Source organism: Labrus bergylta, chromosome 10, assembly GCF_963930695.1.
Source record: "Labrus bergylta chromosome 10, fLabBer1.1, whole genome shotgun sequence".
Classification (NCBI taxonomy): Eukaryota; Metazoa; Chordata; class Actinopteri; order Labriformes; family Labridae; genus Labrus; species Labrus bergylta.
This window is the reverse complement of record NC_089204.1, coordinates 1,519,364-1,581,745: the sequence shown is the minus strand read 5'-3', so window position 1 is coordinate 1,581,745 and position 62,382 is coordinate 1,519,364. Positions and strand designations below refer to the sequence as shown.

The 62,382-nt window shown below is 40.2% G+C and overlaps 5 protein-coding genes across 8 annotated transcripts; 3 read left to right on the top strand and 2 right to left on the bottom strand.

Moving 5' to 3' along the window:
* Positions 1-1,714: 1,714 nt before the first annotated feature.
* dnph1 (2'-deoxynucleoside 5'-phosphate N-hydrolase 1) lies at positions 1,715-3,646 on the bottom strand. Its single transcript, XM_020646158.3, has 4 exons — positions 3,403-3,646; positions 2,531-2,602; positions 2,339-2,449; positions 1,715-1,976 (listed from the first exon to the last, which is right to left on the bottom strand). The coding sequence occupies exons 1-4, from the start codon at positions 3,536-3,538 to the stop codon at positions 1,864-1,866; spliced, it is 432 nt and encodes a 143-aa protein (XP_020501814.1). The 5' UTR covers positions 3,539-3,646; the 3' UTR covers positions 1,715-1,863.
* Positions 3,647-4,150: 504 nt separating this feature from the next.
* yipf3 (Yip1 domain family, member 3) lies at positions 4,151-9,774 on the bottom strand. Its single transcript, XM_020646093.3, has 9 exons — positions 9,529-9,774; positions 8,069-8,278; positions 7,886-7,992; positions 7,761-7,806; positions 7,043-7,135; positions 6,836-6,967; positions 6,185-6,298; positions 5,978-6,101; positions 4,151-4,613 (listed from the first exon to the last, which is right to left on the bottom strand). The coding sequence occupies exons 1-9, from the start codon at positions 9,598-9,600 to the stop codon at positions 4,492-4,494; spliced, it is 1,020 nt and encodes a 339-aa protein (XP_020501749.1). The 5' UTR covers positions 9,601-9,774; the 3' UTR covers positions 4,151-4,491.
* A 1,610-nt stretch (positions 9,775-11,384) lies between these two features.
* ncoa4 (nuclear receptor coactivator 4) lies at positions 11,385-23,429 on the top strand. 3 transcript variants are annotated; one of them, XM_020646135.3, is made up of 11 exons: positions 11,385-11,555; positions 15,958-16,081; positions 18,303-18,443; positions 18,680-18,771; positions 19,528-19,636; positions 19,737-19,817; positions 19,892-20,029; positions 20,364-21,116; positions 21,267-21,563; positions 21,714-21,806; positions 22,116-23,429. In XM_020646135.3, exons 1-11 carry the CDS (start codon positions 11,518-11,520, stop codon positions 22,119-22,121), a joined length of 1,872 nt encoding a protein of 623 aa, XP_020501791.1. In that variant the 5' UTR covers positions 11,385-11,517; the 3' UTR covers positions 22,122-23,429. The 3 variants fall into 3 exon arrangements, with proteins under 3 accessions (XP_020501791.1, XP_020501792.1, XP_020501793.1); XM_020646136.3 differs by having other exon boundaries at positions 11,386-11,555; positions 19,907-20,029; XM_020646137.3 differs by lacking the exon at positions 11,385-11,555 and adding an exon at positions 12,979-13,247.
* A 7,651-nt stretch (positions 23,430-31,080) lies between these two features.
* On the top strand, positions 31,081-42,429 carry LOC109993239 (zinc finger protein 135). Of its 2 annotated transcripts, none has more exons than XM_020646132.3 (3): positions 31,081-31,260; positions 36,883-37,513; positions 38,702-42,429. In XM_020646132.3, the coding sequence occupies exons 2-3, from the start codon at positions 36,936-36,938 to the stop codon at positions 39,582-39,584; spliced, it is 1,461 nt and encodes a 486-aa protein (XP_020501788.2). In that variant the 5' UTR covers positions 31,081-31,260; positions 36,883-36,935; the 3' UTR covers positions 39,585-42,429. The 2 variants fall into 2 exon arrangements, with proteins under 2 accessions (XP_020501788.2, XP_020501789.2); XM_020646133.3 differs by lacking the exon at positions 31,081-31,260 and adding an exon at positions 34,454-34,579.
* A 3,225-nt stretch (positions 42,430-45,654) lies between these two features.
* On the top strand, positions 45,655-58,940 carry LOC109993256 (protein NLRC3). The gene is made up of 13 exons (XM_020646159.3): positions 45,655-45,710; positions 46,758-46,840; positions 49,185-49,277; positions 49,382-49,486; positions 51,528-51,620; positions 51,725-51,829; positions 53,192-53,270; positions 53,409-53,619; positions 53,753-55,550; positions 55,637-55,810; positions 56,315-56,488; positions 56,920-56,966; positions 57,117-58,940. The coding sequence occupies exons 2-13, from the start codon at positions 46,791-46,793 to the stop codon at positions 57,674-57,676; spliced, it is 3,489 nt and encodes a 1,162-aa protein (XP_020501815.1). The 5' UTR covers positions 45,655-45,710; positions 46,758-46,790; the 3' UTR covers positions 57,677-58,940.
* The last annotated feature ends 3,442 nt before the right edge of the window (positions 58,941-62,382 follow it).

Below are 62,382 nucleotides of genomic sequence, written 5' to 3'. Positions count from 1 at the left end.
GCGTGCTAGAAGTTAACGGGCTTGCCACAACGAGCCAATGGGCTTAGATCAGTGATCTCACACTGACAATGACGCCGGACTGACAACATTTTTTCGAGGGGAGCTAGAACCGAGCGTTACATGCGGCTAATGCTACAGCTAACAGGAGGACGTAGGACAAGCCACGTTTACGAGGACTTTACATTTTTGCACATAGATGTGCCTAAACATGCACAGGACACATGGAAAACACACTAAAGAGCATATAAAACCAGAAAAAGCATAATATGGGACCTTTAAAGTTCTGTGACCCATCACAATCACACCTTGTCCTCGCTCCTCCTGAAGGCTTGCAGTTTCCTTTTGTATTCTGCTCTGGCATCCTTAGTGCGCTGACCCTTCTGTGCTCCGCTCGTTTGCCAAGTCAGTCTCTTTATCTTCTCGAACCACGTCTCCGCGGGTTTCAAGGCCGTCACATGAAAGCCTCTCTCCGCCATATCCTTAGTCGCCTCCTCTGCCATATTGTAGGTGCACGTCCCGCCATCATAAAACATCCGCAGCTTTGCCGGGAACGGACATTACTCTCCTTCAGGACCTTTTTTGCCTCTGTATATTCCCTCCGTTTTCTTATGACGTCTGGTGCATAGTCATGATCCAGAAACACTCTCCTCCCCTCGTACACGAATCCTCTTTTCTGCCATGCTATCTTAATAAGTTCTTCTTTTTGAAACTTTGCAGCTTTACCACGATCGATCTCGGCGGAGCTTCTCTCGGTGGCACTGACACCGTAGCCCGGTGGGCTCGGTCAATATTGAGTTCAAATGTCGTGGGAAGTTCCAGTTTCTCCCTAAGGAGAGCCTCAACAAAGCTTATCATTGACTGTTTTTCCTCCGCTCCTTCTTTGACTCCATGAATCCTGAGATTTTCCCTTCTCATCCGTTTTTCTTGGTCGGTCAATTTAGTGTCAAACTGCTTCTGTACTTTCAATCGCTGCAGTGTGGCTTCCTCTATGTTCTGAATCCGCTCCTCCGACTCCATGATCCGCGTTTCAGCTTCATCTATTCTGTTGTTTGCTAATTTGATATCCTCTTTAATTTCTTTAAGGCTTTCTGAATTTTCGCGGTGAAAGTCCCTTAACTCTTTCAAAATCACCTCCAAAATGGCCATGCTCCGGACAGTCTGTTGAACCTCTTCCTCACTTTGTCTGTTCGGGCCGGTCTCTCCCGCTAGCTCAAACGGCTCTGACTCAGCTGGCTCCACTGGTTTAGCTAGCTCTGGCGTTAGCTTAGCTCGTGCAGTATCTTCTAAAATGTTAAACTTCACGTTTCTAGCCAGACTTCTTTGTCTTCCCCTAGGCATGCTCATCACCCCTTTCTTGGACTAATAACACATACTGAACTTTGAAACTATGATTTATACAGGGCTTTTATATCACATTGTCGGGGAGCTCCCCCTCTATGCTGCCACCATGTTGACGGTGCACCGGAAGCCCCTTTTTGTTGAACTTTTGAAAGTAAGTTTTTGTTGCCTTTGGCCTTTTTGTTTAATTAAATATTTTTGGTTAATCTGCACTTGGGTCCACCTCCCTTGTTTTCCAACTGTTCGTGACACCCTAACCCATTACATTTTAAACTATTTTAAATGGTTTAAGGTATCATATGCTTAAAAAATGTTCAACATCTCTGAATTATTTTATTTTTGTAAACTTTTGGAATGAAACAAGTTTTGAACAAAGTTTAATTGAACAGTATTTCTTTAATTTACGTCAGATTAAAAACAGGTGCACTGCACTTGAAAGACAGTTTAGCATCTGAACCTTATTCAGTCAGTCTAAAATAAAACATTGAACACATATATAGTATGAACTCTGATTGTTCTTCATGATCACTTCAGATTGTTAAAGAACTCTTCCAAAATGTTCTCCAGCTCATCCTCGCTGTAATCTCTGACCACGAAAAGGTTGCCGTCATCAGCTCCTCGAATCATGGCCGAGAGACCTGTACAGAGAGCGAGAGGGAAACAGAGAGGAATTAAATGAGGTCATGAAGAAACTTGTTTTTGATTGGAAGATTCTGATGAGACACAACAGCAGAGGTGAGAAGCTTCTGAGTACTTCAGTACTTCAGAATAAATTCAAGGTACTAATTTAGTTATAATACTTGTTTAAGCATTATAATTAAATACTTGAATTCGCAGAATCTCAGAGACAAGGACAAGTATGGAGTGAAGGAGAGATGAGAGGTTGGAAGGGGAAAGAGGAAGAGGAAGAAGGGAGGAAGGAAAGAGATGAGGGGGTAAGGGTGAGGAAAGGAGAACGCAGAGTTAGGAAAAAAGGGTGTAAAACAGGAAGTGTCCTTACTGCGTCCTGACGACGGTCTGAACAGACAGAAGATTTTCTTTTTCATGTCGACAGCTCGGCCGAGCTCATAGCCGACTCCCAGAGACGGCTGCGTCACCTCGGCAACAACCACTGAGCACACAAAGGTCAGGTGTCACACACACTATAGCAAACACTGCTCAGGTTAATGACACATAATCAACAAACTCTCACCGTCACACTGTCGGAGCCAGTCTACATCACGGTCATGGATGGCTTTCTCTCCTGCTACTGTGGCGTCCTCTCCTGTCCAATCACAGCACAGCAGCTAAGTTACATGGCATGCACGCACACACAAACTTCCACTTAGGCTCCATTCACACTGCAAGTCTTAATGCTCAATTCAGATTTTTTGCTGAGATCCATCTTTTGTTTGGCTATTCACATGACTTTTTAATGTGGCCTGTGTCAGACCTGTGGGAATCCACATATGAAAATGTCATGTGATTTGTGCTGTTCACACTGTCATAAAAAACAAACAAATCTGAGTCACATAGGAGCAAAAAAATCAGATTCAGGTTACTTTTGGCTGCAGTATGAACACAGCCTTTGACATATCTGACTTTTGATTAATGTGTGCAGCCCGGTATTATCTGTGATGTTCATCTCGATGTAATACCATTATACATACATGTGAAGGATCACTCTTTTGTTACCTTTCACAGCTTCCCTTCCTCACCAACTCACTTCAATGACTTATTTCCTGAGCACTGGTTGGTCACAGTTTCACCTCTTTGATTGAATTCACCTGATCCCTCCTTATTTAAAGACTGCTCTCCCCTGTACTCACTCTTTTGACCTCCACATGGGGATGGCATTTCAACTTTGGTGTTTTCGCCTAAATTAAGTTCTTCTTAGTCCATATTAATTAATCATAGGCTTTTAATCATCCACATTTTCCTAATTGAAAAGTAAATATGTTTTATTCTAATCCTGTTTTCCTTATCAATCAGAAATTTTAAACATCCTTTGAATTATATCAAGATATAAATATATATATATATATATATATATATATATATATATATATATTCATGCAGTCTGACCTCTGTTGGAGAGCTCGCTGCTGCTCACGTGCTCGGTCAACACGGTTCCGTAGCTCTGCAGCTTGTCGACGATCTTCCGATACAAGTGAACGTCATCTCTGCCGCCGCGGATACTACCGCAGAAGTACACCTTCATCCTCAGTTAAGTATTGTCACTCTTTATTCTTCCTGTTTCTACTGCCCGTGTTCTCCCGCGCTGGATGAAAAATAGGCTCTGCGCGGTGACGTTTCGCCGGATGTAAGGTGTCGCTATATTATAATCCCTGAGCGAGGGCTTGCAGGCACGGATGTATTAACATAAAAAAGCAGGCTCTTCTTCCTCCCTTTTAAATTGGGTGAGCTCATCTGTCTAGACCCCTAGGCTCGTTTTAGTGCACACTAGCAGTAGGTTGAAATGGCTTCACCTGCAGTCACTTTACACGAAGTACAAATAACACTACTGACTATTTTCTAACGTGTATGTTTCAGTTCTTCGTATGCTTGATATAAACTTCCTTACAAAATACAGGTTTCTATGGTCTGTGCCAATTTATTGCTTAACATAGCGGTACTTCTGAAGTAAAAAACAAAACAAAAGGCTTTAGTATTAATTGTTGTACCTTTTATACAAATCTGGCTTACTGATGTACAATTTCAGCAGAAAGAAATCTGATATAGTATTGTGAAAAGTAATACCACAGTAAAATAATACAGTATGATGAACTGCTCTTCAGAACTTTACCTTCAATAATTCAGACATTATCTTCAATATATTTACATATGATTTAATTTATGACCATTCAAAGATACATTTCAAAACGAGCCGAGTGTCAAATATCAACATGTAGAGAAGGATTCTGTTAAGTAACTTCGTTTCTGTCACTGTAACGTGCTGGATTTTAAATAACCATCTTGATTCTTCTTTGTTACAGCTCATGAACTCAAACCCATAATGTTTGTGTCTCAGTTTAGAAACTATAAATACATCCGAACATAGTAAACAATGATACCCCTAAACCAAATATCAAATAGAATAAAAAAGGGCAAACAAACAACAATGGAAACGAACATGAAATATCTGACAGGAAAAGTTGGTTGTGTTGAAGGTGCTCAGTGGGCCCTCATCAAGGTTCCCAGGGTCCTCATTGTGACGTTAAGTGTCAGTTCAGGCACATCTCGAGCGACTCGCTGCATAGGAGCCAAATTGGGGCCTTCCAGGGAGTCCAGTAGCCCTGTAATCAAAGACGAGGGAGTCACTTTCACAGAAATGCAGACAAGAGGTAACTGGCTTATACTAGACTGTCCCCACTCAGTCAAGCACTGAACTATGTTCGTTACACACAGTCAAGCGTGGAAGCTGTTAGGATGCACTGATTCATATGTTCAACATGTGTATCAGCACATGTGCAAATAATGTGACATGAACCAGTGTCAGTAGCCGATGTTTCTTTGTTGTGCCAAATCAATTTAATGCTGACATCTAGTACACCTAACTAATGAGTCAGAGATGAGTTTTTTTTATTGAGCAGAAGAAGTCACCTGTTGAACAAACTGACTTATTTTCACTGTCAAACATGAGAGGAAATGTTGGAGTCTTACACAGAAATAAATCATTAAGCAAATATCAGAATCAGCAATCAACCAAATTGTTATTTCAAACCATTGGTATCTGCATTAGCTCTGATTTTCCCAATCAGTGAATCTCTAGAGCTGTTGTAGCTTTTCATATCTAAAGTTTTGTATCTGCACCGTATTAATAAGCTATATGTATAACATTGTGGAGAGAGGTGGCAGACATCATTAACTGCTGTTTTATGAAAAGATCTCTTTAAATTAACATTTCTAGACTGTTTGGTTGTTTTTGATCCAAACTACAAGGTAACATTTAAAGCGCATGTGATGTGTTTATCTTGTTATAAAACTGACTGAAATGAATACTGATGCCTCTAAATAATCTACTGAAGCAAACTAAATCATCAGCAACAAAATTGTCTTTCTATATTATTTTTAACGTTAGTAATCAATGCCAACAGCTTTACAGACAAGGATATAACAGCTAGCTGCTGATCAGCCTTTTGTTTACACGTTCCAGTGTTATGATTCACAGTGAGTGATACTATGGAGTTAATAACATAAAGTAGGATGAGTTTTTTTTTTTTTTTTTTTTTTTTAACCTATACATGCACAGGACAAGATCAGCAAAGAGATAAAACATGCTACTTGGTCACCAGGGATGGCCAAGATTGAAGCAAACCAAAGTTCCCCACGGTAGCTTTACATCAACTATTCATCTTAGTTTGGGCACTATGGTGGGCCATGAGGCTCACAGAACTTGTATGTAAATGATGTTTATCATCCATCACAACATAGCATTGAGGCAAACTGCTGGTGGGTTTTATAACACAATTTGACTCCCTGTTTGTGTTTTGGAAGGCACTTAATGTGAGGGACTAATGACATGAGGTGTCACTGACACATCTAGAGGTCTCAATGTGAGACAAATGATTCAATGAAACATTGCCTCCTGCTAGCAGCAAGTTTTAAAATTCATATGACCACAATGAATAAAGTTTTATGATGAGATGTGCTTCATTACCTTCTACAATCTTGTGGTAGGCGAAGTGAAGATATAGCAGGAAGAGCATGTGTAGGACTGACAGAGTCCCACAGAGGAGGAGACGAGGAGTCTGACCAACTGTACGTGACAGCAGAGCAGCAACCTGATGGCAACAAGACACAAAAAAACCAGGTGAGCTCACAGCTGGAGGATTACAGACGGGCGTATAGGAGACGTAGCTCTTACCATGCGCAGAGTGGAAAGTCCTCCAAACAGCAACCAGAGGATGTAGAACAGGAAGTGAAAGTGAATGTTGTAGGTGACCAGCAGGACGACGCAGTGACCAAACAGACCGTAACCCTGGTGACAGGAGAAGGGAAGTGATCTCTCAAAAGTTGTCACACAATCACACCTGAAAATTCAGGTCAGCCTAACTCGAAAATCTCCCGTGACATAGTAACGTCATAGTCTCAACCAATTAGTGAAAAAGAATAAAAAACTGTTTCATTACACACAAATTATGATAGAAAACTTCATTTCCCCTGACCGCTTGCCTGCGGTGTATTTTCCTGAATATTTCCTACTGTGTTCGCCCCAACATTACAAGGAAGTTTTATTAAGGGAGAGGCAGGAAGAAGTCCTGATAACGTTGGGTAAAAATGTGGCTACTTGTGTTCACACATGCAGCTCACCCTGAATATTTCTGGAAATTTTAAGTATTTTTTGTCAATGTGTGAAAACACCAAACCTTTCACTTATCACTTCATAGAAAAGACACAGAAAATCCCAAACACAACTTTGGAACCACTTGTATTAACGCATGCAGTTTGAACTACTGTGTGTGTGCGTGCGTGCGTGTGTGCGCGCACGCACTGTGGTTGCTATTCTGCCACTGACCAGTAGGGAGAGCATCTGCAGCATGGTGATTTGAGCATTGACCAGGTATGCAAGGAAGTAGATGAAGGAGGAAACACCGAGCCAGTAACCAAAACATGTTCCTATAGCAGTTCCCATCAGGGTCCCCTCCCGCTGTAACGGACACAAACATGTCATTAATGACATCATAGTAATACAGGGCAGATGTTAAAGTGTGTGTGTTCTTACAATAACAGTTCCCGATGTCTTCATGCCATGCAGCAAGATAGCCACCAGTGTGAAGACCAGCATCAGAGGACCGTACAGCTCACCTGCGATCTTCTAAACACAGGAAGTTCAAATTGTCAGAGGATTGAGCCTGAGCCTCAACTCAGACTTGAAACAGAAATTTAGCCTGAACTATAATCTCACTATCAACCATAAACTGTACTAGTGCTGCACGGTTAGGTGATATTATGCGATTTCAGTTATAGTAGACAATATTGTGATAGCATTATGAGCTGGTAGATACCCTGATTGTAACATTTACATACACAAACGCACACGTTTATTTACACCGCAAATTGCAGACTATTGTGCAGTTATGTGATTGCACACATTGTGATTACGATTAGGTTAATCATGCAGCACTAGAATGTATAGAACATGGACTTGGTCTCAAAGGCTTCATTCTCAATATGGGTGGTTGCTTTGGACTTAAACCAGAAGCTGGACATTAAAACTAAACCTCAAGCAGACGTGTTTCACGATGATGTCTCAGAGGAAAAGTCTGAGTTAATGTTGAGACCTGTTCCTTTCAGGAGTCATTCTGAACTTCTGAAGAGAGACTGATGTGGACCGTACCATTTAGAATACGGTCTAGACCTGCTCTTTTTGTAAAGTGTCTTTTGATAATATTTGTTATGAATTGGTGCTATATAAATGAAGATAAATTGAGTGTGTGTACCTGGGGAAAGTTGATCATGCGGACTGGTATCATGGACTCCATCAGCCTGAGAGGAGACAGTAAGCAGTTAAAAGTAAGGAAACGGGTAACTGCTGAAAAGAAACAGGAAGTGGAGAGGGCCCTACCTGCTGCGGACCTGCGCTGGCTCTACATCAAAGTACGGCCTGAGGATGTCTATGTTGGCATACAGGTTGAATGCTTTGGAGGCCTGTCGCTTCCCTGCCTGCCACACCTGAACATTTCACATGGATTAAAACTGACTTCATTGTGACAGGAACAAAAACCTCTGAAATCGAACCTTTACTCACCTCATCAGCCACTTGTCTGCCCAGCTGCCCCTTTATCCCCTTCATACCCAGAAACTCTCCATCTTCCACAGTGTCGTCCTCAGTGGCAGCTGCCTCGGCTGACACCTCCTCCTCCTCCTTCATCCTCTGGTGCATCTCCCCCATATCCTCAAAGCTGGAGCCTGATGTGTCGTCCATGTTCTCCATGTCGACAACAGCCGAGCTACTTCCCTGAGCACACAGCAGAAGGCATAAGAAGGGTTAACTACCACATGTTCACAACATAGTTAAAATAATGTATGTTTTAAGAATCAACACAAGCATAGGGGGACAACTGAATTAATCACCAAGGGGAACTTTAAGTTAAATGGTAAATGGACTTGAGCTTATATAGTGCTTTTCTAGTCTTCCGCCAACTCAAAGCTCTTTCACACTGCAGGTCACTCAGTGAGACAACTGAGATCACTATGTAGTATCCTCCATCAGAAGTAACTAATCTCATTCATACACCACCACTGAAGCAGAGGGAGCAATTCGGGGGTGTCTTGCCCAAGGACACATCAGACATGTTGCCCAGCTGGGGATCGAACCCTCGACCTTCCAGTTGAGAGGCAACGACTGTACCAACTGAGCCACAGCCACCCCTACTTAAACTTAAGATGATACTAAGTACTTTTACTACTTTTTTGGGTGGCAGTAGCTCAGTCTGTAGGGACTTGGGCTGGGAACCGGAGGGTCACTGGTTCAAGTCCTGGTGCGGACCAATTATGGAAGTTGGTCTGGTAACTGGAGAGGTACTGCCAAGGTACCCTTGAGCAAGGCACCAAACCCCCTCCCCACCACCAGCTCAGGAGTGCCCACCGTGGGCCGCTCCGTCACTCTGGCTTCTCTCCATTAGTGCATGTCCACAGGATCCTGTTTGTGCATGTGTGTGTTCATGACTTACAGAGTGTAAAAACTGAATTTCCCCTTGCGGGGATCAATAAAAAAAGTAAATCTTAAATCTTTTACTGTGATACTTTCACAGCATGAAGCTTAGGACACTGGTGTACTTGTGCTGTGTTACTTTAACTCAATGAAAATGTAAGTACTGCAATACTTTTAATATAGTAAAACCACAGCATGTTACTGAGTATATTTCCACCTCAGATTTAAAATGAAACAGAGCACTTCGTGTCGTCCCCTCAGCTGCAGTGTTTATCAGCTGCAGTGTTTATCAGCTGTCTAATTCAGCAGTCTGGAGACTCTTGAACTCAGAGTGTGTTTTTATCGGGTTTGCATGTGCTTGTTTAACTAGCTGAAAATGGCCAATTTTGGTAGGTTAACTTGGCTATGTTGCTCAGCACGTCTAACAGGCTAAACCGGACTTAGTTCCAGTGTAAGCATGTAACCTGTTATGGGCAGTTTTTGGTGTTAGGGTGTAAGTTATAAAGCTGGTGGTTGGTTATTTGTTCACTTTTGTTGTTAGCATGTTAGCTCACCTGGATGAGGTTGTCATCGAAGCTTCCCCACGGTTCCGTGTTCGTGTTTCTGTTTCCGGATCCCGAAGACATTTCCACGATGTGGCAGCTCTCCCGCAACTTAACCGTGGAAGTATTTATGTTCTCTCGGAACACTAACGTAGATTGCTCTACACAGATCTTCGAAATGTATGTTTTGGTCCCTAAAATCTACATCACACATCTGACTACCTGGCCACTCTGACTCCGCCTCTACTATTTCTTCTTCTGTGATGTTTAAATGGCACCTGGCATCCAAGTAGTTGTAATACTGCCATCTATCGGCGTCTGTAAGCTCCTACCTAGCTCACAAAGACCAGTTGGATGCTTCCCTTTCATATGTAATGAGCTGCTTAGGCTGCTGTGTTTTATTCATCCTCATTCTTGATAAATAAATAAATAAATAAAAAAGGCTTCTTCTCTCCTGTTTCCACCCATTTCCCTATACTGCCTATTTCATTTGAATTGTACTGTATATGTCTACCCCTATTCTCCTGGTTTCAATGCCGTTGCCATATTTTATTTTTAATTCCCTTACTCCACGATTTTGATAGTATGATACTGACATCCATATTTCCTGTCCTGTATGCTTTTCTTTTTTGGCCTGTTTGTCCTCTTTTCATTTCCTCTAATATCTCTACTGTATGTACCTGAACCTATTTGAATATGACCTCTGTGTCCTGTTCTTTGTTCTTGTGTGACTTGAAATTATTTTACACTACAAATCCGGACGTGTAAAGGACATAAACTGGATCCAAGGCTACAGAGAACCACATAATCACTGTAGGTAAGAACTTTGTTTGGCTTGTATTCAATCCATTCTAGGGTTGTGAAAACTCCTGTACTGTCTGTGACTGGGTCTTTTAAACAATCAGTTAAAACGTGGAAAGAATCTGAATAATTGTTTTCTGTATCGCTGCAGATGGTCGTGCTAGCTGTTCTGATTATGGATTGACTCCATAGCTAAAAGATATGTCAATTTTATTTCCACTGTATGTAAATCAAAGAGAAGCAGGAAAAAAAACCATATATATCAAAAAGGGAAATCCTGGTAATTATAAGGTAATGACATAGCCTAGCTCAACTGTGACAACAAAGGCTTTAGGAATATAAAGGCAATCAGAATTATTTTATCAATACTGTTCTCGTTATTTAGACATGTTTTTTAGTGTGTTTAAAAAATATATTTTCAAAAATATAAATAATAAAATATATTATAAGACATGATTTCGGAAAGCCTGACTATTTATAAACATGTCTTTGGATTTTGTTATTGTTGGACAACTTCAATTGTACGGATTGTGCAATTGTGCATTGCATTAACGAAAGAGCATTTTTTTTAACCCCTTATCTTGTAATTTTGGGCTCAGGATCTCGTAATTATGAGATCTTTTCCCTTAAGCTATGATCTCCGTAGGCTACTCCTCATTGCCTTATTATGAGCTTTTTCTTGTAATTACGATATCCTGATCTCATAAGTTTGAGATGAAGGGTCAAATATTTATTTTATTTGGTGAATGCAATGTGCCTTAGTTGGTGGTTCAGTGTTTGATGCAAATGGCTAGTCTGTCTGAATTGTAGGGCCTATATCTTTCATTCAATGCTCAGAACTCATTACTTGAGTAAAGGTTGCCTAGTAACTTCACATTCTGTCACCATTCAGTATTAAAAATGTAAAAAAAAAATCAGTTTCACCTGCAGGGAGCAGTGTCACTCTCGTTTTCTGATTCCGACCCCGACTTTCCAGAAATACTTCCGATTCTCGCGGGACTTTCCAACGAGAAATACTTCCGATTCTCGCGGGACTTTCCAACGAGAAATACTTCCGATTCTCGCGGGACTTTCCATCTCCCGCATGTATTTTTTCTTCTTTTACGTTACGTTATTGTGACATTGAATGCCAGCTGATGGAAACACCTGCTTAGCGAAACTTTTCAGTTAAGCGTGTCAGCAAAACAACTTAGATCATTTATGACATCGAAGTCGAGAGTCTACAGCAAAAGCTCACGGTGAGTTAAATCTTCTAACTCTAGCCGACACCCGGTGTACGTGTCAAATAAGTAAGCTAGCTAACGCAGCTCGCTGAACTGACCTGTTAGCCACGCAGGCTAGCTGCTAACTCGGCTTGAAAACAGGCATATGTTCAGCAGCTTGAAGAAAATCTGTTTTTGTATTAGTCTTATACATTTAGTGTCTTCAGTATTGAATTAAGTCTATACCAGTAGACGATATAAAAAATGTAATAGACCGAGCAAACTGTTAGCTACCTTAGCTAAAAAATACAACATGACCTCCATTTGTTAACTTAAGATATAAATATAATACATATCTCTTTATAAATATAATATATATATATATATATCTTTATAGATATAAAGACCTTTACGTTTTGTCAGGGCTTTTGGATCCGTGGAAAAGATCTTGATTATTTAATCCCAGTAGTTTTATATTTAGTATCTCACATAACTCAAATTCCTGTGTTTTGAAACCAAACTCACCTCTAATTGGTTTTATTTCACTTTCCTTCTCTTACTTATCAGGGACAAAAAATGACTAAAGTATAAATAAATAAATTAATCATTAGTAATAATGACCTGGACACAGAAATAAATAGATGTATAAATGTAAAAATACGGAAATAAATTAATAACTCAATTAATGTGGAAATGTATGCATTGATACATATATAACTGTAGAAATACGCTAATAAATGAATAAATACATGTGAAAATATATAAATAGCCCTTTTCATTAACAAAGTGTATTTATTATTTATTCATTGATGTATTGTTTTCAGCATTTATATATTTATTGATGCATTTATTTAATTATGTATTTATTTATACATTATTGTATGCTTTTCTCCCAACATTTATTTATCTATTAATTTATTTATACTTCAGTAATTTTTCGTCCCTCATATACTTATACATTACATGATTTCATATATATTTTGGTTATTAACCAAAGCACTTGTGTAATTCTGCATACTGAAACATCACCGCTCAGTGTGTGATGTTTCAGAATGACAGTAATAAGATGTTATAGTGTTATTCTCAGAGGTTGTCTTCTGCCTTCATATAAATAGCAGCACGGAGAAGTGAGAGTGAGCGCTGCACTCCTAGTTATAAAAACGTACACATTTAAGAAGTTCAGTGCACTGATGGGTGCTTTTTTTAACGAGGTGATCTTTGAAATTCAAAGAAAGTGTTGCGTTGTTCTGGTTACTGTGCACCTGACTATGAAAAACCCTGACAAAAACAAACATTCAATGTTTTGTATGGAGTTCGACACTGACTCTGGGTTAATATTAAACCGAGTTATCAGCGGTATTTACTGACGTCTGTCATTTTCGAGGTTTTATCTCATAGATAAAACAAAAATGATCTATTATACAACGTATATATAGATATACTATAGCAGCACAGCTACAGCAGCAGATGACGGTTTTTCGTGGCCCCCTCCGCAGCACTCCTCTCCCCAGCCTTTGTGTGTACGTGCGGACCCAAAGGCAGTGATGGCGGATAGTCAGAGAGCAGCTTCCTCATTCCTCTGAGCTCCGAGGCGACAGAAAGAAACGCAAACGAAAGAAAAACATTTTTTTTGCGGTTTCTTCTATATCTTCACTATCAACGTGCAGAACTAGAAGTCGAGGAGCAGCCGGCTTGTTGATATTTTCTGTCTGCTCGTTGAATCATGAGGTACGAGAAAGGAGAAATGACTATAACAATGTGTAGTTACACTTCACAATGTAATGTCGCTTTTGATTGTTTTAGATACATATATACACTCGCACTTGTCAAATTTAAGGTCTGAAGTTCTTACATTTAAAGCGAGAACTAAATGGTATTCACTGGGCACTGGTGAGATAAGGTAGCCTACTCAAAGGTAAAAACACTATTTACATACTGCACAAATAATCCTTTGAAAGTTAAAATGATGCATTTAAATCAATTTAAAGTATAGATGAATGAAATGGCCTGTTATAACCAAAAGTGTTATCTCTTGTATATTATTACGGATTAATTATTGTTTACTTAGTATCTAATGTGTTAACAAAGTAAGGAAATTAAACATGAAGGTCTTATGAAGATAAAATAACATGAAGATTATCTCAATTTGAAGAAACTGGTAGATTAATATAGCAGTAATTCAAAGTAAAATTAAATAATCTAGGCTATTTTTCAGTAATGTTTACATTAAAGTGAAAGTGACTGCTGGTGAGCAGGAGAGCAGTTTTTCAATCATTTATTTTGATTCAGGATAATCATTGACTTTTTTCCATGCTAGATATCTCACATATCCATTATCACCAAGTCAAGTGGATGAAGTTAATAAGGAGGCATTAACACAAAAGTGACTTAAGTTTGTTTATTTTTGTTTTAAGTAACAAAACTTAATTTATAAGTAGCGCATGGAGAGAGAAGCTTAGAGCTCAATATGCTTATTTGGAACTTTCAAAAACACATCTAATTCGTATTGTTACATTATTACAGACATTATATGACAGTATAATATTTATTACACAAAGGCCTTTCAGGGATTAAGTCCAAACTCTCTTGACGTTTGGAATGTTGTGTGGTTTGATTTCTGACTTCTTCCTGCTCAATTTGTGCGTAGAAACAGTTTCTCCAGAATATTGATTTTTTCTAAAGTGGAGCTGAAAAATCCTCTGCTTAGTCGGTTCAAAGAAGACAAACATGAATCCTCAGGATGCTGTCAAACTTTGACCCCTCTGGCACTCTGAAGTGAGCTTTGACACTGGTGGGTTAAAGAGTGTCAGCAGTAAAACCATGTTGAAATTTTCCCTTGTTCTGCTTGAGCTGTAAACCTTCAAGTCACATGGTCCAATGTCAGCTGTTATTTAAGAGAGCAGAGTTTGGATGTGTACAACTGATACTACAGGACACCCCACCCTTATTCACCACTAGCAAAACAAGTTCATTGGGTACGTCTTATCTGGTGCCATTTCCTTGACAGCAGAAAGATGTTACAGTGACATTTACTTAATCTTGTGATAGGCTAGAATACATTTCAAAATACAAGATCACCTTCACAATGAAGTCCTGCAATCAGTCTTTAAAGTACCATGCTGATTTTTTAAGTACCTCAAGTAGGTCTGTAGGCCGCCATGTCTTCAAGTACAACCCTTCCCAACTCCAACCTTCCCTGACCCCCTACTCCAGTGTCCTGAAATACTCGCACACTGAGTGTATTTTTAGATTTTTTGAGGACTGTGTCTGTCTGACACTAGATTAATGGTCAGACTTGTTTCATCCCAGTGGATCCTGTTGAGCCAGCAGCCTGCTGACCGACCTCAGAGCACAATACAGCTGTTCATAAACACCATAGATCTCAGCTGAGGCTTTCACCACAACACGACAGCCCGAATAAACTGCTGATCTACCCTCAGCTGAGTCAAACACAGAACACAACCTGCAGTAAAAAGCTCACCTGTTTTAAAGAGTGACTCACCTGTGGCCTCAGTCTCCCTTATTTAGTTCTTAACCTGACCAGCCTATGAACAGAAACGGTTCATGTTGTAAATATAGATTATAAAGACTCTTTGTGTTTTTAGGTAGTATACTATACCAACAGGTTATACTCTACATTTTACAAACTTAAAACGATATGTAAAAAATTTAATATTTCCAGAGTAAAATATCTGTCTGAACTTTTTATTATCTCTGTTACATACCTACAAAAATAGCCCGTTGTTTCTGAATACGATAATAGAAAATAGGGCTTGGAGTCTTTGGGTGTCACACAATTAGATTTTGATTTTGATTCTGATTCTTGGGGTCACGATTCTTTTCTGAATCTATTTTCGATTCAAAACGATTCTGGATCCATGGATTCAAAGTCCTTTTTTTTTTTAAAGTAAATACTTCAGGATCTACTCCAGTCATCATTATCAGGGAGTGACTGATAAGCCAAAGAAATAAAATTGTTTTTTGGAAGTTATGAATCTATTTAAAATCTCAGAACATAAGATTCTCGACTTTTACATGAATCGATTTTTTTCCTCCAACTGTAATAGAAAGTCCCTGTTGGGTTTGAAAATAAGATGTATGGAAACCTGGCTGTAGAAAATGATGATGAAAAGCAGAAGTGGAGGATGACGAACATGTTCAGTGTTGGTCCAGAAAACTGAAGTGAGAGTTTGTTGAGAAATCATAACTAGTAGAGAAGTCAGGGTGAGGGGAAAGTTTTATTTATTAGTATTTTGTTTTAAGCTGCAAGGTGAAGATTAGATAAATTCTCAATTCCCAGAATTATTGTTAAATTTATAAATAAGGTTCTATGAAATACAGCACCTTCTGATAACTGTTCAGTGATGTCTTATGCGAAGCTGACACATTTTATCTAAACTTTATCTTGTCACTTTGTCGTTCCTGTTTTTCTATCCAGGATGCCGGCGGCCGAGGCAGCAGTGAGCGGGTTGAAGCAGTGCCGGCAGGCCCAAGATCAGCTGGAGGATGCCATCAAGGGGGTGATGAAGGCCGAGCAGCAGCTGAGGGAGAACACCAGAGAGGTCAGGACCTTCTTCTTCCTCCTACTTAAACATCCTCTATCTGTATTTAGGTCTCTTTTCAAAGAAGAGAACAACACTTACCTGTTAGATTATCGATCATCTGTCCCTCGTGGTACAGTAAGACTTTTTGCTTTGGTTGGTAACTCGTACTTTGCTTCAGCACGTGGCTGCTGGTACACCAGAAACCAACCGCTAACATTCAGAGCTATCTTCATAACAAAAGCCCATTTTCCATCACAAGTCTGAAACAACCCGTAATGAAGCTCCACTGCCACTTCGTCTTTGAGCTTTTATTTGCAGTGGCATTATATTGGTGTCCCAGTGTACAATTTCACATTGTGTTAGGGCGTGAAAGGCACGACCTGTGAACACTCAGAGGTTGCTACACTCTCACACATGTAGCAGAGTTCTGTTCTTCCCTCTCTGCCATCTTTAACAAGCATTACAAAGGGGCTAAACACTCAGTATGTTGATATCCACTGAATGATAAAGTATGATGAATATTATTTCAGTTGTGTACTTGTCAGTGGTTTATTGAGGAGCTCACTGAGTCAGAAAGTGGTTACTGACCCACACAGCACAAATGGCTGGTAGTCATTTTCTTCTCCTTTACAGCTCTGGTGTTGAAGAGGAAAATAAAAGTTAAAGTATAAAAAAAGCTGCGGTAAAGTCAGTCATTAACTCGAGACAACGTGCAGCAGAAACACGTTAGCTGTAGCGGTCGGAGGCCAGGATCGTCAGGCCACTCTGAAGGGGCCATCAATTAACTGTCAGGCGACACTTATAATTTATCAGCATAGCACTTTGTATTTTGGACAGCAGTTCTAAAGAGTTTTGTTAATATCTTCTGATATTTAAAGGAGGGAAACGGTTTGTTTGTATAACTTTTATTTGTTCAGGGACAAGATTAATGTGAACTACAACTCCACATCTCCGCAATCTCCAAAGCCTTAATTTGGTTAGCCTGTCACAACAAAAGCCCAAGAGACGGTACAGAACAAAGAAACTCAGCAAATTCAAAGACAGAAGAATTTCAAACTAAAAGACCATAGAACACCCCCCACCCTTTCAAAACAAAACAAGAGATACTAGCTCATACGTGACTAAACCTGTTTAAAATGGTGGAAAATGTATAGGCATCCCTGTGAGTAATCAGTTCAGGGTTTTACATGTAAGGTATTTAACATATTGATCCCCAGCGTTGAAAAGGTTGTTTGTCCATGTGAGGATTTAAAAATAAAATTACTGTTGCTGAGTCCATTACCCGAAGTGGAACCACAACGTCTCAGAGCAGCAAGAAGCCTGATTATGTTGGCATTTATGATTCAGTTAAAGATGAGCAGATTCAATGATGTAAACATGAAAACAGTGTTCGTACTTGTAGTGGGTGTGTGTCTGTGGGTGTGTGACCATTAACATCTAAAAACTTATTGTTGACCTGCGGTCACCCTGTAAGCTCGGCTTGCTCAACTACCCACAGATGTTAGGTCTGTGTGCGTGTGCGCGTGCCTGGTCATGTCAGTATAATACAGGGTGTTCAGAGAAAAGTGGGTGTGGTAAAGCGAGTATAAGAATGAGTGAATAAGTGTGAGAGATCATATCATTGATGGACTGAGAGCAGATTCAACAGCTGTGATCTACTGCACACTTCTCCTCCTCTGTAAAGCAGGTAAAGCCGTGTGTGTGCGTGTAGTAGGGATGCCGTGATTATAGATTTGGGCAATAAACCGTAAAATAAAATGTATTTAAAATATGACAAAGCATTGTAAAAAAGTGATAACAGCGACGACCTTGATCTCCAGCTAGTTTAAAATAACAACAGTGACAAGTAAACTCTGTTGTAAAGTAAAACTTGTGTTCAAACTAGGCTATGGTTGAACTTGCACATAGCTGGTGCAACCCGGTGCTGGTGTTTACTTCACACAGAGAAAGAAACGTTTAATGGTCACTGGCTGTAGTGTCCCTCTCTATAGTAAAGCTATGATAAGCATGGCAGGAAGCTGGTGTACGGAAAACGGAAAACACCCGGAGCGGAGCCTTTACAATGAACTAATTGTGACGCTTTAAGCCAAGTATGTAGCAGGTCACAGTTTTCAGGCCACATTGTTTCTGATGTCATAGTTCCAAGTTTCCAAAATCAGCAGCCATTGCCAGACCACCACAGATTTGTTCCTCTCCAGGGTCTCTTACTGGCCCCTCTCCCTTCCTGTCTTCCTCTCAGGTTCGTGCCGAGCTGCAGAGCTGTGTGAGCCGCCAGCAGGAGGCACTACGCAGCAGGGAGGTGTGGCTTCTTGGGCAGATTGAGCTGCTCGAACAACTCAAGACTGAAACTCTGCAGCAGCAGCTGTACCAGCTGCACTGGGTAAGTGCTTGCACCTACTTGTTGTACTGGTCTTAGCTGTAACTCATTGAAACATCAAACTGTTTCCTCAATAAAAGAGGATAACTGTCTGATCCATAACACAGACTGTAATTAACATCAGGAAATCAAACAATGAGTTAATGAGAGGAAGAGTGTGACCAGTCGGTGACTTCACACTGTGATGCTACACAAACAGAAACACACCAACATATTAAACTCAGTTTACTGTGTTCCAGCTCCGGGGTCAGTTTGATGTTATTGTCCATCAGCTGCAGAACTCCAACAGCAGCAACGACCTGAGCAACCAGCTGACCAGCTGCATGGAGAGGTAATACACACACACACACACACACACACACACACACACACACACACAAATGCATACACACACAGACACACGACAGATTTGGTAAATGACTGTTTTTGGTTTGTTCTTGATGACTGTTTCCCAGTCTGGTGTTTATATGTCTGAAGACAAAGGCTGCAGTCTGCAGAGACTCTGTTCTAACACGTTCACCACCTTAACTTAAAGCAGCAGCAGGAGGAAGCTCAGGGTTTGATACAAGCCTCTGAGAAGAAAGACATAGCAGCCATGTCATTTTATCTTCACTCTTAGTTTTTTAGTACAACTTCTAGGCTCTCGTGATGGATCAGCTGATATTTATTTTTGACCATATTTACTTTCCAGACTCTTTGAATTCACTCACAGCACTATCTGCAGTTGTTTTATTTGCATAGCAGGGCCAGGTGCTTTGGGGAATAGGGTTGAAGAAAACTCTAGTGTATTTTATCTTAAACCATGTGAAGGCTATCAAGAAGATCTGTTTTGTTTTATCAAACTAATAATGGAGATGATACACTGAAACGCAACCCAACACATAACCGACAATAGGGCTGGATACTAATAAAAGTGAAAATAATGATAGAGTTTGTAATTTAGTTGAGGAAGGTGGTAAGGATGATGACGAGTATGAGAGTGATAGTGAGGCTTCTGATGATGAAAATAATTGTGAATTATTATCCAAGTGATGAAACTGTTGCTGTAACTGCTTTGTGTGCTTATTTTCTCCCCCTGTGTTTGTAGGTTGTCTGCTCTCAGTCTGACACCTGAGGAAACGCCTGAGCTGAGTTTCCAAGCCGACACTCGCTCTCTGAGACAGGCCATCACCTCATTTGGGAGTATCACAGCTCAGGTAAAACACAGTCACACTCACTCATACAAACGCAAACACACAGGCACACACTCAGTTAGTGGATGCTAATCGGTTGTTTACTGTCCATCCTGTTCTGAAGCCTGTGGAAGGTGCATCTTCTCAAAGCTCTTCCCACAACAGACCTGAGGTGCAGAGTTGTCCAGTCGCTGCAAAGAAACAGGTAAGCCACCTACTACATATGGACAGTTAGAAGAAAACACAGATATAAATGTATTGATTATTGTGATGGAGCAGACTGTATCTCTGCAGAAGATGGATGTCACAGCTCTGGGTGAATGGCTGCTGGGAACTCAACCAGCTAGCAAGTCTCCAATTGGTTACCAGTCAAGCAAGAACCCTGAGGATTGGCTTGTGGCACATAGAGAGAGCAAGGTGAGAGAGACAACCAACCAAATCTCTTTTATTACGAGAATTTGCAAATCACTCTGTAGTGTATCATGGATTCAGACTTATTCTGTCAGCTTGTGGTGCCAAATAGAAACGTTAGAAATCAATATAAAACATAAAGCAAAGCCGCAAATACTCTTACTCCTTTGTCAAAGTACAACTAGTACAAGGCTTTAGTGCTTCAGTTCATCTCTGTTATTGGAAAGTAAAAAAGCATTGTCCAGAAGTGGCCTTAGAAATTGCAAACTTCTACAAATGACGTCTTTAACAGCTCTCAGTTATTTCATTTGGGTTTTTTGTGTTGTTTTTTTTTCTCCAGACTTCATGTTCTGTCCTGGCTTCGATTGATTTCCTGCAGGCCTGGGGTCAGCTTAGAGACCTGGAAGCATGGCTTCTCCAGGACCAGCAGACCCCCATCAGCAGGGAGAGGACAATCAGCAGCTGCAGCTCGTCCTTCTCCATTGAGAAGATTGATGAATCAGAATTCAACACCTCTCCTGAAGAGGAGGAGGAGGAGGAGGAGGAGGAGGAGGAGGAGGAGGATGAGATAAGCGACTGGCTCATCACACCCTCTCCTGTTGCCATGGATACAATGTCAGATGCAGAGCGGTGGCAGAGAGTGTTGAAGCCGTTTGAGGACAAGTGGTCCTCCAGTGAGTGGCTGGTGGAGCCAAGCCCCCCCAATGCAGACTGCTCCTCCTGTTGCCAGACCAGCAAAGCCGTGGAGATCGAGAACCTGGGCCTGCTCAAGTGCCTGAAGACCCCACCCACCTCCAGCCCTGCCTCCCCGACCACTACAGCACCATCAGCAACCGTGGATGCATGGCTGCAGCAGGTGGTGCCATTGCAGCAGACCTGCAAGGCTAACGAGGTTTGTTCAACCTACTCTGCCTGTGTCTGTGATGAGAACTGTGCGAAAGAACCTCTGAGCCTTTGGCTGCTGAGACAGGATGGACGGGACAAGAATGGAGTCCCTGTAACCAAGAATGCCTCGCTCACCACCAAGAATGCCCCACCTACCACAGCCAAGAACATCCAATCTAACCATAACCTGATGGAGAAGGAACAAAAGGTAACAATTCCATAATGTTAGATGTTGGTTTTTTAAATTATGTTTAGTCTGAAACTCTAGAAAGAGAGTCCATTAACATTAAACCACCAGTGGGACGGTCAGTCCATTAAGTGTCTGATAATTCAATTATTTTTCTCTATTTCTCCTTAGGTCCAAGCCATCCTGAAGGCTTGGCTCCACCCCACCAACACTTCGTCCACCTGCAAGATTCCTCTGAAAACTTTAACAACCTCCCTCTCAGGTTGGGTGGTTCCTGAGGAGGAGAAGGCCAGCAGGGAGGAGCACAGCTCCCAGTTTAAGCCCGCCTCCTCTTCCTCTCTGTTCCAGCAGCCTCTGGATCCAGGTCTCTGGGTTCTTCCAGGACAATCTGCTAAGGGGTCAGAAGGTCAGCCCTACCCTACAGAAGAGGAAGACAAATGGCTTCTGAAGAAGAGGAGTCAGGCTCAGGTAACAGCACCACTGAGACCAGTTCAGATCAGCAGAAACCATCATAGATCAGAGTTGAGATAAGAAAATCAGTCATGCAGAAACACTCAACGTGTTTCTTCTTGTTGGTTATTAGTGCTGTCATGTTGACTAGGTGTTTCTGGTTTACAGGAGCGCCTGGCACTTCCCACAGTCTGTGACCTGTTCTCGTGTATGAAAGTGGGTGGAGACAAAGAAAAGTGGCTGCACAAAGCTGCTGAACAGGTGAGCCTGGGGGCAGATTCAGAGCAGAACCTGAGTGAACATCACACAGCAACAACCGTCTGTGTTCATGTTTACGTCGGGGTGAAGTGTCTTGTTTAAAGTCACTGTTGAATGTCAGCTAAGCAGCAACTCATCCCCTTTGTGTGTACTATAACAGAGGTCTGTGTTGTGTTCAATGTCCTCTCTGAAACAAGGAAGGCTGTAACAAAAATGTGTCTTTTACTTAAAGTTTTAGAAACCAATTCCCCTGTGCATGAACGAAAGACAGGCGCTCATCAGCTGATCACTTTATTTTCTTTCCCCCTCCAGATGTGATGATGGCAACGATGATCATAGATGTTTCTTCTCTTCTCCTCTGGGAGAATCTATCGCTGATCTGCGCACACGATTGCAAACAATCTAACCAACGCCGCCACTTTCTTCCTGTGACATCACCACACTGAGCCTCTACCCGCCATTCTCTTCCAGTCAGGAACAAGAACCCATCCAACAGTTCACTACCTGGACTTTCATTCTTTGGGTTGAAATCAAGAATTTCAACCCAAAGCTTGAGCCTTTCAGCCGTGCTTCTCAGTCTTCACAAGAGGAATGAGCTGACTCAGCTGTTACTATGACAACAGAGATGTAGTAGGTTACAGCTCTAAGGGAGAGCTCCAAATTGTTCATCAAACAGAATTCATTTGATCCTTTTTTATTCACAATATGTTAGTTGATGAGATGATGGACCATCTGCTCATCTTTGTTTTTCATTTCTATCTGATTGACACAAATGGCTGCTGATCTGCTTTAAAGGAGGAACTTCTCCTGGAACTAATTTCATCAGCTGATCCTCACAAGGAAGAGGAGGCCGAGTCCTAGGCGGCAGGGTAAAGTGGATGCATGGGACTAAACATTATGGAGGGTGGAGGTAAATGTAGATCTAAAGTAGTTTATTTGAATGCAGTATATTTTATCACACATTTGACTTATTTACTTTTTAACAGAATCTCCACCTTTTATGGTGGAATGCTCATTTTCTTCTTCTATGAAGCTGTTCATCTACACGGATCTATTTCCTGTCCAGACTGCAGGCTGTTACCTGAGTCTGGTGATTTTTTTTTTTAACTGCAAAGGTCTAGTCTGTCAGGTCATCTAACCACTCGTGTTAGGGTTTCCACATGCTCAGTAGTGTTTATTCACTTTTATTTTGTAAAGTCACACGCTTTGAAATCTGTTTTAATCTACATGTGAGTTTTACGCTATATATGTTTAATTATTTCAGATCAAAATGCTTATTTGTTCCCTGGGTGTAGCTTTGCAGGCATTCTTTAATGCAATTCTTTTGATTGGTGAAGCTAGCTACATGTTACTAACCACCTGGGAGACTGAGATAAGGGCAGATAAAAACAAAATGCTTAAATCTCCAGAAACACAAAAGGGCAGGGTGTTTCCCAGAATGCCTCGGACAGACGCAACCTGCAGTCTGTCTGAAGGTCACATGATTCTGCAGTGATTGGTGCATTATTTTAAGCTCTGGTTTAATGTCGGTGTGTATGAGTTTGTTCGCTCATTAAGAGCTATGATGTCTTCAGTCTTCTCTTCCTGCTGTGTTTCTCTGCTGAATAAAACCTAATGACATCATCACTGTTGTTCCTTACGTGAATACTTGAGCTTTTCTCAGTTCTCTGAATGAGCTGATTTGGATTGAATATCTATGCTAGGGCTGGGAAATATATTGAGTTTTTAAGATATATGGATATATTTTCAAACAAGATATAGGGTAAAACAATATCGTTAATATGGATATAGTTCATGTTGCATTAAAATAATGTTATGGAGGTGCCAGTTCACCTATTTCTCATCTCACTGATGATGACTGACTGTCTGTCCCTCTTAACCCTGCTCCTCCTCCTCTCTCTCTCTCTCTTTTATTGTATTTAAGGAACATTTTTATTTCATAATATTACTTTTTAAATTCACAAACAGGTAGTTTATTTTTCCATGTGTTTTCACTGTTAATAAAATACATATCGATATATATTGAGTATCGCCATTCAGCTAAACAATATCAAGATATGAGTTTTGGTCCATATTGCCCAGCCCTAATCTGTGCCTGAACTGGATTTAGATTTAGGTTACAATCTTGTGTTTCAGTGAACTCTTCACCAGAATTACTTAAAACCTTAAATTCCCCAAAAAATAACTTTTGAATACAGAGGTTCCTGAGAAAGAGCCAATAGACCTCCAAAATGTGGACCAGTATGATCAGCAACATGACCGGTAAAAGAAAAGGCACTCTAAATACGGCCCTTTAATGTTTTAATCAAAGAATGATTTATTTAAACTGGTTATCTGGATGAACGTCCCCACTGGTTGGCCTCAATAACGTCTCCTGGGTTAACTGCTGCTTGTGATCTGTAGTCTAGTTTGGCAATGAGGTACACATAAGGTTTGTTTTATTTTGGGAAGCTGAAACACTCGGCTCCTCTTTTGACTGAGTTGATAAAGCCTTCAAAAGCAGCAGGTGGCATGTGCTGTCATTCTACTTATTAACTACACATTACTGGTTCAGTGTCCCACTGCAGGAGGTGAAGTAGAAACTGGATCATGGATGTTAAAATCATCTACTTTGCAATGTTTATGGAGAAACCAGAGAAATTAAAATGAAGCTGTATTGGATTCATAATAACAATTATAAACCTAAGTATTATTGGGTCTAAGGCTAAAAGGTGATTCATGAAAAAAAAAGTAATGGCAATCTCAAGTTCAGTATTTCCCTCACATAACCGTGTTATCTGTTCAATTAAAATGTGTTTCAACAATGATTGATCGAAGAGGAAGATGCCATCAAGTATACCTGTTTATTTACAAAAAGGGGGTTAATGAGCTCAACCATTTTTACTAGAGCTGTCAAATAATGAAAATGTTTCATCCTGATTAATCGCAAAATTTCAATAGTTAATTGTGATTAATCACATTCTTAATCACATGCTTAAAACTCCATAAATCCACAAAAATTAAAAGTAAGAATAATGAATTAAAACATTCAAAGGTGCTGTTTTCCATCACTGTGACTCCAGGGACACGGTGCGCCTTATCGGGATGAAATAACATGCTCAGCCGCTGTGTTTCCATGTACAAAGACTATGTAGAATTTTCATGCAAACACAAATTAACGTTCATTAGGTCCATTTCTTCTACTACTGCATAGACTGAGCCATGTGTCTGTGCTGATAAACTTCATGTGTACTTCAGCTGAAGAGTTCACACCCTCCATAAGGAGCATGCTGATACAGAGCTTTGACATCACTGAAGATGTTACTGCCTCCGCTTGTCAACCTGCAGAGGAAACTACTGAAGTTCTGTGTTCGTTTAAATTTATACAGACCTTTTATTTTGAACAAGGAAACAGTTACAGTAAGTCTGAGGGTCAAAGATCTTTAACTCAGACGGATGCTCCACATGTGTGGTAATGAGATCCAGAAATTGACAAGAAGAGTGTAAAGATGTCACTGTTCACAGGTTTTACGTAAGTCCAGTCCAGAATCGTGTCCTACCCCGGTCTCACATCCAATAGAAGTCCTGAGAAAGAGGAGACCAACCCAAGTCACTTCCCTAGTCTGAAAGTCAAGAGCAAGGCGAGGGTCAATTAGATCAAATCCTCAATCCTCAAGACTGACAAAAGGGTGAAATTGTAAAAAACAAAAAATTAATGGATCATCTCACAGTGAATATTAGGAGAACAGGTTGGAAAAATGATTGATGAAAAGAATTGAGTTAAGAGAATCTGAAGAACTCTCTTTCTGCAGGGGACCAAGTCCAACAACTTAATTGGATGGCTGTAACTTTGTAACATCTTCAAAAACCATTGGCTGTGAACATAATCCATTGTGCATCCACAAATTCGATGGAAACTCTTCCATCTAAAGAGGCAACCGTATATAAACCAAGCCCAGAAGTGCGTCCAGCTTCTCTGGGTCTGGGCTCATTTCAAATGGACTGAGTCGAGGTGGAAAACTGCCCTGAGGTCTGACAAGAGTCAACATTTGAATTTCTGTTAGGAAATAATGCCTGTTGGAAATAAGATCTGGCTTGTCATCAGCACACAGTTAAAAAGTCAGCATCCATGATATTATGGTGTACCCCCATATGTGTGGGCGGCTGTGGCTCAGAGTCAGTCGTCTCAACCAGAAGGTTTGATCTCCAGCTCCTGCAGCCACATGTCCTTGGGCCCAGCCTACATGTGTCCTTGGGCAAGACACTTAACCTAAAGTTGCTCCCACTGCTTCACCAGCGGTGTGTGAATGTGTGTGAATGGGATTAGTTACCTCTGATGGTCACTTTAATGAACAACCTCTGCCATCAGTGTGTGAATGTGTGACCTGTGGTCTAAAAGCCCTTTGAGTAGTCAAAAGACTAGAAAAGAAATATACAAGCTCAAGACCATCAACCTACACTCATGTGAAGGCATTATTGATGATGAACCATTGAAGGGTCATATGGTGACAAATCATCAATTTCCCTTTAGGGAGCCTTAATTATTCCAGAAAGACAATGATAAACCACATTCTACATTCTTGTCCCAACCGTTTGGAAACAGGGTATATTGATAACTGTTTTGAAATGACTGAAGATCAATAATGTTTTAGATTTTTCAATCACATGTCAACATGTACTCACCTCTTCTGCTAAGCTCTGTGCCCTTTGACCCTAACCTGGTACACAGTAAGTGAACATAGCTGTGTTTGTGTACTTCTGATTTATCTCTTACAACACAAGGCTATAGGGATCAGGGGACTCAGCTGTGTTATGATGACATCTTATACACACACACACACACCTCTTTTTTTAAAGGTTTATATGGATTCAGTTCTGTCAGATGTCTAAAGATTGAAACTACATAATGGGGGGGGGGGCTTGTGATGATAACACATTCATTGATAATATACAGCTGAAAATGATAAAGAAGGATGTGGATAGTTCCCGTACATTAAGAGGACATCATTTTTTGTTTTAATACTTTCATGTGATAGTTTTGAAAAATAAAAAACATACATTTTCATATGGTTAGTATAGAAGATGCACTTCAATATTTAGTCGTTTTTTCTACACAGATGTATATTTCTGGTAGCTCATCCTACGACAGAAAAGAATTAGAAAAATGGAAAAAATAAATAAAATAACAACAATAAAATGAAAGGTGATGAAAAGCAACCGAGCAGACTGACTTAACAAACAAAAAACAATAATAGTAGAGATAGGAATAAAAAAAGAGAAATAAATAGTGGGCCTTGGTTTGTTCTACTCTAAAAGTGTTTATTTATTGTTGTCTTTGTATTCTTCACCTTCTGCTTATGGCTTGATTTCAATGCTCAAGTACATCTTTGTTGATCTACGTTAACCTTAGAGGACAACATAATATCACCTCTAGAAAACAAGCAGGACAAATATGCACTTTCATAGCTCACTATCATAAACTAAGATATGTATTAGTGTGGTGGCGCCCTCTGGTGGAAATACACAGAAAATCAGATTGCACTCTAATATGCATTAATAGTCAATAATTAAGAATAATTCAACCAATCTCAATATAAGTTTAACAATAATACTATTAGTATCTAAGCTATTAGCTATGATATAAAAAATAGGTTGTTCAGTCTTAAAGGACAAAGGGCCCCACTCTTGAGGGCAAAGGTCAAACATCTTGTTTCAGCAGATTTTCAATGAACACTACCAAACCATGTCCCTAAACACTTCTTACATATTATAGAAAATAATTAGTGACATAGGCCTATATAGTGAATTTACAGTTTATTAAACTCCATGTCCATATGAATCCAGAGCTTAACCTGTAGCTCAGTCAACATGTGATGTCACTTCCTGCCTACCCACGAGTAAAAGTATAATAATAATAATAATAATAATAATAATTTATCCTTTATTAATCCCGCGAGGGGATATTCAGTATACAAATTAAGTCAACCATAGTAAAAGCTAGAAAGTAGGTCCTATTCCAATGGAGCTGCTTTTCCAGTCTGCTCTCACCAAACCCAAGCTCCAGATTCACTTCAGAAATCTAAAAAACATCAACCCGGACTCACTAACACTAGATCTTCAACATCTCTCCTCTGCTAACTTCTCATCAACCACTGAAGCAGTGGAATTTTACAACAAATCCCTAAACAGTCTCCTGGATCTCCACGCCCCTCTCAAAACCAGTACAGCCACGTTCCCACGCTCAGCCCCCTGGTACACCTCCGAGCTGCGGAAAATGAAGGCGACTGGTCGTGTCCTTGAATGGCGTCTCAAGGTCTCAGGACTCACTGTGCACAGGCTAGCATATTGGGAACACCAAAAAGCCTACTCAAAGTCCCTCAGAAATGCCCGGTCACAGTTCTACTCAAATATCATAAATAATAGCTCCGGCAACTCAAAGCAACTTTTCTCCACCATAAACCATCTCCTAAATCCACCAACCCCCTTCCTCTCAGTCACCACAGAGGAGCGGTGCAACGATTTCGTGGACTTTTTCAGAACAAAAGTTGACACCATTCGCTCTCTCCTCTTCAGCTCTGCCTCTCCACCTGTCCCGACTGCCGACCCACAGCCGGGGACCACCCAGCCTCTCTGCTGCCTCTCTGCAATTACACAGCGAGAGACTGAGGAGATCATCAAAAAAATTAAACCTTCCACTTGCAATTTGGATCCCTTTCTCACAGCCCTGGTCAAATCAAACATCTCTGCCATAAGTCCCCTCATCACCAAAGTCATAAATCACTCCCTACAGACTGGCCATGTTCCATCTGCCTTGAAAACTGCTGTCATATCACCACTTCTCAAAAAACCCACCCTAGATCCAGATGTCTTTGCCAACTACAGGCCCATCTCCAACCTTCCGTTTATCTCCAAAGTGCTGGAAAAAGCAGTTGCAGCTCAACTTCATGACCATCTACAACACAACAAACTATTTGAGAAATTTCAGTCTGGTTTCCACTCTACCTACAGAAACAGCTCTGGTCAGGGTCACAAATGACGTGCTGATGGCAGCTGATGCTGGTTCTCCATCTCTCCTCGTTCTCCTCGACCTGACAGCAGCATTTGACACCATCGATCACGCCATTCCTCCTCAACCGCCTTCACTCTGTCATCGGTCTTTCTGACTCAGCCCTAGACTGGTTCTGTTCATACCTCACTGAAAGAACCGAACATGTCTCCCTTGGAGACAAAAAATCCCGGACTCACCTTGTCACCTGCGGTGTCCCTCAAGGATCAGTCCTCGGCCCCACCCTGTTCAATATCTACATGCTACCCCTTGGCCGCGTCATCAGCCAACATGGAATTTCATTCCATTGTTATGCTGATGACACTCAAATATACCTAAAAACAAATCAAACCCCCTCTGCACCCCTGCCATCATCGACACTGACCACCTGCCTGGAGGAGATAGAGGCGTGGATGAAGAACAACTTTCTCAAGTTAAACAGCTCCAAAACAGAAGCTATTCTACTTGGCATCCCACACCAGATCACGTCATCCCCCATAACCACCATCACCTTTTCTGGCCAAGTCATCCACCTCTCTCCAACCGTCACAAATCTCGGCATCAAAATGGACCCTCAACTGAACTTTGAAGCCCACATTAAACATCTGTGCAAAAACTCATTCTACCACCTCAGAAACATTGCCAAACTCCGTCCTACACTCTCCCTCTCAGATGCTGCGAAACTCGTCCACGCCTTTGTCTCCTCCAGGCTGGACTATTTTACCTCAAATGTAAGGACTATCCTACTCGTTTAGCAGAATTTTTCCTTTTTGATTTCCTTAATGATCATTTAGATTGAAGGAATTATGTTGTTTTTCAATCTCTGGAACTCTCTACCTGTAGAAATTAGGCTGGCAAACTCTGTTCCTATTTTTAAATCCTTGCTCAAAATAATTTTGTATAGGAAGGCCTTTTTAAAGATTGATGAGTAATTCATGTCCTGCTTTAATTAATTTAATCAACTTGTATTCATAATTCTCACCAATGTTTTATCCTGTGTATCTTGTGAAGCACTTTTAATGTACGTTTTATTTATTTTGATTGAATGCATTCTGTAAAGCACTTTGTAACCTTCTTTGGATAAGTGCTATATAAATAAAGTTATTATTATTATTATTATTGTTGTTCATTTAACCCTATTCCTCTTCACTAAATGTTCCAGTTTAAAATAAAGAGATTTTGTCACAATCACGACAACACTGTTAGGCCTACATCACTGAGATCAAATTCTGTAACGTATTAATTTTGTTGAAGCCAAAATGAACGAATAGATTGAATCATTTGTTTACTTGAAGTATTGGACATGAATCTGAGTTCCTGAATGATAACTTCATTTGACAGTAGAAAGTGAGTCGAAGCTTTATTCATTAGGCCATACAAAACAACGATTTTGTAGAAACAAATCTCCTATTCTATTATATTCTATTCTATTCTATTCTATCCTGTTCTATTATATTATATTATATCCTATTCTGTTCTGTTCTATTCTATGATATTCTATCTTATCCTGTTCTATTCTATTCTATTCTATTCTATTCTATTCTATTCTATTCTATTCTATTCTGTTCTGTTCTATTCTGTTCTATTCTATTATATCCTGTTCTGTTCTGTTCTGTTCTATTCTATTCTATTCTATTCTATTCTATTCTGTTCTATTCTATTCTGTTCTATTCTATTCTGTTCTGTTCTGTTCTATTCTATTCTACCCTTTTCTATTCTATCCTGTTCTATTCTATCCTGATCTATCCTATTCTATTCTATCCTATTCTGTTCTATTTCTATTCTATCCTGTTCTATTCTATTATGTTCTATCCTATCGTGTTCTATTCTGTTCTGTTCTATTCTATCCTGTTCTATTCTGTTCTGTTCTGTTCCAGTATGTGAGATAATCTGTGATATTTCAAAGAAGTTCTATACCAATCGAGAATATTCTTAGTTGAGTTCTAATCGTTTAGCTTGTGCACACATACCGTAACTCCAGTGATGAATGATGGATTGTTTACCAGTAATTCACCCTACCGTCATAAATACAGAATAAATAAATAAAAACATTTCGTACCCCTTCCATTAGAAACAGGTTGTTCTGAAGCTTCACGACACCTCGCGACATCTGAAGGTAAAGTGTGGGTTGTCATTGCGCCGTCCAATCAGATTTTATGCAACGAAAAGGCTGCGCAGCAGATCAACCAATCACATGACGGAGAGGATCTGGACGGTCCGCCGCCTGCCGCATCTGGGCCGCGGTTTGCCTTCCACCCTATGCTTCCACCCTTCCCGGTGACTTGCCGCTCCGTGCCGCTCCGTATCAGGGACGTCGCTGCAGCGGTTGCTAGCCGACAGGCTGCCGCTGCTCTCCGGCTGGCATGTGACTGAGGTGCAGCAGATAGAACCAGAACTGACTCCAGATCTCATCCATCTGTTCCGGATTGAAGCGTAAGTGTTTGCAGTGAACGTAATTTCCGTGACTGGAGCGAGATTAAAACGAGGCTGGTTGAATTGGCGGTGTGTGTGTGTGTGTGTGTGTGTGTGTGTGTGTGTGTGTGTGTGTGTGTGTGTGTGTGTGTGTGTGTGTGTGTGTGTGTGTGTGTGTGTGTGTGTGTGTGTGTGTGTGTGTTAGATGGAAATCGGCTGTGACTCGACAACCACCCAGAGTCAACGCAGGTATCCACCGAGTCTCATCGAGACCAATTTCAGGAAATACCGAAATCAAGTCGGAAAGGTTTATCACGTAGCGCGCCGTTTCCAGGGAGAATGTCACTCTGTAGAAGGCCCGGATATCTACTGCTTCTCATCCTTGTGATCCTCTTCATCTATACTTTGATTTCTTCACATATTCATGCTCATCCCGTATTGTCTCCTCTGCATCCTAATCATCTTCTCCACCTTCTCTTCATCATCTCCCTGTCATCCTCTGCTCTTCATCCTCTCAGTCTTCTCATGTTCCTGTTTTTCTTTATCCTTTACTCCTCCTCTTCATCTTTTACACCTTCCATTCATATTATATTTCTTTGTGCTCTAAATTTCTTATTTTAATGTTTCCTGTTGTTGTTTTATTTTGTTTTTCAATTAACAAGATCCACATGTTTAACAACAAACAGGCCTACTTTACCTTACTGCACATCAATTTAGGATACTGAATTAGGACCTTCTCAGTCATAACTTTTATATCTCAAAAATATTCCACGTCGGGGCTCCATTTAAACTTGAAGAAGATCTTTATATTTGGGACTTTTCCAAATGACTCCCCTCCCCTCTTCATGTCATTCACTCATACAATCACATTTTAAAACCTCAGTTTTTACTGGACATTTCTGTATAAATAATGAAGGTAACTACCTTAACGTTAGCCATCCATTGGTTTGTCAACTGCCCCTTTTAACACTCAAGTTGGGCATCATGTTGGTTTTCTGGAACCAGAAGAGACCATCTTTGCAAGAGGGTGATGCTGGAGAGAAACGAAGGGTTAGCAAACACCATATTATCAAGTCTTTATGTGATGACATTGACATGCTCACAAGCGAGCTACAACAGAAACCTGCTAATAAATGTTCATTTGTAACAGCACAATTCTAGATTTCACTCACGGAAAAAGTTGATGCAGAGATTTTTTTGGTTGGTCTGTTGGTAGAATACACCTCACAGCAATATTATCTGTAGATATCCGCCTATATAGAGAGAAATTCAGATTGACTTAAAGGAAGCAGCAAAGCTCCTTGTTATCATGAAAGCTATATGCAGTGTTGCTCCCAACCATATATTGAATTATGCAGTTGAGCTCCCATCATTAAAGCAATGCAATGTAGCTCCGAGCCATATATCCAGTTATGTAGTTTAGCTTCCAGTTATCAATTTAGCAGTGCAGTGCGGCCCCCAGCAGTTAATAGAGCTTTCTAGTTAGTCTACCAGCCATTAAAGGGTTAGGGTTAGGGTAATGCATTTGGACCCCTGCAATGAATACAACTATACAGTTTAGCTCCCACCAATTAGTAAAGCTTTGCCATCTGGATCTCAGGCACTCTCTCACACTCTGAAGATATACAGACTAGTTTACAGGCATTAACAAACCTATGCAGTTTGTTTCATCTCGTTGTTTACCATATTCTATATCCTTGTAACATTACCAATATTCTTCAACCTTTGAACCCAGTATTCAAGTTTTTCACATTTCATCTTCTTCAGAAAGTGCATTCTCTAATTCTCATTTGTTATATTGAAATGATGAAAATGTCTCTGCACACCTTAATGTGTGACAGGTGCATCGGTCTAACCGCTATGTCTACCCCATGAAGGTCATGCAGTTAGACTGAAACGTTGAATGATCAAATAAATATGTCAGCAAAAAGTGAGGCAGTGTGTGGGAGCCTTTCTGATTGTCTTTAATTTTTAAATGTTTTAAAAAAAGTTATATAACTTTTTATCAAAACATGACAGTGATCAATCAGAAACATGCACATTCTGCTCAATTTCTGTATTCCACCTGCATACTTTATTTTGTTAATATACATTATTAATACTTAATACAATAATATGATTTAAATAAAATAATATAAGAAAAAGGAAGACATATTTATCTTCAGAAATAAATTAGACAGCAAGTTAATCACCATTATCATCATCGTCATCACTGTTTTAGCAGGTGGAAACAGTGAAATTCTCACAGAAGTGATGACAGACATAAGACTGACGAGTGAGACATTTTTGAAGCTTTGTGGAATCAGGGAACTCTACAACTGAAACTATAGCAGTTCTAGTATCTGTAGTGAGAACACAAGTTACTGTAGCTGTTATGGTATTAGTAGTAGCAGTAGTAGATTATTTTGTCATATAACTGATGATATCACTGTATTTATTGTTCTTCTCAGGAGGATGAATCAATCCTCCCCTATCTTCTCTAATTCAAATAAATTTACTTTGAGCTCACCAAGACTTTTCTCTGACTTTAATGAGATGTACCTGAGACCTCTCTGTGACTCTACTGAGATATAACAGAGGACTTACTGAAACTTTGCTTGTACTTTAATGAAGCTTTAAGTGGGCATCAACCTGAAACTAGACCTAGGTGGAACTACCCACTTTAGCAATTGTAGGGATAGGCTTGCTTTATTTTTGACCTTATGTCATAGTATAGGGGGCCCCTTAGGGCCAAGTAGATTAATAGATAGATAGATAGATAGATAGACAGATACTTTATTGATCCAGAGGGAAATTCAAAGCATCCAGTAGCAGTTTGTAGTATCACACACCAAAGACAAATGAATATCTGTTTGTTCCTGTATAACAACTTTGCTATAGTTTGAAAATGATCACTTACACTGATTTAGAAATACAAGAGGCCAAATTTGCTATAAAGAGGCCTGTTCTATATAAGTGGTTGATTCGAACTCACCATACCATCACAGGCTAATAGTCCATTAAAAAACTAGAATTTTTTGTATTTTTAAGATTCAACATCATAATCTTAAATTTATGGTATCTTATTTTCATAGTTAAAATAAATTGGCCGTATTTACATAATATTTAACTTTGTATTTAACATTAAAGCTTATTTTTGGTATGGTTTTCAGCCTTCATATAACATTTTTTGTTATTTTATTTTATTTTGAAAGACAATCCACCGTTTTTCCGGTCTTCGCCACCATATAATCCTTTCCCACAATGCTTTGTTTCCACGTCCCCAGCTTCCTGTTTATTGTGACCGTCTCCACCGGTGAAATTTTAACGTTTACGCCGCCGTGCCCCCGCCGTAAGCTCGGTGAGTGACCAAATTTCCAAAACATATCCCTGCCAGTTATGGTTAACGTCGTTTATTACAACGTTTTGGCCTTTTATTTTGACAGTTAAGGTTCGGGGACAGTAAATCCCTCCTCTGCTTCCTCATCACTGACACTGAGCCCGGCCGAGCCCGGAACTCCGCTCAAAAACTACACTGTTTAAATCCTTCTGCCTTAACGGCGAACACATTAAACATTAAAAACGGGTTCGGATATTTTACGAAACAAATCATCATTGTTACAATTTCGGCTTCCATATAACCTTTACTAAGATCTTAATTTGAATAAAATATCATCTATTGTAATGGATGCCCTGCCAGCAACCGCCCTCCCCGGGATTTTAAGTGGGAAGTCAACTCGGCTCTAATGTGGACATCTCTCATTTATTTCGATATTCAATAAGGATCAAATGCATCTTGATCTATTTTATGCATAATAGTTTGAAGAGGAAAAGAAGAGTTTGCCGAAACACAAAGGTCTATGTGTTCTCCAGAGGGCTACCGGCGAGTAGGCAGTTATTTGAACGGAGTTCGGCGTGCTAGTCTGGCCGTGAAAAATAAATAATTTAAGCGCCTCAGTGCAGCTATATTTTTTATATCTGTGGTAGTTCCAAAATGATTTTGTATTTCGCACCTTATTAAGCTTATATAAAGGTCATGTCATTTCATGTTGATTGACAGCAGTTCAGAGGTCACCTGTCATTATTAGTTGCCATGACATCACTGAAAACAGACCTTTTACGGGCGTGTCGACATCACTGTGGATCTATCACTCTTGAATCCGTATATTCGAGGTCCAAACATGTGTTCTCTCATACAGCTCCTGTAGCTGAAGTCAGGGTACCATCCAAGGGGATTGTGTATTTATGAAAGGGATTTGGGTCTGAAATTGTCCTACTGTAAGGCTATCTTTCCAGTTTCTGAGTTATTAAAAGTACAGTTTCTCTTAAAAGTTTCATTTGACCCCTCAGGGTACCGGTTGAATGAGCAAGTGCCCCATGTTCAGAGGCCACAGACCTCAGTATATATATATACTGATTGCTGGTTTGATTCCTGGCCTCGGCCATTGTGTGCACATCTACCCCACTCCCTCTTCGCACATTTCTTGTCTATGAGCTGTCACTGACAAATAATGGCAAGAATGCCTATGAAAATAATCTGTGAAAAAAACGTTGTATTTGATCAGTTATAAATACATTTTTTAATCTGCTATGCCATGAGTGTAAATTTGGACCAAACAATAAAATCATGATCCTAAGTGTTTAATAGTTGCTTTGCATTCATCATTCTTTAAGTATGTGGATGATCTGCTGTGTGAAATTGAAGAATGGATTTGACCTAAAGCAGACAGGGAAACAATGACAGAGAGATAAACTGTTCAAAGGGCAGATTTTCTGCTTCTGGCATTGTTTTATGTCATTAAAAACAGTTAGAAACCAGCACATTTTATAAATTAAATCTTCCCTCTGCTCAGAATCCTTATATCTCTTTAAGAATATCATCAGGAAAATAATCAGTGAAAGGTTTGTACTTTATATAAACATAACCTCCTATGATGATGGTAGTGCGTGCAGCATCAGATATTCTACTGTTTCTGTTCAGACATCAACATTTGTAGTTTCAGAATCAAATGAAGTAGTTATTTTGAGAACACTGTAAATGAACTTGAGCTTGTAAAGCACTTTTCTAGTTTTCTAACTACTCAGTGCTTTTTACACCGCAGTTCACACCTACACATTCACACCACATTCACACACTGATGGTAGAGGCTGCTGTGTAAAGTGTCCATCAATATTACCTCATTCATACACATTCACACACAGCTGACACAGCAGTGTGAGCAACTTGGGGTACAGTGTCTTCAAGGTCACTTTGGCATGGAGCTGGGGATCGAACCCCCCCCCGACTCTACTGACTACCACTGATCCACAGCCGCCTCTGACACAACACGTTTACCCTGTTTTCACGTTCCACCCTCTCTTCTTCAAAGTCTTAGTTGTCTTCTTTTTTTGTATTCCTCTTTTTTAAAAATCTTTTTTCCTCTTGTTCTTATTATTCTTACAAGTTCTTTACTTTATTCTTTCTCTTCTATACATCTTCCCCTCCTTCTCTAATCTTTCTGGTTATTCTCCCACTTCTTGTTGTACTTATTTATATTCTTCTTATAAGTCCTCCTCTGTCTTTTCTGCATCTCTATCTTAATTTTTCTTGTTCTTCTTTTTTCCTTCCTTTTTTTTTCTAATCGTTGTTCTTTCTTTTGTTTTCTTTTCTTATGTCCTCTTCAGGCCTGTAGCTGCTCCCCTGAATCTCCAGCCCCTCCACCCAGACTTGTTATAGGATGGAGGACTCTGAAACAGAGCTGGTGGTTTCGGAGTCGGACGCCCTGGGTGCAGACTTCATCACTGTGGAGTTGGACACCCAGCCCATTGAGTACGTGGTGAAGTGGGCTGAGGTCGGCTCCAAGTTCACCATCTCCTGTGTGAAGAAGGACTCTGATGATCCATCAGACCTGACTGCTGAACATCTTAAGATTGAGACGGATGAAGCCTTCTTCGCTCCATATGAGGAGGTGTACCCCTGTGAGGTGACAGAGCAGAGTGTGGAGATAAAGACAGACTCAGATGAAGATGAGGAGGACACCGAAGAGGAGCAGGAGGTGCTTGTGGAGGCGGGGAGCAGCCGGCTTGATGGCGAGTTGGACTCGGACCAGGCCGACTTTGAGCCGGATGAGCGACAGTACCGCTGCAGCTACTGTGGGAAGTGTTACAGTCACGCCTCAAGCCTGTACCGCCACCAGCAGACCCACACTGGGAAGAGCACTGGACCAGCGCCCCCGACCAAACGGGCACTAGAGCCGACACACCAGGATTCACGTTACACCTGTCCTCATTGTGGGATGAGCTTCAAAGGAAGCAGGTCTGTATTTACCAGTTTAGAGATATGAGTCAAAACTGAACAACTTCAGTCGGTCAGTGGTTTGTGTTTGTTTGACCAACAACCAAACTGCAAAATATTTCCTTTTATTTATTCAGATGATTATATGATCACATCAAGGGGTTTTCTCTGCCCATGTCATAGTTCTAGTGTTTAGAACAACTGGAACTGTTTATAGAGACTTTCCTAATGCACTTCCAGTTAGGGCTGGATGATTAATGTACAGTGGGGATTGTGATGAATTTGCGTCAATAACAAGGATAAACCTGGACATTCTTACTTGATGTGGATAGATCTAACAGCCAATCACCAAGCAGAGACTGTGACAACTGCCACAAAAAGACACTGAATATGGTGAGGAATCTGTTGACAAAAATTCAATCAGTCGACATACATTTACGTAGCAGGCAGCTCCACTAGCAGCCCCTCACCGACACCCTGTTTCTATTGAGGAAATATCAAATCTCTTCAGTGAAGAGTAAATGCTGGGAGAGGAGAGTTGGGTAGGACCCGAGCGTGGGACGGCAGCTAGGACTGTAGTCTCCACACATGGGGCGCACGCTCTTACTGCAAGGCAGTAAACAAGCATCCCAGAAACCCACTTTTTTTTTTTTTTTTTTTTGAATATCAAGAAGACAATCTCTTGATTTTCTTTTTACTAATGAGTTGTAATCAACATTGTTTCTTTGTCTTCAGGTTAATGATGCAAAAACTGTTTTATCAGAGAAAATTAAAAAAAAAGAAAGTAAACTGTTATGCTTCTAAAAGTTAAAATATTGGTGATAGAGTTCTGAAAATATTTTACAAATCATTCTGCTGGTTTGTGGTGAATTATCAAATCATTTGGTGATGTTTGATGAAACATTTTGTAAAACAGCTGTGCATACTGTACTGATGACAGCAGGATACTGAATGTCACTGTTTGACATATCTGAACACCGTTTGGAAAACTTGTGGCAAAAGAAGGTTTTTTGGGGGGGGGGGTCAGCTGTCCAAAGTTTTGAATTTGGACTGCAGTACCCATTTTAAAAGCTAGGTGTCAGAATTACATATTTAATGTAAAGGTTTGAAATAACCATCAAAGCTTTTCAAGGCCATCTTTTCCTATTTTTCTTGATCACTGTGTCATGAAGGTATATTTTTATTTGTTGTGTTTTGGTGTTCCATCAGGATGTTGGGGAGTCACCTGCGACTGCATGGGAAGCGGCGGATCCACCCCTGCAACATCTGTGGAAAGGAGTTTAACCACAGCTCAAGCTTGTCACGCCACCGCCTCATCCACAAGAAAGGAAAAGGCCTCCCCAAGGATGTCTCCATTGGGCCCAACATGGCCTCACTGCGCCACTCTATGAAAGCTGGGGTCAGGAAGACCAAGAGGCAGCATCAGAGGCAGCAGCATGTGGCGACCGCCATCATCCAGAGTCAGGGAGGAGATAAGTTCTACGCTTGCCCCCAGTGTGACATGAGCTTCAGAACATCCACGCAGCTGTCCAAACACCAGGTGACCCACGTTAAGGAGCTGCTGGACAACTACACGCCTGGCAAGGAGAACCTCGGTGAGAGCTCTTCCGACCTCAAGATCCGCCTCAAGCTCTGCTCCCGCGACAAGCCCAACTTCTACACCCTCTGCAAGAAGAATCGTCGCCGTCGGGGGGGCAGGGCGAGCAAACGGGGCCCTGCTATTTCTGAGGGGGAGGAGAGGGTTGTAGGAGGAGGTGGAACAGGTCGCCACTGCTGCAGCCAGTGCGGGAAGCGGTTCAGCCACGCCTCCAGCCTAGCGCGACATCATCAGACCCACAGGGTGGATGGCATTGGAGGGGGGAAGCTGCAGCAGCACCACAAACAGCTTCAAGTCAAGTCTGGGCTTCCCACTGCCAAGACTAAGACCTACACCTGTGCCGCCTGCAACAAGACCTTCATGCACTCATCCAGCTTCTCCCGCCACAAGAAGGCTCATCTGGAGGAAGAGCAGAGGGCTCGGGCTGCGGCTGTAAAGCGCCGGAAGAGAGTGGTCTTAGACGAGACTGCTCCGCTGGAGTCCGACTCTGAGTGACATCACCTGGTTCTGGACAAGGATTGGCCCTGTTCTGGACCATTTCTGGTTTGTTCTGAATCAGCACTGACTGGTTCTGGACTCGTTTGGGAGCAGTTCTGGTAGAGTTTAAGTTTGAGAAGGTTCTGGGCAAGTTCTCCACCAGTTTTGGACCAGTTTGGAATAGATTCTGGGATGCTCATGGCAGTTTGTTTAGCTAGGTTTCTGTGACTGAAACTGGTTGATTCTTCGCTTGTGTAGATATCAGCAGGACATCCATATATGGTCATATGGCGAAGGGATCTCCATATAAGGTCATATTCATACAAGGCCATTACTGACCATTCAATAATTGCTCTAAAGGATGGGCTCGATTTAAGTGTTAACCCCCTGCCCTGCCCTGCCCTGCTCCCCCCCCATGACTTTTAGGTTGCACACAGACCTGTTTGCTTTCATTCTTCCCTCTCTACACTCCATTTCCCATCAGCCAGCATGGGGGAGAGCTCGGAGCTTCTGTGTATCAGAGTCAACCTTTTATCCACCTGCAATCAGGTCCGTGACATGTTAATCCGGTTGCTGACAGTCAGAAGTCAGCACAAAAAGCATTATGGGAAATGAAGTCTCCACAAAAATAACAACAGTAAAACCTGTAGATTGCGTTTAGAGTAGAAGTGATGCCAAGATCAGACTGAGGAAAGTCAGTTTGAATTTTCCAAGATGTTTATTAGCAACAAAACTGCAGAAAGCTCCAAACTAATGTTCAAAGCTTATCACCATCGTAGAATGACGACCAAACAAGCCCTTAAAGAGAAAAACATCAGATGCCTCAAAGCATTCAAATCAAAGTGTTGCTCTCTCTATGGAGCTTAGTGTTTCAGAGTACAGTCTCTCACTACAATAAATGTGTCATCTTACATAGAAGACACCAATAAATCTGATAACTCAGTCAGAATTAAGATATGTATCTTATCTGGAAAATAACACCTCATCATTGTTTAAGGTTTAATTTGTTGGTCTAAAACTTCAAGATTACGATCACCAAATAAAAAAAAAGTTGATTTTGATTTATTCTGCATTACTTAGCTGATTCCATGTAATCAAATAGAACTGCTGGTAATGTTTAATTTGTCTTTATTTTTTCATCCCAAAACCAACATCCAAGGTTGATGGATTAGCCAAATTGTTTCAGAGACATTTACAGGAGATGGACTAATCAATCTGACCCTCAGACCCTCCCAGATCTTTCTGCATCGATAGTAATTCTAAAAAATATAAATAATAATTTCAAAAGTTGGAGACACCTTTGTTGTTAGTAAACGTCTGTTCTGGTCTGATCTGGTTCACGACCGATTCTTCTCTGACCAGAGACGCCTCTGCTGGTCTTCATGTATGTGACTTCTCCAGTTCCTTTGTGGCTTTTTTTAATAGAGTGATTTTGATTGGCTAAAGTTCTTTCTGATGCACTGTTCTGATTGGTTAAAAATTTATTAGTTTTGATATTTTGTAAGGTTGAAAATGTGAAATGTAAGCGGACGAGCTGATTGGTTTGACCTGGCGTTTCTACACATTAACATTTGCATGAAGACTATAACCTGCAGCTAGTCAGCCATATTTATAGTTTTTCCAGCTGTTTGGTTGATGACTGATCTGCAGCGTTTGACGTTTGGATTTGTCACGTACCAACAGATGGTTTTGTGGAGGTCAAAGAGAAACTGCACTTCTTATTTATGAATTTGGAACAATGTTGTAATATATAAATATAAATAGTATTTAAATGTGATTGACCAGTTAAATAAAGAAAACAAGAGAGCACCTAGTCAGGCTTAGCTGTCCTCGATATCGTAGCAGCACCACCACCAATACCTTTATCGTTCAACATCCTCATTGTCAACAACGCTTCATTATGTCACAAACATCACACGATGTGACAGCTCTTTTGCTGTCAAGCTTTTTTGTTGTTGTTGCACTTACTCAAACTAAAAAAACATCTTAACAAAAATTCAAATTAAACCATCTGTTCTTACAAAGTAGACTTTTTTTGGGGGGGTGGGGTGGTTGGGCTAAATTATTTAGACATTTCTTATTATCAACAATAATAATAATTTATTGAATTCTAAGAGTTGATGAAAAAACAACAAGCGGTTTCCAAAAACTAAAAGTGAGATGTGACACATTTTGTAGATTAAAAACAAATCTGGACTCGTCAGGCATCCCGCTGGACCAACATGGACACTTCAAAAACGTTATCTCTATCAGCTGTTTGACAAGTTTGCAGGCACAAACACTCAAAAGTTGTTTCTAAAATGTTAAATTTGTGATATATTCGCCCTTAGGCAACATGACAGTAAAAGTCTGGATCTGTGGTGGGAACTGAAGGATCTATCCTGTGACTTGGACCAGCTTTATTTCCTCTCAGTTGGAACAGAATCAGCCAAAATACGACCCCTCACGTTTTTTTCCTGCTTGTCAAAATGTCTTAACAGCAGCAACGCTTTGAGTTTGTGAATAACATTTTACTGTGTGAATTGGATTTGACTTAATTTAATGTTACCTATTTATAAGTGTGTGTCCGCACTATGAACCTCCTGAAAAAATGAGAAACAAGTCCCTCCTCGTCCCTCCTGCTCTTCATCCTTCCGGTTTGTGTTCTCTCAGTTTTGGGCCTTAAAGATGCTGTTCTCCTCTTTTTGTCCACAGTTATCTTTTTTGATCCACGTTGTGTTGCTTTGTTTTCTGTTTGGTTTGTGGTTCCCGCAAAGCTTCACCCCCAGATAGAAAGTTGTTCGTCATTGTATTGTGTTTGCCAATAGAATAAATCCAGTGGACATGTATTGTCTTGCGTTTTGTAATAAACCTTTCAAAGAAGTTTCCTGTGTGTCAGTGAAGTTTGAATGTGTCGATGGCAGGAGAGGACATCAAACCTTTTTCTAACAAGATTTTTTTTTACCATTACAAAGTTTCTTTAGTCTGCTTTGTGACAATGTAATGAGTGCTGCCGTTTTCCAGAGTAGAGGCTTCTTTATTATCACCCCAGTATGTATCCATACATCACTCACTGTGTTTGTTGCAGCTGATCATCATGAACACCAGAGGGAAGCAGACGCCAAGAGGAGGATGAAGCTGAAACAAACCCCTTCTGTCAGAGTGAGTAGTACAACACTGTTCATAAAATTACACACAGCCCAGACTACCATGAGTCCTTTCTGAATAAAATACACCTCATTGAAATATGTTTTATTGTCAGTTTTCATGTGCAGAATCACAGTGAAAACTAAAAGAGACAGTGTCTGTGTGCGTTTGAATCTGATGGAAAGCTTTTTAACACTGCAGATGTATCCAAACTACTGACATCATACCACAAACAATGTCAGCTCACATGAATTCTTACTGTTAACAAGATTTAGCTCATGTTTTAATAAATATTAATAATACATGTCTTTTATAACACACTTTACATTTGAACAAAAATCTCAAAGTTCTACAATTACAATAAAACGTTTTTAGTCTTCCCTCAGTTAGACAGATATAAGGACAGGCAGGCAGACAGTTAGAAATTTGGTTGTCGCAGAAGCAATAACAATAAATATATATATTATTCTTGTTGTGAGAGAAGCTGGATTTGTGCATGAAGGTCTCCATCACTTTTAGCCATTGTTTACTGGTATCTGTTTTTGTTTCTAAAAAATCTATTTTCCGCTGGAATTCTCTCCCCCAGGTTTGCATTTGTGAATTCATGAAAGTAGTGAGGACATATTTACCCAGACATCAATGAGAAGTTTCTTTTCTTTTTTTTACTAAGGGGTTAAAACTTTGGTCCAATATCCACAGTATGTGGGTCATTCTCATGAAACCATTAAAGTACCATGGCAGTAATGATTCTAAATATAAAACTTTGTTTGAAATTTTGTTATATAACTTAATATTATAATAAAGACAACAATATTCTCTACCTTGCACAAAGAGTAATTTCAACATAAGAATTAATTATTATAGTTTTTAATTGCATTTTCTGCTGAAATTCTCATTACCACAACTCATCCAGCTCTGACTGAATGTTTTTTTGTAATTTAAACAGAGTAAATTGAAAATATTCTGGAAAAAAATAATGTAATCTATACTAGACGTTTTCAAATGACAGAAAATGTATAAACCGAATATTCATGTATAATAATAATGTAAAAATTATGGAAAATTGAAGTGTCCCTGACTGATGTTCTCATACTCCGCAACATTTTTGAGACTGTTTACACATGCACAAAGAATTTTGATACATTTTGATTTAGAATGAAGCAACACATCTGCCAGTACGTTCAAGATGGCTACCAGGTAAGCAGAACTCTTTGTGGCGGTAATGCAGCTTGACACCAAGTGCTAGCTGCCATAATTAAGAAAAAAGGAGAAGAAGGAATGATGTTTCCCCAAGTAACCCCTGGAGTACTTTTCTGTACATGTATTTTCCATGAGGCAAATGTCAGATCTGAAATTCTCTGTAGACCTCTGGATGGCCCTTGAGAGGCTGATTTAAACCCAGACACAGACAACAACTCATGGGCACATGGATTGTTTTTTTAATAGAACTTTATTTCTGTTTCGTCTGTTTCTTTCCTTAAACCTGAATAATATCTCAGCCATGAATTCACTGTGGTAGGAAGGAATTCTTTCATGTGAGCTACCGTCTGCATTACAGTGAATTATAGAGTTTTTTCTTCATACACAAATGTTTGTTGTTGTTTAGATCACAGATAAGAAAACACTGAATGTTAAAGTGGAAGAAAGTTCAAACCACTGTTATCGCTTCCTGTTAGTGCAGAGCTGCTATCGAACGTGCTTTTGTATTTGAGATAGTCAGGTCAACATATGCTCTGTAGAGGATCAGAGAGAGACAATACAGGGTACGTACAGGGTGAACACTCAGGAGGCTGCAGGTTAGACCAATGGACGGATACAAAAAGAACAAAAGACACGTTTGCATTATAGAGGAACAGATAAGCGAAACTCTTTTTTTTCATCCAACTTCACTTATTACTTCTATCTCTGGCCTGCGTAGTTCAATAAACTGTTCTAAATCAATATCTTTCTTCAACATTGGTCTTTGTTAGTGAATCACCCTGTTATGTATATCCAAAAATATGAGATAGGTATGACAGGTATGAAACACCTGCAGCCATCAGGAGCAGGAAAAAGTGCAGCACTACTGCAGGAACATTCATCAAAACCTTTGTTCTTCCACAGTCACAGTATCATACTTAGCGAGATCATCAGTGGCCCTCCTGTGATCATTTGATAAAAGTCTACTGCTGCGGACATTTGTCAGAGTATTTACACGTGTTACAATTGTTTGCATGTTATCCCTCAAATGAGAAAAGCAGCCTGTTAAATTAAGTTGATAAACATGGAGTATATAGAGAGCAGATTGTCTACTTTTAATGTGAACAGCTGTTTGAATGGTTTTCTTAAAATAGCTTTTCATTCATATTTACACTGAGAGCAGTTTGAGTCTCTTCTCATGTCAACTTGACCATGATGTGATATCTTTCTGGGACATTCTGCTGCTGTGTTTGCTTATTAAATGTGCTCCATATATTGGTCTGGGGCTTCACCTACAACCTGCAGGCCATTGCTGACACCCCACTATTTGAGGCTAGCTTTTTTAGGCCTACATTGTGGCAGATTTATTTGAGCTAGTAGCCTTCTACAAATTGTGACTTTGGACGAACACTTTCTATTTGAATTGTTGAAGAATTTAGCCTCCAGGATGTATATGTTGCACTCTGTTTTGTTACTTTTTTAAGTTAAAAATATACTTTGATATGTTATGTTAGCAGTTATTTAAATTAGCCTAGATATGATTAGTGGGGGTAAATATATGATGTTCATGCAAAGGCTACATCATGCCATTCCTGCATGAGTCAGCAGAATCTAGAGCTGAATTTAAGACAGGCATCTAGTCTGCTGGAAATACAAAAGAAGAAGAAGTGAGGAGTCAGTAGACATTCCTGTTTTCTTCACCGTTGTTATGGGTGTTGTTATGACGTGGTAATGACGTTGACACCCCCGTGACCTGGGAGCCACTCCCTGAGTGATGCTCAGTTTAGTTTCACTTTGGAAAGTGGTGTTCATCGTGTCGCAGCTTTGTCCTCATCTACGGTTTGTGATTCTCTATTTGACTCCTCAGTGACTCTGTGTTCATGTTGTCTTTATTGATTTATTTTGAAGCTCCAGTAAAAGAGCGGAACTATTCTCAGCTCTGCTAACACTTATTTGAAGCATTTGATGATGATTGTTTTGGGTTATTTCATGAGCTGCGATTAGACGCTCTGACAGGAAGTAGTGGATCAAGAGAGATATGGGTCTTGTATTAGGATGTTGAGAAACCTGTTAGTGTGAGATAGAAGTAAAAAACGAAGTTCTCCGTCTTCAAGGCATTGTGAATGTCAAAGTTTCGTTGTGACACTACAGCTCTTTTTCTCTGGAAACTGTTGTGAATGTGTTTTGTCTTCATCGTTATCAAACTCATGATGAAGTGTTCACATGAATTGTATTCTCAGTCTGTGACTGGTTTGTTTCTCTTCCTTTGTGTGTGTGTCTTAACATTAGTGTCAAACTGAATTTCCCCTCCGAGGATCAAACAATTTACTTTAATTAAGATTCTCAGCAAACAGTGAAAGAAAAAGAGTACAATGTTAAGTTATTACAAAATAATTGTTGATACAAAAAGTTTCATGGGGTACTAAAGTGTAATTTCTTGTTATAAAAACTTTTAATGTTATAATCTGAAGCTGATCAGAAATATCAGTAAGATTCAAAATCCAAGTTTCAAAAGTTGTGATTAGAATCAATTAAATTTAACAAATTCTGGACATATTAGGACACATGTAATTACCAAAGCCTTTCTGTTGGACAGAAAGCTGATCATTACAATCAGTACTAAACACTTTATAAAAAGACTTAACACAGTATAAGACACTTCAATATCATCTTTGGAAATGTTAAACTAAACATAATTTGTAATCTGGGAAGACTTTTACACATTTGGTAAAATGTGGAGTTAAATCTGGAATATTTACTTGAAACACAGAAGATTAACACAGTTTGTTAATGTTTGCTGTCTCTTTTAGCTCAAATAACCAGAAATATATATGGTCTCCTGATGACAGGAGTAATGTTTGTCACATGAGTACACTCTCTTCACAGGTGTTGTGTTTGGGTGAAGGTGGGAGCTCCTGTATGGATCGGAGGGAGGACAGAGAGGATGTCCCCACCTCTAAAAGAAAGACGTGAGAAAAACAACAACAAAGACATGAATCTCCTCAGAAGTGTGTAGCAGTCTGTAATAAAACAGGGCAAGTGACCTCAGATGAACATCAGGAAGTGAAACTGCCAGGCCAAGCGTCACAATGACCAAACAAAAACATGTGTATGAGTCAATCAATTGAATATAAAAAGAATTAAACCCTATTTTCAAAACATGTTCGGGCTCAGAAAACGAGGAACCCAACAACCTTTGAGTTTATTCAAGAGTAGCTTTTCTTTCTCTAAAGATATTTTTTGGGCCATTTTTTGCCTTTATTGGAAAGGCCAGCTGAAGAGAGACAGGAAATGTTGGGAGGAGGGAGAGAGTGGGGGATGACATGCAACAAATGGAAGCGGTCAGATTCGAACCACTGCCGCTTTTAAGAATAACATTACCACATTATGGAAAAAAAATCCCCTGACATGAAATACAGCGTTTAACCAAACGCATTCAAGACAACATGTTCTGTTCAACATATTTCACGTCATTCTGCATGGAGACGAGTTTATCTGCATTCTTGACTGTCAAGACTCAAGTGTGATCACATTCCCAATGTAAAGGAAAGTACCCGAACCAAACTACTGGGTAAAGGTGCACTATGTAGATTTAGTGAAATTTAAAAGTTGGAGAAGTGAAACAATTCTATGCTATATTTTCTGAACTAAATAAACAAACTTTATTCAAAGAAAAAAATGTGTCCCTGGAACACTGTTTGGAGCTAAAAAGCTACCAGGAGAGTTACAGTTTCACTGTTGCGGGCCCACCACCATAACCTCTCACGTAGCATTTTATCTTCAAACAGTGTTACGCATTTTCTCCAGACGACAGTTTGTGTATAGAGTTATGAACATATACCACATGATCTGTAAATTTCTCCACTTACCACATTTCTCTACCAAAACTCCAGAGTGCACCTTTAAGATATTTAACGCCATTCTGTTTCACTTTACTCTATGCAGTCACTTTTCAGATGTCTATTTGTATGTAATTGATTAAAAAGTCTGCTAGTGCAGCGTGATTGATTTTATCCACCTTACACTTAACAACTTGTCAGGGCTGATGCACTCATGCTCTGTACATTATGAGACTAGACAGTAATAGGAACCTGCCCTGGACCATATTGACCATAATAAAGAGTCACATTGTCTTTTTTAACTGGATGGTGCTGTTACCTCTCTCCAGTGTCCATTCTTTATTATAATCCATATTCAGTCATTATTTACATATCATAGTGCAGCTCAAGGATTTATATCATATCCTGCTAAATGACATGAACACCTCACTATAAACAGAGATGGGACGGATACCATCTAATATTGGGATCAGGTCCAACATTGACATGATTTACGTATCGAATATCGGACTGATGGTCCCGATCAACGTCATCCACGTCACTCATCAAGAAAGATCGTTGAGAACTTTAAATATTACTGAACTATAAGAAGTGTCCACAAATAATCTACAGTACATTAAGACGATCAGTCGAGATGGAACAGCTCCTTCTATATGATCAAAATGACAATTCTTACACTTCAGTTTGAAACATTTCATTTGAAAACCTGACGGTTGGTGCTGCTTCCTGTTTGTATACAATCCCAGGTTTACTACAACTTTATATAGCCTTACACATGATACCAACAACAACAATAATCCTATTAGTTATGATAATAAAAATGACGGTATCTGTACGTATTGGAATCGGATCAGAACTGAAACAATGTGGATCGGTGCATCTTTAACTATAAGCACCTCCAGTGTACTACTCCTGGATTTTGACTCGTCTTAAAAAACAGTTTGTTAGTGAGCTACACCACAGAAATTAAAGATGAAGCCATGATTTAACCTGGTGAGCCATAATTACTCTACAGCAAATTGATATTATCACAAAAGTGTTCTATATTCAATTTGGAGGTTCTCTGAAACATGTATGAATAGTACTTTTACCAAGAAAATGTCGTGATTTTAATGTATTTTAGATTATTACATATCAACATAACATGGACTGTTTAGTCTTCAGGGGCCCCAGCAGAGGGCGCTCGTGTTTTGCACAAAATACCAATCCCAGTGTAATGCTGACAAGAATACATAATGAACTATATCCACACTGTTAAAATAGAAGGTAACTTGCAAATAATGGGGAATAATGACGATTGATGGCAACTGATGGTATTATCATATCATAGATATATTTACAAGATAAAAATGATCACCTTAGTGGACCTCAAGGGCTTTGTAGTATTCAAAATGTTTAAATTTAACATATAAGTCTTCAATTCAACGAGAAGTTCTGTGATTTATTTAAACTTTAGTCTCTTTCTTTCTTACAGAATTGATCCGATGCTGCACGGCTGTGAACCCAGTTGTTTGTCCTTTACGTCTATGGATGTTCCTCTTACGTTTAAACATCCTGACTATGAAAGGTAATGATTTAAAAAAAATGGAAAAAGAGATCTAGTCATCAATTAAAGGTAAGATCAGTTTTCTGTCCAAACTGCATGTTTATCTGAGCTGCTTATGTTTTCAGGCTCCTCCAGCAGAGACCAGACACTTCTGAACCCACTGGTCTATCCGTTAAAACCAGCCGATCAAAGGAAACGTTTAAAGGAGAACCTCCATCTGCTGGTCCGCTGTAAGTTGTATCTGATAGTATGAGTGAAAAAATATCTTGACATAACAAACTGTTTCTTTGTTGTTGAAAGCTGTCTGTCATTGAGAGAAATCGTTTTGTTTTTAATTCCTTAGAAATAGTCGGAGTACTACGTGAGAAGGTCATTGAATCCTCCTAAAATTATTATATATTAAAAGAATAGTTTGGGAAAAAAAATTCAAGTGAGGTTCAATGAAGTTCTAATAAATAGTATATTGACTACCACATATGAGAGTACGTGTGGGCGCCTGCTAGACAGTTACTAGTATGAACGATGTCATACCATCCATCCATCCTTTTTCTTCCACTTGGCTCGAGTTTGTGTCGCAGTGGCAGCGCACCGCCAACCTAGACTTCCCTCTCTCTTTTCCAGCTGTTCATTCCTAAGTATTCCCATGCCAGACGGGATATATAGTCCCTCCAGTGAACTCTGGGTCTCCTCGGGGTCTCCTCCCAGTTTGACGTGCCCATAAACCTCCAAAGGGAGGCATCTAGGAGGCATCCTAATTAGATGCCCGAACCACCTTAACTGACTCCTTTTGATGTGAAGGAGTGGCCTCGAATGTCTGACCTCCTCACCCTATCTCTAAGGATGAGGCATGTACCTGACCCTACAGGGCGGCGGCTCCATGTTTTTGTTTAGGGCTGAGCCCGACCAGGCCCCATGTAGGAGAGCCCTGCCGCCAGATGCCCCCCTTTAGGGGCGGTTTAGTTGGTAGAGTCGTCTCTCAACCGGAAGGTCAAGGGTTTGATCCCCAGCTCCTGCAGCCACATGTCCAATGTGTCCTTGGGCAAGTCACTTAACCCCAAGTTGCTCCTGCTGCTTCGTTGGCAATGTATGAATGTGTATGAATGGGATTAGTTACTTCTGATGGTCTCACTTGACAGCAGCCTCTACCATCAGTGTGTGAATGTGTAGGTGTGACCTGCAGTGTAAAATTGTTTTGATTAGTCTGAGGACTCGAAAAGAACTATTCAAGCTCAAGTCCATTCACTATCTACTTTGGAGCTCCCCCCCTGTCTGGCTCCAGGAGGGGTGCCTGGGTTTCCCTCTTCCGGACGAGGTGACTGGTTCACATTTTTGCCGCTTCATAGGGGTTTTGTTGAACCACTCATAGTCTAGTCCCTCCCCTGGGACCACTTTGCCTTGGGAGACTCTACCAGGGGCTAGGGTCCCCAACAACACAGCTCCCGGGTTCACCAGGACACGCAAACCCCATCCACCACGTTAAGGTGGCAATTCTTGGGTTGGATAATCAAACATAAGAATCATCAGTGTCTCCATTTGAGGTGATCTGAATGTGGTTTAATATAGTACTGTATTCATGTACAGTCTGTCTTATTTGCCATTGAAACCGTCCCAACAAGTAGCACTTACCTAATTTAAAAGTCAAGTACATGCCCAAGTCAGGTCAATATCCCAGGCACAAAATGCACAATTGCTCGCTAGCTTCTCCAGCTGTTTCTTCTGGCATCTTCTGTGTTGAGTTCCTGTTGCAATAGAAGTTGTGACTGGTTCACATATTTGGTCATCTTTTATTCTCAAGGCAGCCATTTCAACCCCATCTTCATTTTTAACAGGTTTCAATGGTCTTGATAATTGGTCATAGACAATTGGAATACCTGTACTTGGAGAAAAAGTGGTCAATTTATAAAGATGCAAGAAATTTGAATGCATGGAGAGCTAATAGTCTCAATCAGTGTGTCTGATGTAATTCTGATCAACACTAGGGCCGACTTTATCTGCAATGTTTACAAAAATGAAAGCAATTAAAGATTAAATCTGTTAAATGTTAAAATAACTGTTAAAATAGTAGAATACTTGTAAATAATGGGGAAAATGACGATTGATGGCAACTGATGGTAAGTGGAATCATTGATATATTTACAAGATAAAAATGATCACCTTAGTGGACCTCAAGGGCTTTGTAGTATTCAAAATGTTTAAATTTAACATATAAGTCTTCAATTCAACGAGAAGTTCTGTGATTTATTTAAACTTTAGTCTCTTTCTTTCTTACAGAATTGATCCGATGCTGCACGGCTGTGAACCCAGTTGTTTGTCCTTTACGTCAATGGATGTTCCTCTTACGTTTAAACATCCTGACTATGAAAGGTAATGATTTAAAAAAAATGGAAAAAGAGATCTAGTCATCAATTAAAGGTAAGATCAGTTTTCTGTCCAAACTGCATGTTTATCTGAGCTGCTTATGTTTTCAGGCTCCTCCAGCAGAGACCAGACACTTCTGAACCCACTGGTCTGTCCATTAAAACCAGCCGATCAAAGGAAACGTTTAAAGGAGAACCTCCATCTGCTGGTCCGCTGTAAGTTGTATCTGATAGTATGAGTGAAAAAATATCTTGACATAACAAACTGTTTCTTTGTTGTTGAAAGCTGTCTGTCATTGAGAGAAATCGTTTTGTTTTTAACTCCTTAGAAATAGTCGGAGTACTACGTGAGAAGGTCAATGAATCCTCCTAAAATTATTATATATTAAAAGAATAGTTTGGGGAAAAAAATTCAAGTGAGGTTCAATGAAGTTCTAATAAATAGTATATTTTCATACCATTTCAGTCATCAGAGGTGTTTGTACCTGCAGTGGCACATGATCAGATATCCACTCATAAAGACAGTCAGCATTGAAATCACCTGTTTTAATGAAAAGGGACAAAAAAATGCTGAGAGAGAACTGTTAAGTGGTGTTAAGCTGTGATCTGCAGTAAAGATAGGCATTTAATTACTGTACAAAGCGTAATGGCAGAGTGTCCATATATTGAGTCATCCAAGCTTTTTTAACTGATATATTTTCGGATCTGATCAGTGCTGTGAGAATAAAATGTGAAAAAGTAAAATGAACAATGTAAAGGTGCGGCCCCTCACATGAACTTTGGTCAAAATACCTTAATCATTTCTTCCTCTTAGTGTCATGAGAAGTGACCAGTGAAAGGAATGGAGAAGTAGTGAAGTCAGGACTGACTGGAAAGATCAATGTGCTGCCACCCCTTTGTCAGCAGATCTGACTGTTCCTCTGTTACTTACTGTCTGCACTTTGTCCCTTTTCTTTGCTGCCTCACACCTACCTCTACCAACCTGACAATGTTGGAGCTGCCCAGTCCTCTAAAGTCTGAGCAGGTCCACTAGAGTAGCTGGGGGTTCTAGGTGCCTTGCCCTTGGGCACTTAAGTACTTTACAGTGACAGAGGAAATGCTGTGGGGGCCGGGGAGCTGTTGGAACTAAGCGAAGATCACTAATGATTTAAAACACTTTGCGGCTGTGGCTCAGTGGTAGAGTCGGTTGCCTCTCAACTGGAAGTTCGAGGGCTCGGTCCCTGGCTCCTGCAGCAACATGTCTGATATGTTTTTGGGCAAGACACCGAACCCCAAGTTGCATCCGCTGCTTCGTCAGCGGCGTGTGAATGAATTGAATGAGTTCATACTGATAAACACTTTACATACAGCAGCAGCCTCTGCCATCAGGGTGGGTAGGTGTGACCTGCAGTGTGAAAGCGCTTTGAGTTGTCAAACACCTGCAGACTGAGCTGTTTATTCTCTGTCGGCTTCACAATACTACACAATTTAATCTAATTTGCCATTGACATTGAAATAGTAACTTTTGGAAGTTTATCTTGTGTTTTTCTCTTTGTGGACACAAACAAGATGAGATTTTTCTTTGTGATTATTCCACAGAAACGATGAGCATAGCGCAGAAGCTCCTGGAGGTCAGTCTGCGCAGCAGCATCAATCACACCTCGACTCCATATTCATGGTCTGTACATCTTCAGCAACTACCGTACATTTACATGTTGGTGTGCCACAATTATCCCTTCCCTGCAACCTTTTAAGGAGCTGTTGTTTCAATAATTTGTAGTTTGATTGTGTCTTCCGTTGTCATTTTCTATTTCAGGCCCTGGAGGATGATATTGTCGCTTTTGTAAAGGACGAGCTGAAGAAGATCCAAAAGGTCCTGAGTTCAGACTTCTCACAGTGCTTAGAGAGCCAGAGGTATGAGGAGGATGCAGCACAGAAGAGCGGCAGCAGAGATGCCGTTCTAAAGATCACATTGTACTTCCTGAGAAAAATGAAGCAGGAGGAGCTGGCTGACTGTCTGCAGTGCAGTAAGACGAGTTCTTTTCATTTTCAACATGCTGGATAAACAAAACATATTCACAGAAATCTCAAAATATCTCAAAAATATATGTTCTTATACTCATTTATCAAGTAAATAAAAGTTCCTTTGTGTTCTTTCAGGGTATCCTGTTCAAGTTTGCGCACAGCGTAGACTGAAATCTTACCTGAAGGAGATGTTCCAGCGTGTTTTTGAGGGGATCGTTAAAGCAGGAAACCAAACCTTTCTAAACCAGATCTACACAGAGCTCTACATCACAGAGGGGGGGATTGATGAAGAACATGAGGTCAGACTGATTGAAACAGCATTCAGAAAGCAATGCAAACCAGAAACAACAATAAGACAAGAAGACATCTTTAAACCCTCCCCTGGAAGAGATGTGCCAATCAGAACAGTGATGACAAAGGGAGTGGCTGGCATCGGGAAAACAGTCTTAACCCAGAAGTTCACTCTGGACTGGGCTGAAGATAAAGCCAACCTGGACATAAAGTTTGTGTTTCCATTCACTTTCAGAGAGCTGAATGTGCTGAAAGACAAAAAGTTCAGCTTGGTTGAACTTGTTCATCACTTCTTTACTGAAACCAAAGAAGCAGGAATCTGGAGGTTTGAAGAATACAAGGTTTTATTCATCTTTGACGGTCTGGATGAGTGTCGACTTCCTCTGGACTTTAAAAACAACCAGACCCTGACTGATGTCACAGATTCCACGTCAGTGGATGTGCTGCTGACTAACCTCATCAGGGGGAAACTGCTTCCCTCTGCTCGCCTCTGGATAACCACACGACCTGCAGCAGCCAATCAGATCCCTCCTGAGTATATTGATAGGGTGACAGAGGTCAGAGGGTTCACTGATCCACAGAAGGAGGAGTACTTCAGGAAGAAATTCAGTGACAAGAAACAAGCCAGCAGAACTATCTCCCAAATCAAGACATCACCAATCCTAAACATCATGTGCCACATTCCGGTCTTCTGCTGGATCACTGCTACAGTTTCTGAGGATGTGTTTAAAACCAGAGCAGGAGGAGATCTGCCCAAGACCCTGACTGAGATGTACATCCTCTTCCTGGTGGTTCAGACCAAACGGAAGAACATGAAGTTTAATGGAGGAGCTGACACAGATCCACACTGGAGTCCAGAGAGCAGGAAGATGATTGAGTCTCTGGGAAAACTGGCTTTCGAGCAGCTGCAGAAAGGAAACCTGATCTTCTATGACTCAGACCTGACAGAGTGCGGCATCGATATCAGAGCAGCCCCCTTGACCTCAGGAGTGTTCACACAGATCTTTAAAGAGGAGAAAGGACTGTACCAAGATAAGGTGTTCTGCTTTGTCCATCTGAGCGTTCAGGAGTTTCTGGCTGCTCTTCATGTCCATCTGACCTTCATTAACTCTGGAGTCAATCTGCTAGCTGAAGGACAAACAACATCCAATAATTCTCAAATGAAGAAACACAAAGGTGCAATGACACAGTTCTACCAGAGTGCTGTGGATAAAGCTTCAAAGAGCCAAAATGGACACTTGGACTTGTTCCTCCGCTTCCTTGTGGGCCTTTCTCTGCAGACCAACCAGACTCTCCTGCAAGGCCTGCTGGTAACGACTGAAAGTAGTTCTCAGATAAATCAGGAAACAGTCGAGTACATCAAGATGAAGATCAGTGAAGATCTCTCTTCTGAGAAGAGCATCAATCTGTTCCACTGTCTGAACGAACTGAATGATCGTTCACTAGTGGAGGAGATCCAACAGTGCCTGAGATCAGAAAGACTTTCTGCCAATGAACTTTCACCTGCTCACTGGTCAGCTCTGGTCTTCATCTTACTTTCATCTGAAAAAGACCTGGATGTGTTTGACCTGAAGAAATACTCTGCCTCAGAGGAGGCTCTTCTGAGGCTGCTGCCAGTGGTCAAAGTCTCCAACAAAGCTCAGTAAGCACAACATGAGGAATAGTAAATACACTGTCACTGTTAAAAGATGTCAAAAATATTCACTCCTCTCATCATTGTCTCTTTAGGCTGAGTGGCTGCAACCTCTCAGAGAAAAGCTTTAAGGCTCTGTCTTTAGTTCTGAGCTGCCCGTCTTGTAGTCTGAGAGACCTGGACCTGAGTAACAACGACCTTCAGGATTCAGGAGTCAAGCTGCTTTCTGAAGCACTCAAGAGTCCACAATGCACTCTGGAAACTCTCAGGTCAGAATCTGTAGACCCTTTTGCAACTGATGAATTCAACTGAATGATTTACAGTAATGGATACACATTTTAGGTGTCTTTCTGTCTATCAACACGTCTCATAAGGATCAGAGAGCTACCAGTAGTGTTGTTATTTTTGGGTTATTTTTGTACAAAAATCTCATTCTGCTTTCTTCAAGTATTTCACTTATCAAGAATCATTGCCATGGAAACTACAAAAAAATAAAATGTTTCAGCGTCACGCAGTTAATCACTTCATGTGACACCTACCATCCAGCAGCAGTTTTAGACTGTACAAATAACAGAATTTACATCTTCCTTATGATTTTTGTTTGCTTTTGAAGGTCATAAAGACCCATAAAGACTACATTCATTTCGATCTGTTTCATAGCCAGCTTTTTACTCCTCACAGGAGCTTTAGTTTAACCTTTGAGGGTATTGCAATACTTCTGTCAACTTAAAAACACTCACAGTACCCTCAGCTGATGTTCTGTATATTTGCAGGCTGTCAGGCTGTCTGATCACAGAAGTAGGCTCTGCTTCTCTGGCCTCAGCTCTGAGCTTCAATCCTTACTATCTGAGAAAGCTGGACCTGAGCTTCAATCATCCAGGAGAGTCTGGAGTGAAGGTGCTTTCTGCTGGACTGGAGAAGCCAGAGTGGAGACTTAACACTCTTAGGTATGGCAAACCTAAAACAAGGTTCTCAGTAACATGTTATAAATGACAATACGTCAATGTGTAACATACTGTATAATGTAAAATAACCCTTAAAAAATGTGACATTTGTGACTATAGTGGAAAAAAAGGTCTTTGTGTAAATGGTTTCACTGTCTGTTGCTTGGAGACAGGATGTGATTAGTGGTTGCATTATATGTACTTTCACAACTATAACATTTTCAATTATTCTTAGATATAAATTGTTGATAATAATGCAATCATCTTCCAATTTTAAGGAATTCCCCTTCACTAAACGAGCAACAGCTCATTGATTGTGCTACATGTGAAGATGTTCATTTACTTGCAGAGAATAACCAGCCACTGTGCATAATGTGATAAGATAATCTGATGCTGAAAGGGTTAATGCTGGACTGACCTCATGCTCCTTTCAGGTTGGAGCCTGGTGGAGTTCAGTGGTTGACACCAGGTCTGAGGAAGTGTGAGTGTGTTTTGATTTATTCATAAAAATAGCATTCAACCACTTTCAATCTGTGACTTCACTTATTCATCTTTCTGATGTCATGAGGGTGTCAGACTGTGATCAGATGAGCGATCAATAACTGCAGCTCCTTCTCATTGTATCCATCAGATTCCTGTGAACTCACTTTTGACACGAACACTGTAAACGGAAACATCGAACTAGCTGACGGAAACAGAAGGGGGACATATGTGATGGAGGATCAGTCTTATCCTGATCATCCCAATAGATTTGACAAGTGTCCTCAGTTGCTGTGTCAAACTGGCCTGACTGAACGTTGTTACTGGGAGGTGGAGTGGAGTGGACTGGTGTATGTATCAGTGAGCTACAGAGGAATCAGCAGGAGAGGAGACAGATATGACAGCAGGTTCGGGAGGAATGATCAGTCCTGGAGTCTGGAGTGCTCCGAAGACGGTTACTGTCTCTGGCACAATAACAAAGCCATATACATTACCTCCTCCTCCTCCTCCTCCTCCTCCCTCCTCTCTAACAGAGTAGCAGTGTATGTGGACTGTCCTGCTGGCACTCTGTCCTTCTACGAAGTCTCATCTGATAAACTGATCAACCTCCACACGTCCAACACCACCTTCACTGAACCTCTGTATCCTGGGTTTGGGTTGGGTTTCTGGCCGAACAGATTTGGTTCTTCAGCATCTCTGTGTTCTCTCTAGGAGGGAGGATCTGTGTCAGACAACAACTTGTATTTATATATTTATATGTATATATATTTGTTTTCGAGGCCCGCGGTAAAACCCGGAGCAGAGCTTTTGTTTTGTAGTTTGAACATTGAACTGAAATGGACTGAACTGTGGGTTGTGGGTACACCGGAGCAGACTTTTGCCGGAAGGGACTTGGCTTACAAACAGAGACTGTGAAACGCGCACACACATTGTGCACTTTCATTTAGTTTGCAGTGTGGTTGATATAAATTGCGAAAATACATTTTATTGAAATTGCCTTGCTGTTTTGTTTGATTGTTTTGTGGCTCCTGCGTATGTCATATTTTGTGCAGGTTGACTATGTTTTGTTTGCATTTAATTTTTATTTGTCAGACTTGACTCTGACTGGCACCCCAAATTAAACTTTGTCAAACTTGTTACAATATATATATGGTCATTAAATTTAAAAGGGAACAAAAAACCCTGGAGATACTGTACATACCTGCGTACATTCTGTATTAACCTTGGTCTTTTATTAAGGTGTAAACAGTTAGTGGGTAAAAGGGATGAACTGTGGCTGCTCGTTTTCAATTTCTTCTAAAAAAAAACAGTTTTAGGGAAGGTGATTGAATTTTTTTCCCCAATTTTTTAATCGACTGAACCTAAAACTTAACGTTGCGTTGAAAAAGTTGTTTGTGAAAAACCTTCTCAGTAAGATTTAAAGTTAAAACTTTAAGCAAAAGTCTTTTAGGAGAAATGTTGGAAACTACTCGAGCGTGAGACTTGCTGGATATTTAAATTTAAAGCAGTAATATGATGAGTAGGCTGATAATTTTTGACATTTCTATAATACTGTCAGGGTCCACAAAAATACCTCCTTTACTGTCTTATTTTATATATTGTGATAACCATATTCATCATTATCAGCTATAACATGATGTGATCTTTTATTCTCTCTGATTTTAATATTGACTAATTAAAGCTACACATTGTTCTTTTTAACTGTTTGTCATGTGTTCAATAACATGAATCTCATCACCCTTTTAGATATCACGTCCCATCTTGTGTAATTTATTTATATGCTGCTTTAATTCAGACATTGGGCTATTTGTTGGGAACCTCAGCTTTCATGGCATCTTGCCTTCTTCCCAACAAAGTCCTTAGTGGTCAAAACCAGTTAGTGTTTGTTAGTGTTTGTTTCAGTGTTTTTTTGGGAAATGCCCAATTTGTTAAACACACTTCAACTTAAGAATAAACTTATCTATGAAAAAAAACATCTTAAGAGTCTGTATTTGTTAAACAATCTCATTTTTATTGGAAGTGTTTTTTATTTTCTGTTTATATCTGTCCTCAGTCCCACCCCCCTTGTCATGCAGTATGTTCCTCACTTTTCCAGTAACCCCCAGGAACTGCAGTTCCTTCCTGGTTTTGTGTTGTCTTCACAGAAGCTGCACAGTTCCTTATTTCAGACTTCATCTTAGCCTATATCATCTTCCTTTTAACAGTAGAGCTGATAACCATGCTACAGCAGGGTGAGCTGAGTACTTGAGATCTTCAGTTGGCAGACACTCAGCTATCTATGTCCCCACAAAAGTTTGTGGAGGCCAATTCTGTGGGGACTTAAAATAATTTAAATTGATCATTTTTGACAGTAATGTAACAACTTTTATTCATGTGGGTTCCCTGGGTTGCTCAGTGGTGCATTTGGTCATATCTTTCCAAGCCGAAGATTTCTGCCTTTTAATAAGGCAGTTTTTTCTTACCACTAACTTTTACTGCTTTGCTAAAGTGCTCATGATGGATAGGCCGGATCTTTGTAACATAGCAATAAGTAAGGTCTTTTACCTGCTCTTTTGTAATGTTAACAGACAAAGAGTAAGGTATTTTACCTGCTTTTTGTAAAGTGTCTCGAGATAACACTTGTTATCAGTTGACACTATACAAATAAAAGTTGATTTATTGATTGATATCTCAACTGAAAGATCAGGGGTTCGATCTCCAGCTCCTGCAGCCACATGTCTGATGTGTCCCTAAGACACTTAACCCCAAGTTGCTCCTGCTGCTTCATCAGCGACGTATGAATTAGTTAGAACTGATGGACACTTTACAAAGAAACCTCTTTCTCTCTGTGAACGAGTAGGTGAGAACTGCGGTGTTAAAATGCTTCTTGTATTCAGAAGACTAGAAAAGTTAATTTATCATTCCTTTCTTGGATACAAGCAGGGGGCTCCAGGGAAAATGTTTGGGAACCCCTCCTATAATGTCTTACAAGAACAAAATGGCTTTGGGGCTTTATCAGTCTCTAGATTGATTTAAGTCAAGCACAATGCTAATCTTCAATTAGCATATCTAGGGAACAACAAATTGCTTTGTCTTTGACAAACTACTTCCTCCCCTCTTACAATAAGATCACAGATCCTCGAGGTAAAGAGAAGTGTTTGGTCTGTGAAGGAGTTTTGTACTGGATGATCTATTTTCCGGAACATAAACATACCTGTACTGTTGTATTCCTGTTGCTAATTTAAATTTTTTCTGGGTTTAGCTAACCTCTAAAGACATTTTACCAAGAACTTTGGAACACTTGAAGTCCTGCTTGTGCTTACCTCCACCCTCCCTCCTTCCTTATATGGAGTTACAGGATCTACCAAGGCTAAGCAGGCTCTCCAGAGGTTGAGAGAGGGCTCTACCTTGGCATTAATCCACATGTTCTAAGGTGCCTGTAAACAATTCATTATGGAGTTAAAATGGCTGCTCCTGGAAGACTAATTGGTGGCTGGAAACAAGCCCCAAAGCCCATACTCTCAGGCCATCAATTTCCTGTGACATCATGCTCCAAGTGGGAAACTCAAAGGCTCTTTGTTGCAGATTGGAAGTCCTATAAACTTCAAGAATATGATTTAAAAAAAATATTTCACAGGGTTGAAAAGCAACTACAAATAAAAAAACAGACATCAGGCCACATTTCAAACTTTATTGCTATCAGGACACAGCAAACATTATTTTTTAGCCACCCTAGCTATCATTTCCCTTTCTGAGTCAAGGACACGATAGGAATGTAATTTTTGATTCTAGAAATGAAGGCTCCTCTTTAACACAAAGCCATAGAAATGATGTGATCACAACATAACGTTAACTGAGAAGCTGTTATTTTCATGTTACTGTATCACTAAATTATCAGTGAAAGAATGACATTAGATTCCTTTTCACGTTTGTATAAGCACATTGATAATTGTATTACTTTAGTTGAGCTCATGCTGATATTACTGTTCATTTTTACTTCATGTTAGCTAGTCAATGATTAGTTTCTACAGCCTACGCTATTGGGAGAAAGATAAGAGTCTTATACCTCCAACATTGTTGATATAAGCATTAATATAGTTGTAGCTGTTTCCTTCTTGGGATTATGACATATTTCCCAGCCCATTTGTCGATTTGATCGAAGGGAATGGCGATTAGGTTTCTCACCAAGGTTGACTGAAAGTTAGACTTTCCAGCATGGCCCCCTGATTTTTTTTAAGATTTACTTTTGGTACTTTTTTGTGCCTTTATTTAGAGATAGGACAGTGGATAGAAATCTAGTTCAGGAAGAGAGAGAAAGTGGGGAATGACATGCAGGAGAGGAGCCACAGGTCGGGTTCGAGTCTGCTTGAAGTACTGAAGCCTCTGTACATGGTGCATGTGCACTAACCACTGCACTACCGGTGTGTACTAAAGATTTTGTTTAATTATTGCAGAAAGTACATTTGCAGTCTATATCAAAGGATTTGGTGAGATATAGGTTACTTGGATATATGTTGGGCAAAAATGTGACATGTAATTCTCTTACATAATTCAAAGGTAATGCCTGTTATCAGTCTGTATCTATAAAAATGTTGTTCCATGCAGAAAGCTTTTCCTTTAGGGGTAACTCTTCTCTTTTCACAAAACATATTACGAGAGTGTTTATTATTGCATCTAGCATTCAAAAAATCGATTTACTTAACACTGCTGATACTTCCCACCCTGAGCGTGGTTCTGCACCTTCCTTTCCCTGCAACTCCAAACAGCAGGCCCTTGTCCCTCCTCCCTAGAAGAATCTCAAAGTGGTGGACGGAGAGCTGCTGACAGTTTAGGACTCTGGAGGGGAGGGACGTCGTTGGCAGATGAAACTTTCTTAATTTGGACTGATAACAATTCATAGTACATCTGGACTGTCAGCAGGCGAAGTGCTAGATAAGCCAGATCATCCTATTTCTTTAACAGAGTCAGCCTTTCACTGTCTTACAATTTCCAGGAACATTTAACCCTTTGTCTTCTCTGTTCCATCCTTACTCGATCCAAGAGTTTCCTACAGTACAATAATCCTTATCAGCATCTTGTTATGAATGACAGTACTTCAATGTGGCATTGTAACACAGACTGTGAAATAAAAACCCTTGCAGTAAAAAAAAAAAGAACATGAGTTGACCTCGCCTCATTCCTCTGACCTGTTCTTCCTTAATTGGCTCACAATTTGACACTGCTTTTGAATAAGTGTGTGTGTATTGCGTGCGGCCTTTGAAGGAATTAGCTCTCCTCAGGTTCACCCTAATCTCATCACAGCTGCGGCTAAGAATACACACACACACACTCACAGAAGTCAGAGCTCATGGTGGATGTTGAACATAGTACATTTCATACTATGACAGGAGAGACCAGGTTTCACATCTTTTTTCTTTTTTTTTTTAGATTATTGTTTT

Coding starts and splice junctions, on each gene's coding strand:
- dnph1 (XM_020646158.3), bottom strand. CDS start 3,538: ATGAAGGTGTACTTCTGCGGTAGTATCCGCGGCGGCAGAGATGACGTT. Junction 2,603..3,402: donor CAGCGAGCTCTCCAACAGAG/GTCAGACTGCAT, acceptor GTGATTGGACAG/GAGAGGACGCCACAGTAGCA. Junction 2,450..2,530: donor CTGGCTCCGACAGTGTGACG/GTGAGAGTTTGT, acceptor TTGTGTGCTCAG/TGGTTGTTGCCGAGGTGACG.
- LOC109993256 (XM_020646159.3), top strand. CDS start 46,791: ATGGATCGGAGGGAGGACAGAGAGGATGTCCCCACCTCTAAAAGAAAG. Junction 49,278..49,381: donor AAACATCCTGACTATGAAAG/GTAATGATTTAA, acceptor TTATGTTTTCAG/GCTCCTCCAGCAGAGACCAG. Junction 51,621..51,724: donor AAACATCCTGACTATGAAAG/GTAATGATTTAA, acceptor TTATGTTTTCAG/GCTCCTCCAGCAGAGACCAG.
- ncoa4 (XM_020646135.3), top strand. CDS start 11,518: ATGACATCGAAGTCGAGAGTCTACAGCAAAAGCTCACG. Junction 16,082..18,302: donor TGAGGGAGAACACCAGAGAG/GTCAGGACCTTC, acceptor TCTTCCTCTCAG/GTTCGTGCCGAGCTGCAGAG. Junction 21,117..21,266: donor TGATGGAGAAGGAACAAAAG/GTAACAATTCCA, acceptor ATTTCTCCTTAG/GTCCAAGCCATCCTGAAGGC.
- LOC109993239 (XM_020646132.3), top strand. CDS start 36,936: ATGGAGGACTCTGAAACAGAGCTGGTGGTTTCGGAGTCGGACGCCCTG. Junction 37,514..38,701: donor ATGAGCTTCAAAGGAAGCAG/GTCTGTATTTAC, acceptor GTGTTCCATCAG/GATGTTGGGGAGTCACCTGC.
- yipf3 (XM_020646093.3), bottom strand. CDS start 9,600: ATGTCTTCGGGATCCGGAAACAGAAACACGAACACGGAACCGTGGGGA. Junction 7,807..7,885: donor CCAGCGCAGGTCCGCAGCAG/GTAGGGCCCTCT, acceptor GTCTCCTCTCAG/GCTGATGGAGTCCATGATAC. Junction 4,614..5,977: donor CTACCACAAGATTGTAGAAG/GTAATGAAGCAC, acceptor CTTTGATTACAG/GGCTACTGGACTCCCTGGAA.